This window comes from Crinia signifera, chromosome 4, assembly GCF_055691185.1.
Source record: "Crinia signifera chromosome 4, ASM5569118v1, whole genome shotgun sequence".
NCBI lineage: Eukaryota > Metazoa > Chordata > Amphibia > Anura > Myobatrachidae > Crinia > Crinia signifera.
This window is the reverse complement of record NC_139220.1, coordinates 184,433,697-184,489,866: the sequence shown is the minus strand read 5'-3', so window position 1 is coordinate 184,489,866 and position 56,170 is coordinate 184,433,697. Positions and strand designations below refer to the sequence as shown.

The window sequence follows — 56,170 nt, the reverse complement described above, 5'->3', positions numbered from 1 at the left end:
TCACTTGAAGATAAGTTCTTGCACTGCTAAAACTAAAAAAAAAAAAAAAATACTGCTGACAAATGGGAGACTATATTAAATGCACTTTATTGTACAAACCCAATCTTGGTTTACAAGGTGATCTTAACAACCAAATTTAATCAGCTACATGAGATATTCTACTAGCCCGTAGTCTCAAACACCTGTTGCTGTTGTGTGTGGGTTTTTTATTGTTTTTTTTTTTTTTTTTTTTTAATTGTGGCAGCCACTGGCTAAATTTTGTTCCCAAACTTATGGTTGGTTTTACTATAACCCCAGCTTTTACTACCTCCCCAAAGATTCCACCTCAAAATAAAGAATACTATTTCCCCCTGTTCCATGCTGGCACTTAACACAAGTTCTTAGTTTTTAATCAGCGGCATGTCACTGAGGGAAATTGACCAAATTAAAGGACAGAAGGTCCTCTGTGTCAGACCAAAATTAACTGTATTCTTTAATGCACTTGGATCTGTTCAGTTAAATCCTGAACGGGTGCAAATTCTTTGGAGCCATCATCTAAAGGTGGGCATACATCGAGACGATTTAGTCTGATTTTGGCCGATTGCGATCAGCGGCGGCTATTACATCTTCAAAATAATGTGTCAAATGACTCTCCGGCTTTTGATTGGCTGAGATAGAGCACTCTCAGCCAATCAGTGGCCTCCCTCTGCGGCCGCTGATTGGCTGAGAGTGCTCTATCTCAGCCAATCAAAAGCCGGAGAGTCATTTGACACATTATTTTGAAGATGTAATAGCTGCCTGCCCGCTGTGGTGCTGGACACGGTGAGTCTGATTAACGCTGCTGCCCCACTCCTTCCTCCCCAGCCGGCCACTCATGAGAGCCGCCGCCCGCCCCCACTGCTCCTTACTGCCCTGCAGCTCCCTGTTGTTTTTTTTGTTTTTACATGTGATAAATCGCATGCGATTTATCACATGTAAAAAATGGCACCTCAAGTCCTAATCGTATGTGAGCCTCCTGGGGAGCTGCCGGGCGGCTCGGAGGAGAATTGGGTCCAACTTGTCCTTAGGACAAGTCGGCTCTATGTATGGGGGCCTTAAGGCATGGGTCTTCAAACTGTGGCCCTCCAGATGTTGTGAAACTACAAATCCCAGCATGCTTTGCCACAGTTTTAACACTCCCTTATAGCAAAACTGTGGCAAGGCATGCTGGGATTTGTAGTTTCACAACATCTGGAGGGCCACAGTTTAAAGACCCATGATCCAAGGCAGGGCTGGGCAACACCGGCCCTCCAGATGTTGATTAACTACACATCCCAGCATGCCTTGCATCAGTTTCAGCATGGCCACATAGCAAAACTAAATCAAAAATGTTTTTGAGGGACATAATTGAACAGTTATTAACCTACTTAAAATGTAACTTTTGTTTTGTTTAATGTAAGGTTCTTTACATTTACAGCTAATCTCTACCTAAATACTGTGTGGCCACATATAATCTAAGAAGGATACAGGTTTGTGTTTATTGTATTATCCAATACATTCTAATAATAAACTAGAACAGCACAACAAGCTTCCCCAGCTTTGTCCATGAAAGGAACACAGTTCACGGAATTCTGGAGACTAGATTGAACGGATCATTCTTGAGATAGTGCTTAAAGCAATGGAGGTTGATGTAGATTTTAGCAAAGAAGAACATTCCATAGATTAAGGGCAGCAGGGAATATTACTTGGAGGTTGAAGTAAGGCAGGGCTGGGCAATTGCGGCCCTCCAGAAGTTGAGGAACTACACATCCCAGCATGCCTTGCATCTGTTTCAGCATGGCCACATAGCAAAACTAATGCAAAGCATCCTAGGATGTGTAGTTCCTCAACATCTGGAGGGCTGCAATTGCCCAGCCCTGAAGTAAGGGGTGGCCCAGTTGAATACTGTGCTGTGACGGCAAGCAAAAGAGCATTGACTATACCCCAAAGTGGATGGTCAATTGTTGATGCTGCACTATGATTATTGGTTTCAGGGGTGAGTAGGTAATTTGAGACTGGAGTAATTACAGTTTTCGCAGAGTAGGTGTGCTAGAGGTTACGGGTATGTATATGATCGACAATGTCTAGGTCGAACACTAATGGTTGACATTGACAGAAGATTGACACAAGCTTTAGGGTGACCTATTCTAGCAATGACATCAGCAGACCACTTCTGGTAACTGCGTATTAGTCTTTCACATCAATGTGTGTGGAGGATATTTGTGTTTAGTTCTGCTTCATTGAGTTGTTTAATCATTAATGTCCACTTTATGACCCTCAATTGGATTCAAGTAAGGATTTCTATTAAGCCAATCCTAAGACTTTATTTTTTTAAACCTGCCATTCAGTGGTGGACTAGCTTCTGCATTAGGTTGTTGTCTTGCTACATAATCCATTTGTGCGTAAGCTTCAGCTCATGGACTGATGACTGGGCATTCTACCTCCAAAATGAGGATCTGTATTAAGTACGTGGAGATCCAATGCAGAATACTAGTATGCAAATATGTACAATATTGTTCTGCTCTACTTAGTGTAGGTATTGAATAAATAAAATACAATCCTACATACTGAGAAGAACTGCCAAATAACAGAATACATTTTAAACCTAGGATAGCTGAAAAGAAAAATATGAAAATATAGGCAAGGTATGTAATGGTAAACTATACATTATTTTAAGGTAAATAGAAGTAATGTGGGTAATTACATGATAATTATTACCTATACAATGAATCACAAGGCAAGTTATAAAATTATATATTTTTTTACACACAGTGGTGTTACTAAGGGGGCATAGGCTACACATGCATGTTAGACAACGGCTGTATCCTGCTTGGTGAGGGGAGCAGGGTGCTACACTTGGTTCCTGTGCAGTGTAGGAGATGGGACTGCATACGGCTTGTCCAGCTGTCACCTCATGTAGGAATGCCACAACACACCATATATATTTTCCTTAATAAGTACAACTGCTAACTACATATGGAGAAAGAGGGAGGATACTAGTGGGGCTTTCCTCATAACTGGTGCTACAGCTGGAACAAAAACTTACCTTATTTTGCAAAGTGTTTGCACCCATTCCTGACTGCTACAATAGCACAACCTGCTGCTTTTGTCAATACTAGGATGTTTATATAAAAAAAAATGATCATACACCAAACCTTAACAAAGTCAGAAACAAAAGGGACTTGGGAGCGGATTCAGAGATGAATGCTATATGCACTGCTACCGTATTCTTGGAGTCCGCATAAGTGCAAAGATTTGCTAATGCCACCGAAGGCATATAAGGACAGAAAATACCCATTACTAGCATCGCAGATCCAAGTACTTCATCTGAAGTAACAGGTCACCATTGCTCATGGTTTTGGCCATCTGAGTATGCCTATGGCTATTCAGAGTGGACATCTTCACCGCATAGCAGAGGCCAATAAAGCAAAATAGGAAGATGCGCACCCTAGCATCACTACTCCCAGAAAATGGAGCCAATGCCCCACCACCCCATTTTTGGAGAATGCTAGCTGTCTTTATCCATTCCATCCCCAAAGTGGCTGCAGCTTGGGGGACAAACCAGGGTCTGCTCTGCACATGTGCAGTACATTAAATATTAAAAATGTGTGTAACTCATTGGTTTGCATACATCTTTGAATCAGAGCCTTGGTTATTTTAATTAAAATTCTATACAAATTAACAGAATTGTTCTTGCATTTAACTCTTCCAGCTAAAATTTTACATATATCACAATGCAAATAGCATAATATATGGCAGCGTTAGCCAACTCCAGTCCACGAGAGCTACCAACATTTATTGTTTTCCAGGTCTCACAGAATCACAAGTGAAGTAATTTTCTTCACCTGTTGATCTATTTAATGGTCAGTGTGTAAAGAATACACCTGTGCGTTTATTATTTGCAGTTTCTTATATAGTGCATACAATACAAAAGATTTGGGATTCCAGGCTTCTAAGGCGCAAGGGTAGATGGTGAGGCTATCGAACGGCGATAATCCTCTTGAACTTGTTACTCTTCTTCAATATTCATACTCGATGCAATATAGAAAAACCACAATAGAAAAAAAGAAAGCCAACTGTTATATGCTGTTTCTCATTCAGATCGGGGATGATTATGCACAAATAAAGATAATATGGGCGTACCCCACTCACGGTATTGGCGGAGGGGTACAAGCACGTAGCGTTATCTTTAAAGACTCCCTGGTTCTTTATGTCGGCCTTTCGTTCTCCCGTGTATGTGAATGTGAGTAAACAAATAAACAAAATATCACTATTAGTGTGTGTTCTTTGTCTAGTTTTCTTAGAATAAATGTATCCAAGGTACAAGACAAAGTTTTCTCCTTTTATGTGGGCGTACCTCACTCACCAAATGCACGGTGGGGGTACACCTATAAAGGTTTCTTTGTGAAAAAAGAAGTTTTAAAGTGTGAAGACAGGATGGGCGTACCCCACTCACGGTATTTCAGATGATGAACAGGCCCGTAGCAGGTTCTTTTGTTGGAGGTCCTCTGTCCACTCAATACATAGTGGGGATTTTCATCCAATCGACATAAAAAGTGAAATATATATACAATGTGTAGATTATCATTCAATCTTCTGAATAATAGTGATAGTCTTCTCAGGAAAAGGGGGGGGAAGGTGTGTACAATAAGCGTACCCCAACTCACACTATAAAGTGTTGTTTTAAGTGCATAAAGGTATCTTTATCTACAGGAACCATAGATTTTCACCGTGTGAAACAGACAAAGCAGGGTATACCAGGGAGTTTTCTTCTCATGAGGAGGAGATGAAAGGGTATATTGCGTACCCGACTTACGGTTGGGTAAGCCTTGGGACTCCTATAACGGTTTCTTTACTCTTATATTTCTTGTGTCAATCACCATTAGTTCCGGTGAGAGGACGTGTACCCAAGAGAAGATGATGAATGTAATTAGCCGTAACACAGTCCACTTTGAATATTACAAAAATACTCCTAGCCAGGTGTTTTTTTTATAAAAGTAAAAAAATTTTCTTTATTCCAAAAACCATATCCTTTGTCTTCATGACATTCGGACGGATCATAAAAACAGGGGGGTACAAGATGTGGACCACACACGGTCACAATACAAATAACCACAAGGACTACCAAAGAAATCCAAAAAACATCCGGATACAATAAAAATGAAAAGTAAAAATAAAAATAAATAAAAATATTTAAAAAAATCGCAAAGTACTTGAAAACATACGTACATCCAATTTTGGGGTTCTGTGGTGTAAATGGTGATGGCTGCTCACACTCCACACTGGCAGTCGACGCGTTTCGGTGTGTCAACACCTTTTTCAAGACATGTCTTGAAAAAGGTGTTGACACACCGAAACGCGTCGACTGCCAGTGTGGAGTGTGAGCAGCCATCACCATTTACACCACAGAACCCCAAAATTGGATGTACGTATGTTTTCAAGTACTTTGCGATTTTTTTAAATATTTTTATTTATTTTTATTTTTACTTTTCATTTTTATTGTATCCGGATGTTTTTTGGATTTCTTTGGTAGTCCTTGTGGTTATTTGTATTGTGACCGTGTGTGGTCCACATCTTGTACCCCCCTGTTTTTATGATCCGTCCGAATGTCATGAAGACAAAGGATATGGTTTTTGGAATAAAGAAAATTTTTTTACTTTTATAAAAAAAACACCTGGCTAGGAGTATTTTTGTAATATTCAAAGTGGACTGTGTTACGGCTAATTACATTCATCATCTTCTCTTGGGTACACGTCCTCTCACCGGAACTAATGGTGATTGACACAAGAAATATAAGAGTAAAGAAACCGTTATAGGAGTCCCAAGGCTTACCCAACCGTAAGTCGGGTACGCAATATACCCTTTCATCTCCTCCTCATGAGAAGAAAACTCCCTGGTATACCCTGCTTTGTCTGTTTCACACGGTGAAAATCTATGGTTCCTGTAGATAAAGATACCTTTATGCACTTAAAACAACACTTTATAGTGTGAGTTGGGGTACGCTTATTGTACACACCTTCCCCCCCCTTTTCCTGAGAAGACTATCACTATTATTCAGAAGATTGAATGATAATCTACACATTGTATATATATTTCACTTTTTATGTCGATTGGATGAAAATCCCCACTATGTATTGAGTGGACAGAGGACCTCCAACAAAAGAACCTGCTACGGGCCTGTTCATCATCTGAAATACCGTGAGTGGGGTACGCCCATCCTGTCTTCACACTTTAAAACTTCTTTTTTCACAAAGAAACCTTTATAGGTGTACCCCCACCGTGCATTTGGTGAGTGAGGTACGCCCACATAAAAGGAGAAAACTTTGTCTTGTACCTTGGATACATTTATTCTAAGAAAACTAGACAAAGAACACACACTAATAGTGATATTTTGTTTATTTGTTTACTCACATTCACATACACGGGAGAACGAAAGGCCGACATAAAGAACCAGGGAGTCTTTAAAGATAACGCTACGTGCTTGTACCCCTCCGCCAATACCGTGAGTGGGGTACGCCCATATTATCTTTATTTGTGCATAATCATCCCCGATCTGAATGAGAAACAGCATATAACAGTTGGCTTTCTTTTTTTCTATTGTGGTTTTTCTATATTGCATCGAGTATGAATATTGAAGAAGAGTAACAAGTTCAAGAGGATTATCGCCGTTCGATAGCCTCACCATCTACCCTTGCGCCTTAGAAGCCTGGAATCCCAAATCTTTTGTATTGTATGATCCTGTGTATTGCTATTAGGTGATAGCTGTGGGTTAGTACAGACTCAAGGCTGCAATAAGCGCCAACAGGTAGCCAGTTCCTATAACCCCCTTTTTCTGTCTTATATAGTGCAGCTTATTGCAAAATCTGCAGCTGTAGACGGCGCACACTCCAGAGAGACCTTTGCTCTTCCTGTATATCTTTTCTGTGTAATAATCAAATAGAAGAAAATGGAACTATACAGCCGGGTGCACTCACTGCAACAATCTGCCAATGGGTGGTAACTATGTGTTAATATATCACAACCATACACACTGCACAATTTACTTTATGATTATGCAATTTATTGTTCTAACCAGACTGCATTGTATATCGCATTGTCCCATCTAATGTTCATAAGACCCTGAATTGTATGTTCAGATGGAGCCGGCCTCTTCCTTGCAGGGGCTGGCGATTCTATGTAGCTGTGTGGATCATCCCATCTGATATGCTGCACATCAGATACATATAACACAGTTTTATTAAATTAACCATGTAACAATCTATCACCCATCCTAAGGTGAAAGCATTGTGTACGAGGAAACCATATGTTGGGTTGGTGGATTGCTAAATGTTTATCCAGCCTTAAATTGGCCCTAATTATATCTGGGGATCCCTTGAAAAGATGCATTGTTCCGATTTTAGGAGGACAGACTTTGTTAAACACTGATTGAATCCAAAATTTGTTAAACCAGAAAACAGTGACAGATTAGGATGCCAAAGTAAAGTACAATCCTTGTTCTCTGGCATGGAGTAGTACTAAGAGTATCTTTACCTACATGCACCTGTTTAAATTTGATGTCAAATGGCACCTAACCAAACCACTGGGATGGAGATAAGAGTGAAAAAATGCACACCTGGTCCTATACCTAGGAATGATCAGAACTAGAATGGTACCTCTTATCTACTGCTGATAAAAAATGGGTTATTGTTGTGATAGCCCAGGAGCTGGTCAGTGGAAAAGGGTTAACCAGGGTCCACTGATCAGTAAATTGGGTTGATGTGACCCTGCACCTGTTTACAGTATAGGGCAGAGGTTCCCAAATGCGGTCCTCAAGGCACCCCAACGGTCCAGGTTTTATGTATATCCATGGCTCAGCACACATGGTTAAAATCAGACTGACTGAGTTACTAATAAAGTCACCTGTGGCCAAGCATGGATATACTTAATACCTGAACCATTAAGGTGCCCTGAGGACCGCGTTTGGGAACCTCTGGTATAGGGAGAGACCCTGAGTTAACAGATTTTCCTTCCAAGAGCCAAGGCTGAACCTGTGAGCACCATACTTACTACCTGATTCTCTCCATGCGGGAGAAAATGCTCTGTTCCTGGACTTCCCTGGTAATGTATGATTGCGATCACCTGTGGGGAGCTGGGTAAAGGCGTTTCACCACAGGTGCTGGCAATAATACATTACCAGGGAAGTCCAAGAGCAGAGCATTGTCTCCTGCATGGAGAGGGTCAGGTAGGCAATTATGGTGAGCACTGACGTCAGCCATAAGCCAGGTCCAGCCACCAGTCTGAAATGGGTTTCAAACACTGCTAGCTTGCGGGTTGGTCCCAAGAAGAACCCGGAATAACGGTCAGTGTAAATGGGTAAAATTAGTCATCCGACCCAGCTGCCATTTACAGCAGGGGGACATCCTCCTCTGGGATTCTGCTTCCCACAGCGATGTGAGTGGGGCCAGTGATGCATACCTCCCAACTGTCCTGTTTTATTGGGATCGTCCCACCTTTGCCTGCTCTGTTGAGCAGAGCAGTGGGGAATAGATGCTGTGCTAGGGGCATGGCCAGTAGCTCACAAATTTGCTGGCCATGCCCCCTAGCTGCTAGGCTATGCCCCAAAATATTGGGCATGCGCAGGAGTCCCAGCCCCAGCAAAGCGAAAATTGAGATGTATGAGTGATGTTAGGGTGCAGAGGCGGAGTGTCACTTCAGCTCAACCTTCCAATACTACTGCACCCATGTACAGGTGTAAATGGCTCCAACTCAGGAATAATCCAGGTCTGAGCTGCTGTGGAAAGGGGCCAGTCCCAGGTTTGGCCCAGTTTGGAACTGTGTTTCACATCTTGGGTCAGAACCGATATGTCAGTGGAAAAAGAGGTATAAATTACATTGTAGGCGATAAATTAATATCAAATGTACATGCAGATAGTGCTTCAACCTGATGGGGATTAAACAAAGCCGAAAAGGCCTGCTGACGCTGGAAAACCCTTGCTTGGGACCAAGGGGACTTTAAGCTCCAAAACCATTGCATAATGTTTTCAAGCGTGAAAGTTTGATAAATAATAGCAGCATTGCCTGCACTTGAGTATGGGAAATGAAGAGGTAAGTGGAAAACCTCTCTATACTGTAGTTAAGGTTTCCATAATATCCTTTTAATTCAGCACACAAATTATACAGGTTCTGTGGCTTGCTACATTCAAGCCTGTATTAGCCCTGGTTTTATTAAGTCAAAGAACCTGTGTATATCATGTGTCCTGGATTAAATGAATATTATGGCAATCGGAATCCTACCTATACTGATAATTAGATACCTAGTTAGTACAGTTAGTTTTGTTCTAGGTACACTTTCTATCATAAAGGAAGAAAAACGGACTTATGCGAAATAAAAGACTAGTAACATTATTGAAGCCTGTGTACATTTTATCAATGAATATCGCCAAAGTAAAATGTTATGTTTTTAATACGACTATTACAATGATTATAGTGCGACATGGCGTAGTCGTGGACAAGCCGCAGCCAGTAGTCTTTCCCAAATCAAAGATGGTGGCTGTGCACTCTGCGACAGGAGTTACGCCCAGATCACGTCTATGCGCGTTCTGTACGACAGCGGTGAGGCCACTTCCGGGTTCGTCGGAAGTTGGAGCCGGGGAATGTGATAATGTCTAAGATGGAAATGGATTCGTTTGGGGAAGTGTTGGAAAGTAACGGGCCTATAATGCACAGCAGCCTGGAGAGCCAGGGGCACTACGTACTAAGCACCCTGGCCGAGGTGGTGGAAAGAGTGATGAGCTTTTTACCTAGCAAATCCCTGCTGAGGGCAGCCTGGTGTGTCTGTTTATTATATTTACAACTGCATTATGCAGATGTGCTTTGTTGCTAATGGGCATGTGTATAGCGTATGTATGTAGGTAGTCAATGGAGTACTAGCTGTTGTGTAAACACTAATTACAGCATGCTGGGACTTGTGGTCCCATAACAACCGACAGCAACTGATCACATAAACTGACTCCCAACTAACAACCTAATAAGGCATCCTATACCTGTTACCTTCAGCCTGTACTCCATGCTTCTTTGCCTGGCATGGCTCACCTAGTGACAGAGCATCCTAGTTCTACGGGTTCTCTCTAGTGCAAGCCTGGACAACCTGTGCCTCTGAAACTACACATCCCAGCATGCCCTGCCACAGCTTTTGTTCTTCCTTCAAGACAACACTGTGGCAGGGTATGCTGAGACTTGTCGTTTCACAACAGCTAGCGAGCCACAGGTTGGCCAAGCCTAGTGCTTTAGTGCCTGTAGTAGCATATTCCTAGGGCTGACTATGTAGAGCAGATATGAGAAGGGTGCAACCACAGAGATGAGTTTAAAAGGAAACACAAAAAATTACACTACACCAAATGATCACTGTGGTGAATTTGCACACTCTGGGGGAAATTTACTAAAGGAAATTTGTAAAAAAAATAGGTGTATTTGTATCCAGAAATACACTTATTTTTGACATTTACTATCCCAAAAATACAGCAATCCGTATTCATATTGATGTGCTATCAATACGAATATGAATTGCCGTATTTTCGGGATAGTAAATGTCAAAAATAAGTGTATTTCTGGATACAAATACACCTATTTTTTACAAATTTCCTTTAGTAAATTTCCCCCTCTCTGTCTTGGTTTCCAAGTTATTCATTGTGTTAACATTTTATCTTATAAGCACTACTGCATTACAGTACTGATATGTTCCATTACTTTCTGATTGCTTAGGGCCCAGATAATGCATTCCTAGTTGATAGTTTCTCATTTTATGCTAGTATAATATATTTTTACATTTTTTTTTTCCCTTGGACTCCACTATACTCACAGGTCCTGTGTGCTTATCAGTTGGCACGTTTGTCTGTAAGTGGTTGACAGGAATGCCTACTGTCATGCTGTCATTCATACATCCAGCCATCCTCGGATACATAATTTTGGGTACCTAACTTACTTATAGGTACTTGGTACATCAACCTTATGTAACTCTATTCACTCACTGCATCCTGACTAATTTGCCTTTGCAAGTACCCTACACTCTTCAAAACCTATGCAGTTTCCTCACTCTGCTTTGGTGCTTGTAGCACAGTCTGGTCTGTATCGAAGCACAACAGGCAGGAAAGAGGAACTGTGTGGGCTTTGTAAGGTGCAGGCTGCTAGTATGAACACTATTTGAGGTTATATTCTGCAAGAAAAATGCCCAGTTGAAAAAACAGCACTTTACTCAGGGGCATCATTGAATATACCACATAGTGTAAATGTTGTGCGTAGCTTTCACCTAGTCTATAAATGCTGTTTTTGTTTGTGTTAGTGTCTGTAGATTATGGAGGGACTGTGCATTGCGCAAACTGAAAGCGAGGCAAAGAATCACATGGTTATCTTCCACCGGATCAGGGGACGTAGATTTGGGTGGACACTCCCTGGTCCAAGTTGTCAGAGAAGAGCTTGAGGTAAGAGACAAATCTTATTCTTAAATTTGTTACCAGTTTGTAATCTGTAGATTATAGATGTTACTACTTGTGGATGGCTTTACCTGAAATATATTTAATGTGGAAATATAGTAAATAGCATTAGAATGTGCATATCCCAAAAAAGTGATAATCAGAAATAAAGATTTATACATGAAAGGCAAGTCTATATGTGGAATTTGTTGTTACACTTTCCAAACACCTTACTGACTGGTGCTTGCTACTATAATCCAGTAAACCACAGATTCTCAAAGTCAGTCCTCAGGACCCCACACAGTGCAGGTTTTGCAGGTCTCCCTACAGAATCAAGTGAATAATTAGCACCTGTGGATCTCTAAAAATGTCAGTCAGTAATGAGTGCACGTGTCGGGTGACCTGTGAACTGTGTGGGGTCCTGAGGACCGAGTTTGAGAACCAATATAGTAAACATTAATGCACAGCCTTCAGTTTGTATTCGTGTATTGTGTTCCTATATTATTATATTACTTTGGATGTATAAAATGATTGTGCAGAATACATAAATATTCAAGTATGATATCAGTTCTCTAGTTCTTATTTGGTCAGTTCTGAAAACTAGAAAGGAAAGTACTGTAAGTACTACTGCCATGTGATAATGTAAGGGGAAATGCTCATGAGGCAATTCTGTAATCAGCAATGTGAGAGACACTGAGGAATGCCATGGTAAAAAAGTGCCGATACTGTTGCAGTATGCATAATACTATGTTTTTGGTGCTCCAAGTATTTTGTATGTGATATTGGTGAATTCACTGACAAAATACTTGGAGCTGTGCTTTTTCCAGCTTGCTGAAGAGTAGAAGAGATAAAACATTATTTCATTTTCCAAATACTAATGAGGATTGCAAATTATAAATTAACATAGTTTATTTTTTGTGCAGACACTTCCATTTTTGTTATGTACTATATTTTAGTGTGAGGGGAGGAGCTATTACCTACTTCCAGAAGCCATTCACCACATCTAACAGCTTAGGAGGGCCCAATCTATTCCCTAACACATTATTCTTTATATCTGAATATTACACACTTTATTTTGCATTGGATTGGATAGATTAATGAATGATATCACCTGTAATATGGGCTACAATGGTTTTCTTTATATAGAGCATGGGTCCTCAAACTGCGGGCCTCCAGATGTTGTGAAACTACAAATCCCAGCATGCCTTGCCACAGTTTTAACACTCCTTTATAGCAAAACTGTGGCATGGCATGCTGGGATTTGTAGTTTCACAACATCTGGAGGGCCGCAGTTTGAAGACCCATGATATAGCGAATCATAGAAACATAGAGTTTTACGTCAGATAAGAACCATATTTCTGCCCTTTAGTGTTAGTTTAGGGAATTGTTTTAGGGTATTTCCATTAGCGTTGGTTTAGTGGTTAGGATATTAGGTTTGCTTAAGCGATGAGGGTTGAGGTTATGTCAGACTTGCCTACTTTTCATATCTTTCCTATGTACAGGAGATGGGGGTGGGACCAGCACTATGCATCATTAGGCCCCACCCCTCACAGGCCTTTGGTTGATTTACGGGTGTGGAGTGATGCAATAATTATGCAGAAGCATATATTTACAACATGATGAAAACATTATGGGAGGGATTTCTTAAAATTCTGAAACACCTGTAAAGAGATAAACAAAACACTTCTCTTTGCAATACAAAAATAAAGTAACATGCATTCCATTTATATGGCACCCTATACAAGTGCTCATCAGTAGTGCCCCAGAAAACATTACATTTTTCCACAGCTTTCAGTGTTGGTATTTTGTCTTTCAATGCTTGTTGGTATTTTGAATGTCAGGAAATCATACTGAACCCGACCTATTGTATGTTGACAATATGGGGTCAGCTTAGTGACTGTGTAACTAGACATAGGCCCTTATTCAGATCTGATCGTAGTACAAAATTGTTCTCAAAATGGGCAAAACCATGTGCACTGCAGGTGGGGCAGATGTAACGTGCAGAGAAAGTTACATTTGGATTGAGTGTGTTGATTAAAATCTAAATTGCAGTGTAAAAATAATGCAGCCAGTATTTACCCTGCACAGAAACAAAATAACTCACTCAAATCTAATTCTCTCTGCACATTTTACATCTGCCCCCCTGCAGTGCACATGGTTTTGCCCATTTTGAGAACAAATTTGTACTGCGATCAGATCTGAATAAGGGCCATTGTCTGTCCAGTGTCTGTAGTCTGTTGTCTAAGTTAAGATGACTATACACCTTTTTTAATATCTGCTTGTGGGGAGCTTGAAATGTACATATCTCAGTTCGATAGTTTTTCATATTTACTGAACTGTATTGCACTTTTGGAAAACTTCCACTGAAATAGAATTTTGTTTCTCTCTTACAGAAGGTTTATATCATTCCAGACATATTTCTGTACTTCACAGACTCTGAGTCTCTTAATGACCGTGGAACACACAGTGGGGCAAAGAAGGGTAAGTTAATACTCAGTAAATTGATTCCTGCATAATTGAAATTCTACCTTATTCCATATTGAAATAAAGGGTGAAATTTTATAGGATGAGAGATTCAGAAAGTGAGAAATTTGGTAAGAAATCTCCAGTTTTCTTAAAGCGGCAATCATTTACACTTCAAAATGAAATTGGTTTTGCAGTGTAAATGATTGACGCTTTTAAAAAAAATGGAGATTTCTTACCAAATCTCTCACTTTCTGAATATCTCATCCTATTAAATTTCACCTTCTGAGTGATATGTAATGGGGTGCGATTTTCAGATGTGCTATTTTGTTGTGGTTTTTTTGTAACAGAAAAAAACAGCTAAAATCGCACGGTTACCACAAATCACACACATAATAGTGTGCTATTTGCTGTAAAAATTGCACATTTTCAAAAATTGTATCCAGATGTTTTCTCATTGACAACATCAACCCCCCCCCCCCCCCCTCCCATATCTAAGAAAACAGCACTGGGCTCTTGGACAAGGCCTGGTTCCAAAAATACAGGGTTCAACAGCTAGCTACATTCCACAGTTGGAGACTTTTATATATACTCCCACAACCAATCAGGGTTGAGCTCCCCACCTGAGCTCAGACCTTATTGGATGAGGAGAGCCCGGTGATGTCAGTATTGAGGAAGAGCAGCTTGTGAGTATACACACATGCAGCTCTTCATGCGTTGGTCCGTGTATAGCGGTTTGATATTTTATCTCCTGGTGTGCTACTGGGGAAGAGGACTGACTTGTGTGGGAGCGTGGAGATATGGTATTCCTCCATAAAGTTGCATCCCGTTTTCCAGTGAAAAAGTAGTAAATAGGCTTCTGCAGTTCTCATTGGATTGGGGTATTGTTGCAGCTGTTTTTTTTTTAGATTGCTTCATATCTACACTACACATCATTCATGAATTTTGTTTTTATTTTCTTGCGTTTTTAATCAAAGCAGAGCTGTCTTTTTAATACATAGGGCTTCATAATATTTATTGTTTACATGTAAAATCTACAGTATACATTGTAGTACTTAAATTACTTAATCCATCAATTTTAATCACATTTTAATTTTATTATATTTTACTACAGTGCTTTTTTTGTGTACACAAGACTGTGTGTGGAGGAGATGACCTAAGCCTTAAAAAGTGATAAAATGGAGAGTGATAAGCCACCAACCAATCAGCTTGTAACTGTCATTTTTCAAACACAGCATGTAATTTAAAAAGTTAGTAGCTGATTGGCTGGTGGTTTATCACTCTCCATTTTATCACTTTTCGATCTTATAACATCTGTTCCAGAACCTGTAGTTTTGTTTCCCCAAAATATACTCTATCTTGCTGCATAATTTTATATGGCCAATAGTTACCGCTGTGCTCCTGGCTCGCTACCTGGCTGCCATGTTGGTTATATTCATTAAGACACTTTTTTAATGTTATATGTGCGCACGAAAAAAAGAGTTTCTTGATATTAATGCTTAATCCCCTTTTGTAGCAAGAAAAAAACATGGTTCTGAGACTGCGGCTGCCCTGGAAAAGCTCCTTCCAAAGGATTGTCAAATATTGGGGCTCGCCACACCAGGAATTGTAGGTAAATACTACCCAGCATGTGAAGGACTGGTTTAAGAGCAGCACATATATATTAGTACATGATGAGAAACCCTACCAATACCACTATCACCGCTGCTGACCACAGTCTGTATTGCATTGCCACCACTGAATGTATACACAGGTGTGCGCTTCACTACATAGCACACGACCTGTGCTATCCCCACCATCTTTTACACCTGTTTTGTGTACCTGTTGTATATACCTGTATTAACCCTGAGTCGGCCTGCATCTTATTCTACATGGTTAATAAACCACACCACTTGGGTTCCATCACACACACATACCACTGCTACCTTTATAAACTTCTATAGTTTCTGACAATAATAAATGGGTATGTTTTTAGTATTTATACATTGTGAGCCTTTACCAGCTAATAGTATCTGTCTAGAAATAATGTAAAATCATTGTGTTGTGGCAAAGATTGTAGTAAAGAGGTAGTTCAGCTGTGTTTTATGAGAGGAGGAGAAGCTACTCAATTGACCTCTCTCTCTCTCTCTCTCTCTCTCTCTCTCTCTCTCTCTCTCTCTCATAAAATCCTAACTATTTTGGAGAAAATAGTATCTTCAGACCTGCTTGATCGAATTTTGAAGACTATTATCAGTATGCTAAATACCAGTATGCTATACGTGGTGTTATTGTCTCTTTTTTTTAAATAGTCCGTGCCCTCTGACCTCTTTCTGGTTAATATAAAATCAGTCCTGCAATCATGAAGTGCAGCCTCTTCTAAAAGCGCCCTACCACAGGCTCCAAATCCTAAAGTTATATTAAGAAAAGGGAAAAGCGCACATTGGTGCTCAACCAGGAGTGACCAGTGGCGAGCATACAGCTGGTCCCGGCTTCAGTTCGTTTTCCTTGTTTCCCTCTGGAGGTTTTCTCATTCCATGCTGGAAATCTGTTCATTTTATAATTTACGTTTAGTAAATTAATTGGGAACCATGAGCTTATTGTGCACTAGCTACTGTAAATGATATGGATATGACAAGTCACCTTATGTGATTTTGTAGAGGTTGCAGATATGCAGAGGCTATTAATATATTTATTTTTGTTAAACGTTGAAGTCAATACATAATACATTGTTTATGCATTGATTATTTGTGTATTATATTATAAATCTGTCTTGCATAAGTAACTCCAAGAGGATCTCTAAATAACCATCCCACGGAATTTGAAGATGGAGAGTCTGGCTTTGCACTTCTCTTCCCAAAAATAAATGGAGTCCAAATTCAAAAATTCCACTTCTACAAGGAATCCAAGAGCAAATTGTTTGACGAGAGCAAGCTTCAAGAGGCTGGTAAGTTACACCTCGGTACACGTTGTTTGACTTTAAATTATACGTACATTTTAACTAAATAATTATTTGTTATAATCACAGATACTTTTAAGCCAAAACCACATTCTGCCTGAAGTAACTTTTTTTATTTACAGGCCTTAAAAATAATCCAGATCTGCGGGTAGTTTTAATCTTTGGCTACAACACATGGAAAAATGGATCAATGCGTTTCCTTCATCAAGTCCTAAACCCTCTAAATGAGAAAAGTATTATAATTGCTGGTGGGCAGGTCGATTACCTTGCTTCATTCTCTTCCCAGGCGTAAGTTTATATAGTATTTGTACTATACATTGTCATATTGTTGATTGGTTTGTATGTCTGCTTCAGATGTTCAGAGGAATAATTGGCAGAAATAGTTAATCATGCCACTCTTAAGTTATGCAGGCCACATCTCCAGAAGATCTAAATACATGAGTTACTATAGAGAAAGAGGGTAACTGAAATTACCTATATCACAAAACGTACCGGAAAAAAACTGAAAAATCTTAATGTGTATAGTGTAGAGCTGAGAAAGAAAAGGGTGGACATGATACAAACTTTCAAAATGTACAGGAGGGGAACATTCTTCGGGTTGGGATCATTGGGTCTACAGCAAGTTGGTTGACACTGTAAGGTCGATATGGGGTTAGGTCAATAGGTCGACACAAGCATTAGGTTGACAGTGTCTAGGTTGACAGTCAAAAGGTCGACATGGGGGTTTTCACAGTTTTTTTCCCCCCGAATGTCGACACAGTCTCCAATGCATCTTCAGTCATGGTGCGCCTCTGCACAATACTTTATTCTCCCACCACGCCCTAGTGGATGGAAGGGCATGAAATACCGCCTGTCTGCTAAAAAAACTGTGAAAAACCCATATCGACCTTTTGACTGTTGACCTAGACACTGTCGACCTAATGCTTGTGTCTACCTATCCCCATGTCGACCTAACAGTGTTGACCTAACGATTGTCGACCTAATGATCGTATCCCCATTCTTCAATGGAAGACAAGTATTCGAACACAAGCACATGTATTGACACTTGAGGGGGAAGTTAGCTCACTGGAAATTTGAGGAAACATTTCTTCACATAAAAAGTAGTGGACAATTGGACTAGCCTCACATCAGAGGTGGTTAGAGGCTTATAAAGTAAAGCAATTTTAGCATGCTTGTTATAGACATAAGTTTATCCTAATGCAAGAACAAATAATCAAATCGGGTTCGAGATTACCAGAATATTAAAAGGGGCATACTAGCTGGGTCAAGTAGTTTTTATCTGCTGTCAAAGTCTATGTTTAGAGGTTCTGCCTTTTTCTTGCAGAGAGGACTTGTCTCTTTCAAATGTGGGGTTATAGTGCACATAGTTGTACTATGCATTGGAGAGTATTAAAATGGAGAGAGATAAAGTATCATCCAATCAGTTCCTAACTGCCATGTTACTGTATATGCATTTGAAAAATGATGTAGACCATAGTTTTAAGGTATAAGCAGATGATAGGTCTGACTTGTTTTCCACAGTGTAGGAGATTATAGTGGTCAGATTCAAGATTGAGTCTCCGAGATCTGTCCTACACAGTATGGTAAAGGGTGAGGTAGTGGTGTCTGTGTGTGTGTACCAGGGATTACATCACCAAGTGGGTTGGACATTAAAAACTTCTCTGATCTGCAGTTCAGATCCAACATCCACAGCAGAGGACACTTCCATTAGTAGAAGCACTTTCGTTTGCTTTGGCGACAGGTCCACAAGTTTACTGCAAAAGTCGTAGCTCTTATGCAGTCTAGTTGTTTAGTCATTCCCTGTCTGGATGCTGTTTTGATCAAGGATTGTTTTTTTCTAGACCCATGCCCTAAAGTGCTGAATCTGGGATCCACAAGTGAATTGTCAATACAAAAGTAGCCAAAATCCACTGCTACCTAGCCAGTTTTTCTGGGCCACCATCTGTGCGATGAAAGATGTATTGTCAATGGCATGGGACTTTAGACTCATTTACTTGATTTCTCCTTAAAAGGCATTTCAGTACATGGACATTCTCAACATGGCATAAAGTCCATCTTGGTGACTTTCCTCAGAGACCTGAGTTTACAGCTGCTGGCATTAATGGCACGGCTGCTGAACCAATGGCCTTAGAGTAAAAGGTTGTCTGAGAAAGCATTCAGACTAGGCTAAAGGCCAGGAAATGATCAAAAGTCATTAATCTTAGTCAGGTTTTTTCACTTTCTTTTTTTTTGGTTGTTCTGGTTCTTCAAGAATGGTTTGTATTGTCGGCTGAAACCTAGACCCTGTAGCATCAGATTTAGGGTCATTGGTTTTTCTTTTAGACAAAATATAGCCCTATTATTCTGAGGTTTTTACATTTTAACATGTGCAAATTACATGTACATCCTGCAATTTTGCCTCCTCTTAAGTCTTAGTGGAATCTTCATGTTAAGTGTCTTACAGCATCCTCCATTTATACCTTTGGATTCAGTGGAGTTACTTTTTATCACGTATAACAGTGTCTGTTTAATTGGTTACAAGAATTTAAGAGTTTGGCACTGTGTCCTGTAGACTGTCTCAACCATAAGTGGTCTGATTTCAAAATGAATCAAAGTATTGTCATTTCGGCATTGGACTTTTGTAGGTCTACAGAAGAAGAAGCCTTTCCATTTACTGAATGTGATTAAGGCTTTGAGGACTTGCTCTCCGAGGAACAACAAAATGGATGATCAGATAGGTTATCAACAAGCCTCTGAGAAGTCCATTGCTGAAAGCCGCTCAAACTTGCTGTTTTGAGTGTCTTTCAGCTCAGTCGCCCAGTGTTTAAGGGCCTTAAGTTTCTTTATAGAACTAAAAAAATTCTTCTAATTACCTTTCAGAAAGAAAGACTGCATTGGGGTTGTTGGGCTGGCGCTAAGTGGCCCTCAAATCCAAGGAGCCACAGTTCTTTTAGACCAAGATGTATTTGATGAAAAGACTGCAGACTCCGCCATGCAGCGTCTGAAAGCAGCCAACATCCCTGAAGAGAATAGCGTGGGTCTGATGTTTGCATGTATTGGTCGAGGAGAGCAGCACTACAAGAAGAAAAACGTTGAGGCAGACTCTTTCCGTAAACACTTTCCATCTGTGCCTCTGCTTGGGTTTTTTGGCAATGGGGAGATTGGCTGCGACCGAGTTGTTAGCGGTAATTTTACACTGCGTGAGTGTAATGGGGAAAAGGACAATCTTTTACATGGATACACTACAGTGATGACAATTATTCATTTTGGAGTCAGCAAGTAGACCCCACTGTGTGTAACAGTGGTATTTGAGAGTACATTGTGTGTTATTGTATGATACAGTCTCAAAGTAACAAAACAAATTTGTTAGTTGTAAATTGTGAAGTCTTTTAGGGTTTTTTTCTGTACATTTAAAACACACAATGCTTTAATTTGGCTGCAACTAGAATTAAAAGGTAGAAGCGGTTGTAACCTCCATTTCTTTAACCTGTGCATAACATAAACTGGAGACGAAAAATATGTTAAATCCATCACCTTTTTTTTTTTTAACATCAATATTTTATTGAGAAATATTTAAATTTTAGGTGGGGGGTGACACAATACAGAAAAAAGGGGGGGAAAGGAGGGGGGGGGATACAGGGGGGTGCAGGGTACATAGACTCTGTACATACATAGACAGTAATTATCGTCAACAGCACATATTGAGAATTTAGTAAACCTAAACAGGTACAACAGGTAAAATATCGACCATAGTAATGATGTAGGTTAAATCTATCGGGTCTAGGCAAATAATACTATTGCAATAAACACAAGTAGATCCCAGTAAAGGGGGTAAGGGATCATGGAGAGTTTGTAGAGGCGCCCTGCGTCTCGTTAAGGCTAAATTGAGGGGGGTCGCTTTGGGGTGATTTGGGAGCGTGCGATGTACCCACTCCAACAGTGATGTATACATGCCATGGCAACCAGCGAGCTATGGAAGAGGGTGTAGAGCTGGAGTCAGAGGAATATTGCGTTTCCATGGTGTAGTTAAAGTTGAGTTTCTGAATCACTTTTGAAAGTGGGGGAGGGGTGGGTTGTTTCCAACACTGGGCTAGGGCTGCGCGAGCCGCGATAAATATGTGGCCTAGAACATAGCGTTTGTTGGGTGCGACCATGTCAGGGAAGATATTGAATAAAGCTATTTGAGGATCGGGCATTAGTGCTGTATCTAGGACCTGATTTGCTAAGTCAAATACTTCCTTCCAGAACACGGTAAGGAGGGGGCAGGACCAGATTATGTGATATATATGGCCTATGTTACCACATTGTCTCCAGCAGTATTTGGAACATGAGGGCCAGAAGGAGTTTAGTCTAGCTGGGGTTAAGTATAATCTGTGTATTAGCTTAATGTGCATCTCGGTATGGTTTATACACTTTGACATGGTATAGGAAGAGAGAAAGATTTTGCTCCATTGAGCATCTGACAGGGCTATACCCAGGTCAGCTTCCCACTTAGTCTGTGCATTTGATTTAGGGGAATTCGGAATGTCTTGCAATAATTTGTACCAAAATGTAACATCCCCTTTGGTGTTTGGTAGGTTGAGGCGGGAGTATATACGCGAGTCAAAGTTACCCGGTGTAGTAGTGAGAGTAGGGGCAGTATTCCACCAATGGCAGATTTGAAAGTAATGCAGTAGTTCGGCTTTAGGAAGAGAGAATCTCTGCTGGATAGTAGAGAAGGGGAAAACGCACTGGCCTTCCAAAATATCTCCCAATTTAGTTATACCTAAAGTAATCCATCTATCCAGGTGTAGATTGGGTATTAGTTTTGAGATTGATTTTAATGAAATTAGTGGGAGTTGAGATATGGGGTGTGGAAGTCTAGAGTTCAGGGAGTCCCAAGTTGAGATGGAGGCCTTAGTAGTTGGGAGAAGCGAGGAGAGATCGGGGCGGAGTTGTTTGGGCAATCTAAGTAGATCATCTATTGAAGTCGGGGCATGCGATTTCTCAAGGTCTACCCACCGAGATTCTGATTGCGGTTCGAAGAAAGATTTTAGCTGGGCTAGTTTACAGGCTTCATGGTATAGTGTCAGGTCTGGGAGGGTCATTCCACCTTTGGCTCTAGGGAGAGTCATTCTAGACGAGCTAGTTTGGGGGGACCTGAGGACCAAATGTATTTGAGCATAATTGAGTTGCATGCGGCGAGCTCTTTCTTGGGGAAGGTATAGGGAATCGTGCGGAAGAGATACATGAGTTTGGGTAGGAGAGACATTTTAAAGGCAGCCATGCGTCCCATCCAAGATATGTCAAACGCAAGCCAGGATTTAGTGAGGGTTACCAGTGAGCTAAGGAGGGGAGGTAAATTAACTTAATCCATCACCTTTTTATTCTTTTAAAATAAACAAAATTGCAGATGGTAATATTGATGATTAAGGGTTACATTAAACTACATGCACTGGAATTCCTTATGGGTAGTTCCGATTTTGGTTGTTTAACAATCTTTCTAAAGTGTTTAATAACCTGTGCACACGTGTTCAGTGTCCTTTTCCAGGCTGATATGTTATGTGGCCTACACATGGGGAGATTTGTTCTGAGTGATGCTAGATCGCTCCACATACAGCGCTGTGTGCTGAGCGATCTTTCTGGACCAGTGTTCTCCGGCGAGATCACTGGCCCCACGTGCTGGATATTAATCACCGGGCAATAGCGATGCACAGGGCAGCGCATCGCTATTACTATGGCCCATACACATGGGACCGTATTCAGGCCCCATTACAGCATGCAATGTTTTGCTCTAATGAATTTCTTTAAGGAAAATGCATTGTTGTTTCAGGGGGTTACAGTATATTAGATCTACAATGTCTAAGTCTACAGTGAAAAGGTAGACCACTATTGGTCGACAGGATCAAAATGTTGACATTGGTCAGAAGGTCAACATTCAAAAGTTTCTCATGTTTTTATGGTGTCTAGGTCAACATACAGTAGGTTGGAATGGACAATGCCTAAGAGCACCGCGTCCCCTCGCATGGCTCGCTGCGCTCGGCGCACTATTATATTCTCCCACCATGCCGTAAAATAAATATTAAAAACCCATTTCGACCTTTTGACCTTGTCGACCCTTTGACAATGCCGACCCATAGTTGTCGACCTTTTGACTGTCGAACTAGACACTGTAGATCTTATGACTGCACACCATTTCAGGTTACAACTATTGGTGCAATGTTTCATATACGTACTGAAGGAAAATGACTACATACTGTACTGTAGATTACAGAAGAGGCTTTTTCTGGGAGCCTTTGCCCTTCTGATAGAAATAACCCTTTTTTTGTAAAAATGGAAAGCTTTATGTAATTGGTGGTAATCCACTGCCTTGTCATGCACCATTTTATTGTGTTTGTATTTGCGGCCAATATAGATATCATTTAGAATCTTACATTTATGCATTTTGTTTGATTAGGACATAGTTAAAATCATTCATAAAAATTACTGTTCAATTTTCATAATTTACTCTGTAATTTAGGTGTTATTCTTTTCTCCAAACACTTTTCCTAACCAATGAGCGGTAATTACACATTACAGCAGGGCTGGGCAACACCGGCCCTCCAGATGTTAATGAACTACACATCCCAGCATGTCTTGCATCAGTTTCAGCATGGCCACATAGCAAAACTAATGCAAAGCATCCTGGGATGTGTAGTTCATTAACATCTGGAGGGCCGGTGTTGCCCAGCCCTGCATTACAGCGTACTTCTAAATATAAATGTAAATGAAAGTTAGCTTGCATTCCCCTGCTAGCATCACGGAGCGACCTGTATACTGTAACAAATGACAGTGGACCTTTTACAGTTCATTCATAGACTTTTATTTTGTAGCTACAATTTGCTATATTTCTATAGTGCACTTGACGCTGTGCTTGGTTTTTTTTTTTTTTTATTCATACAACTTTCGCTTGTATTCTATATGACTAGGGCACTGTGTGGGGTTGCATATGTGCTGCCAAAGTACAAAAATGTGACTTAAAAACAAGATGACATTGTATTGAATTCGATTTGACAAAAATAAATTATATTTCCTTCTCCTTTTTGGGGGGAAAGGGAGGGCTGTACATATTTTAATAAGATTTTATTAATAAAAATATTAGCATCTCAAATACTCCTATTTTAATTTGGGTACTTATCTGCAAATTCTGTCCTCTTTCTTTAATGTGTGTGCATTGCAATTTTAAACATATTTTGTACTCACAGACAAGCTTCCCGCGTCGCCGCCCGGCAAATAGCGCTACTCAGTTCCCATCTGCCGCACAGACCCGCTGACTTAATGGCCAGCACCGCAGGGACCCCGCTGCCTACCCCCCACCGATGCCAGCTGCCAAGGCATATACATGCAATAAATCGCATGTGATTTATTGCATGTATAATCTTGCACATCAAGTGCCAGATCGTAAGCAGCCTCCTGTGGAGCTGCCGGGGGTCTTTCAAGGGCAAACTGGTCCTAAGGACAAGTCGGACCCAGTGTATGGGGGGCCTTTATAGTTTTATTTGCTACTATGCAAAGTTGATCGCACTTTGTATCTGCAGGAAACTCCAGCTAGGCTGCCATATGTAGCTTTTTTGATTATGTTTTTGTGTTCAACTCTCATTCAGAGACCGTGTGTGACTTTCAATCATTTGAACATTAAGGTACTCTCTTTTGGGAGTCTCTGGGATTGTTTATTTAAACATATTTTCATCAGACCAACAACAGGCACAAGGTGAAAAGAAAGCAGAATGAAGGTGGAAGAAAGAGAGGCATTTGTGGATATATACCATGCTATTAAAGCTTTAGCAAGCTAATACTGTTTTTTAGACCTGCTAGGGGGGGGGGGACGACGACGACATCTGTTGTAGCAACAAAAAAATCTGTGTAATGTAATATATACAGATGACCGGTGGCAGGGGTGCCAATTATCAAAAGACAGATGCATGGAATCCTGACAGGGGTCTGATCAGTATACTGACCCTCCCCCTGCCTCACCCTCTCCCTCCCCACAACCTAACCCAATCTCTCTTCCCCCTCCCCCCCCCCCACACACACAGCCTAACACTCCCTGCTAGTGCCTAATCCTCCCTCTCTGCAGTCTAACATCTCCCCCCCCGCACCCTAACCCTAATTTTACCACTAGTGCTGCCTTAGACCAAACCCTAATCCCCTTTACATATGTACATGCCAGAAGTTGGGATTTAAGTGCCAGGATTCCGACATCGGTCTTGTGGCCGCTAGCTGTGATTATACTGTCACATCCCAGTATAATACATCTAATTTTGTCTTTTAATATATCTCACTGTTGTATCATCTCTGAATGAAATTTGATTCGCTTGCAATTATTTACTCCGTCTCCAAAATGTAACTACCAAAATAAAGCATTGACCTTGGGTGTCTCCTTTAGGTGTTGTTCCTGCGGTAATTTAACAGTTTCACTATGTTTAGTTACATAGACAGATATATCCTGTCTGCTGTGGCTCACAGAAAAGACCAGAGGTGGGTTTTGGATCATGTTTGCTATGAGCAACAGTAATAAAGACTACTCTGCTTGTGTGGGAAATAGTGACTAAGAAGGTAATCTGTGGGAAAGATGATAACTTGTGGGCAACTGTGGATGAAGATCTTTGAGGAACCATGTCAGAGGCTTTGTCAAGCACCACTAACTGCACATCCACCTATGGAATTTTGGTGTAAAAATTGTCAATACACAATTTTTACGATCTAGATCAGGCCTGGCCAACCTGTGGCTCTCCAGATGTTGTCAAACTACAAATCCCATCATGCCTTGCCACAGTTGTGCTATAGATGGAGTGTTAAAACTGTGGCAAGGCATGCTGTCCTGATCTATATTAATATACTTGGCCATGTGTCTTCTTTTTATAAGGGGTGTTTAACTTTTCAACATAAAATGGTTCTGTTTAAAATGTTGCACATGTTCATGGTCATACCTTGTAATATTGTTCTCATCTACATTGGTTTTTCTATGGCTATATGCGAGATTGATTATTTTTGATTTGTCAACTTTTAATTACTTACATTTTGTCTAATGTAATTAGTTATGTCTCTAATGTAATTAGTTATGTGTATACCTGCTGTTGTGGATATGTAACATACCATTCATCAGACAATAAAGATATCATCAATGACTTAAATGGTGCTTTACATAATAAAAACGTGTTGGGGAAAAAAATATTGCACATGTGATAATATTTCATCTATAATGGTGTCTAATTATTCCCTGTGTGGTAGAAATAGAGACTATAATCATCTTCATCACCCTGATGAATGTTTCTGGCATTGATCCTAAATACCAAATGTTTTATGAAAACTTGAATTTTGTCAAGATAATAATAATGTTATTTATATAGCACTTTTCTCCTAATAGGACTCAAAGAGCTTGCATTAGCCGTTTACAGCTCAAAATACAAAACAAAGATGCTGATTTAAATTTTTGGTACTTGTGTATTATCTGGGCGGCCGATTTTTTTCATCGGGCCGATAAAATCGCGTCCATCGCATGCAACCAGATCGCATGCATTGCGATTTTTCCATAGGAATCAATATTAAATGGTCCCTGAGACCATTAGGGTCAATGTGAAATGCCCCCCAGCCCCCCCCCATTGTTTGTATGCCCTGTGAAGTTATCAGACTCACTGTAAGACTGTAATTATTATGTGTAGTGATTAATGTACTTTTTAGTCTGTCTGTACCCTCATGTTCTCCTTAGATGTTTCTATCCCCCAAATCTGTGTGTATTTCCAGAACCATAGTATTAGACTGTATATCAGAGGATGTTGCCCAAATATGGTCAGACAGGAAATGTCCACAGGGGGTGATCCAATTCCCCTGCTATTTACAGGAAGGTTATGTCCACAGAGGGTAATCAGGACATAACCAAATTACCTTCCTCCTTATTTGGACTTCTTTGTGCATCTCTGAACTGAAGCAGACATTATGGGGCCTGACCCAGCAGGGGGGACAGCAGCAGATGGACAGCTGTAGCTGGGAGGTGGGATATACCTGACTCTTGAATCCACCAATCCGGACCAAGTGCAACCCCACTGATAGTTCAAGCGCCGTGGGAATTTAGAAGGTTTTAAAATGACTGGTACACATGCCAGTTTTTTATGTTAGTCGCAATCCTGGCTAAGGGGTCATACCCTCCACTGGATCTTGTGGAACACGTCATTTGCCCGGGGTGGGCATCCTACTACGCTATTGTGTGGACTTATACAGGTTTCTGCTATCACTGCTGTGTGGAGAGTGATTGTTTTGTGATTTGGAACTGTGAGGCTACAAGGACTTGAACTGCTACCTGGATGTTTCTATGCTACATTTTGCCTCGTGTTCCTGTCTTTATCTACTTGTGTGTGCTGTGAAAAAATAAACCATATTTTGGTTTGATCTGCTCAGTGTCTGAGTGATTGACGAACCGGTAACCTCACATGCCCCCTCATTGTTAACACCACCCCACCATCAACGGCAACCCGAAGCGTGGCGAGCGCAGCGGTACGCGTCCTCCACGCCGACGTGGATAGTGGGGGTATGAAAAGGTCGGAGGACGCGTACCGCCGCCCCCCGCGGGCTCGCCACGCTTCGGGTTGGCGTTGATGGTGGGGTGGCATTAACAATGAGGGGGCATACAATCAATGGGGGGGCCTGGGGGGCATTTCACAATGACCCTTATGGTCTCAGGGACCATTTAACATTGATTCCTATGGAAAATAACGTCCATTGCATCGCATGCGATTTGGTTGCGTGCGATGCGATTTTATCGCGGGAAATCGCATTGATCGCATCGCATTGCATGCCTTAAGTTAAGGCATGAAATTAACAAAATCGGGCGCCCAGATAATACACAAGTACCTAATTTTTTTTCTATTGTGACACAAATAAAATTTATTAGACCAATTTTTTTGTTGTGCTTCTGGATAGATCTTCAATGCCCCTCAGGATTCACAAATCCATTTTTTTTTTTTTTTTCACTTTTAGAATTAATCTTACTATGTCAGACCCCTGGCGGATATTGAACCCTACAGATAAATTTCATACATACCTCTCTTTGGTGCACGGGACTTTCTCCCATATAGAAAAGATTTTGATCTCGGTTGAACTAATGACTGCAATGCAGAGGGTGGTTTGTCATGATATTTTTATATCCGATCATGCCCCTGTATCATTGGCCTTTACCCGCTCACAAATGCTTTGTACGGATCATATATGGTGTTTCCCGTATTATTTAGGAATACAGTCATATTGTCTACAGCATTAGGTCTACACCACTAGGTCGACCTGCATTTAGGTCGACATGACTTAGGTCGACCTTTATTAGGTCGACATGGGGAAGGTCGACAGGCAAAAGGTCGATATGGGGTCATTTGACTGTTTTTTGAGCCGACATGTGCCGACAGGCGGTATTTCATGCCCTACCATCCACTAGGGTGTGGTGGGAGAATAAAATAGTGTGCCGAGCATAGCGAGGCACCGCGCCTGAAGCATGGCGAGCGCAGCGGTGCTATGTTGACTCTGTCGACGCTTGAAAAAAAAAATCCGACTTTTTCACTGTCGACCTAATGACCCTGTCGACCTAACCCATGTCGACCTTCAGTCAGGTCGACCCAAATGCAAGTCGACCTAATATTGTAGACCTAATGCTTGTAGACCTAAATGCAGTCTGACGAATGATCCCATTCGATTGTTTAACTCACTCTGATGATTTTAAATCTTATCTTGTTTACCACTGGAATAACTATGTTGATGACAACTTGGAATTCTGGAACTGCCCGGTTCTTTTCTGAGAAGCATCGAAAGCGGTAGTGAGGGGGCATATAATTAGTTACCTGACCTGTAAGAAAAGAGAGGCTAAGGCAGGATACGATGACTTAAGTGCCACAATGTTGGATGCTTTTCAGAAATGTTCTACTAACCCCACAGAGGATGCCAAAAGCATATACAAACAAGACCGTCAGCTCTTAGAAAATTACTTAGCTACACAAGCAAAACACTCTCTGACCTACACTAGAAATAAATATTACAAGTGGGGAAATAAGGCAGGTAGGCTCTTAATCTAAACCACCAAGAACATGTCACGTGATTACTAGCTTGAGACTCTTATCTATGTATAGTTTAGAGCAGAGAAGGGAAAGGGGGGACATGATAGAAACTTTCAAATATATCAAGGGTGTTAACAAGGTACAGGTGGGAGACATCCTTCACAGGAAGAGGAGCAACAGAACATGAGAACATGCACTGAAACTTGAGGGAGGAAGATTCTGGAAATTTGAGGAAGTGGATAAGTGGAATAGCCTCCCATCAGAGGTGGTAGACGCAAATACAGTAGTACAATTAAAACATGCTTGGGATAGGCATATTGATATCCTTACAAAGCAATAAGGATCAAATATGGTTTGAAGTAACATGTTTAAAAAAGGGGCAGACCAGATGGTCCAAGTGGTTCTTATCTGCTGTCAAATTCTATGTAACGGGTCTATATTAGCAAAATCAAGGGATATAGCAAATCAATTTCAGGAACACTTTGAAATATTATTTCGCTCTGTCCCGGTTGATACAGAAATACAACTTAACTTTTTTAATGACTTTACTCTGCCTAGACGGACGTCGGTCCAAAGGAAAGCCTTTATAGGAGCTATTACTATGGAAGAGATTAACCTGGCCATCTCTGGTTTCCCCATGGGCATATCAGCAGGTCCTGATGGGTTCTCAGGAAAATATTATAGAATACTGCAATCATATTTAACCCCAAGACTTTTGGAAATACAGTATATAAAGTAATTCAGGAAAACAAAGCCCATTATCCATCATTAAATGAAGCTTATGTAATTCTTACCAGGATCCCGACTTAATGACTTCCTATAGACCCATAAGCCTGTTAACATGTATTTTAAGCTTTTGGACAAAATTATAGCAACATGACTTCAAACATATTGTCAGATCACCAGGTAGGCTTTGTCCAGGGAAGGTATTCTATAAAAGCCATAAGAATAGCATTAATGGCAGTAGCAATGACGTGTGGTTTGTCCCGAGACCCAGAATACTCCCTCCCTAGTGTGTTACAGAATGTATATCTTTTTAGTTCAAAATCTGGATTACACCTCAATTTAGAAAAGTCTATGGCTATTTTGCTTTAAGCAACAGTGAGGCGTCGATATATATTCTGAAATTGGGAATTTTACTACCATGCAACCTACATGATCTTTATCGGTTGACTGTTGGGAGAGCAATTGCCATATTCACTGAAAACGTCAAATCTTGGGAATGCCTCCCATTGTCCCTTTTATGTAGAGCTAATTTGCTGAAAATGGTGATCCACGCTTACTATATCACATACAATCTTTACCTATAATTTTAACCAAATCTGACATTTTACAGAGCAACAAAATAATTAAAGAATGTATTGATAGGGCAGAAGACTTCCCACATGAACGCTGGCATACCCAGTAGTTTGCCTGAAAAATTGCCCATTGTAAAGGAAATAATTGTTCTTCAGAGTATATTCCAATAATGCGAACTAAAAAGTGATGTCTGGACCATGATATCTCTCGTTACCTGTAATTAACTGCCATTAAGGGAGGGTTGGCAAGTATGGTTTAGGTGCCATTGTAGGAATAATGGAGTAGATGATAGTATAAGTAAGGGAAAGAAAAAGCACATAAGGGAAGAAAGTCCTGCTCGTGAGAGCTTAAGTTTTAAAGGGGAGGGGCATAAAGACAGATATTAGATAGAATGTGAGCAGGGCGTAGCGTGTTAGTATTGGAGCTAGATGCTTTGCTGAAAAAGTGGGTCTTGTGAGCCTATTTGAAGTCATGTAGAGAGGTTAAGAATCGGATGGAGAGAATTCCAGAGGTCGGGAGCAGCATGGGCAAAATCTTTAAAACCCGAAGTGAGAGGAAGTAATTAGTTGGCAGGAGAGGCTGCATTCTTTTGTGGAGCATTGAGAGCAGGCAGGAGTGTGAAGGGAGGTAAGGGTCAGAGATGTAAAAGGGAGTGGTATGGGTGAGGGCTTTGTAAGTGTGTGAAGAATGAATTAGGATCTAAATAGGAAGGGGAGCCAGTGTAGGGCATGGAAGCTGAGCGGCAGGATTGATGGCTGATTGTATTTGAGAGATGAAAAGGTTACAGTAGTCCAGTGTAGAGTTGAGTTGAGCAAAAATAAAAGGAGGGTCTTGATAGCATTCTGGGTGAGATCGGGTCTGATGTCAGAAATATTGGTACTTATGTAGTATCTGGGCTGCCGATTTTTTGATTGTATGCCTTAAGTTAAGGCATACAATCAGATGCGATGCGATGCGATATCGCATCGCATCGCATCCGATATCGGATGCGATGACCCGATTTTTCCATAGGAATCAATGTTAAAATGATTCCTATGGAAAAATGGGTCCTTTTCATACCCCTACTATCCAAGTGGGCATGGAGTTGGATATAAACCTGTGGCGAGCGTAGCGAGCCACCGAGCCCGAAGCGTGGCGAGCGAACGGTATTCGTCCCCTCGCGGGGCTCGCTTCGCTCGCCACGCTTCGGGCTCGGTGGCTCGCTACGCTCGCCACAGGTTTATATCCAACTCCATGCCCACTTGGATAGTAGGGGTATGAAAAGGACCCATTTTTCCCATTGAATTCCATGTTAAAATGGACTCAGTCCATTTTAACATTGATTCCTATGGAAAAATCGGGTCATCGCATCGCATCGAATCGCATGGTCGCATGCGATGCGATCTCCCGATCCGACCCGATTTAGAAATCGGCAGCCCAGATACTACATAAGTACCGAAATATTTTGAGATGGAAACTGCAGGTCTGCATGAGGTGCTGAATGTGTGGTTTGAAAGAGAGGGAGTCGAAAATAACTCAAGAACCACACATTTGGGAGCTAGAGGAGATGGTTGCGCTGGCAATAGCTAATGAAACAGTTGGAGGTGAGGTTGTGCGGCACGTCAGAAAAATGAACAGCTCAATTTTAGATATGTTAAGTTTAAGAAAGTGCTGGTACATTCAGGAAGAGATAGCAGAATGTTGGAGATACGAGTGAGGAAAAGACAGGGGAGGAGAAGTAGATCTGAGGATCATCAGCATATAGATGATATTGGAAGTCCAAGGGGCTAATGAGATTCCCAATGTCCAGATATACTAAGCTTGAAAAAGTGATATACTAGAGTTTGATAGACTACCAAACAGCAGGGGTTCTCAAACTCTGTCCCCACACATTTCACATTTTCCAGGTCACCCGACAGGTACAATCATTACTCACTGACACATTTTAAAAGATCCACAGGTGGAGCTAATTATTTCACTTGTGATCCTGTGAGACCTGCAACACATGCACTGCGTGGGGTACTGAGGACCGAGTTTGAGAACCTGTGGTATAGAGACATATTTTGAACTAAACATATCAAGTTTTAGAGACTTCTTTGAGAATCATCTCCGGTCACAGTAGTGAGACTATGTGTTAGCAAAATGAAATATATTGAGCCACTGAAATGTTAAATATATTTAATAAAGTTAAATATTACACATACTTTAGTTCTAAGCAACCTTATGGGTTGTTGTTTTTTGCACCAAATGTATCAAGCTTTAAAGATTTTCCTTTCACAGCACACATCTATTTCTGTACCTCAAAGTAATTTCTACATAATGCTACATCCCAGTATATGTTAATCATCTGAAGTGCAGAATATTTGTATATTTAAATTAACTGAACATTTCTTTACAATGCTAAACTATATGCTCTATAACAGTACAAACACCCAAGCCACGCTCACATACCATAGAGGTTTTACAACTGGCACACTGAACCTCCTTGTGAAGGCAGATATACAGTTCAATTGTACAGATGTAATGTAACAAACCAATCAGATTATAATGCTCAGTGTCCATAGATTCCAATCACACAAACAAAACATAAACCCATTGTTGAATATTTTGTTGCTATTATTGTCATATTGATTTCATATTGTTTTATTTTAAGGCAACTAGTGTATTAAGTGGCTGTAAAATGTATTCACCCTTGTTTGGGATTTTACACCCTTTGTTTTCTGACATCATAGAATCAAAATGTATATAGGAATCTTACCAACACAAACATTCTGTAATGGTAAAAATAACCATACTAGTATATTTGGTACTTATGAGTTATCCGGGCGCCCGATTTCTAAATCGGGTCGGATCGGGCACATCGCATCGCATCGCATGCGACCATCGGATGCGATGCGATGCGATGACCCGATTTTTCCATAGGAATCAATGTTAAAATGGACAGAGTCCATTTTAACATGGAATTCAATGGGAAAAAGGGGTCCTCTTCATACCCCTACTATCCAAGTGGGCATGGAGTTGGATATAAACCTGTAGCGAGCCACCGAGCCCGAAGCGTGGCGAGCGTAGCGAGCCCCGCGAGGGGACATAGAATACCGTCCCCTCGCGGGGCTCGCTTCGCTCGCCACGCTTCGGGCTCGGTGGCTCGCTACGCTCGCCACAGGTTTATATCCAACTCCATGCCCACTTGGATAGTAGGGGTATGAAGAGGACCCCTTTTTCCCATTGAATTCCATGTTAAAATGGACTCTGTCCATTTTAACATTGATTCCTATGGAAAAATCGGGTCATCGCATCCGATGGTCGCATGCGATGCGATGCGATATCGCATCGCATCGCATCTGATTGTATGCCTTAACTTAAGGCATACAATCAAAAAATCGGGCGCCCAGATAACTCATAAGTACCGTATATTTACTTGTTCATTACAAATCATAAAAACAGTTCATCTTGATTTAATAAGTGTATACCACTTAGTAGAAGCACCATTAGGTGCAGTTACATCTAGCAATGTGTCTATTAGCATTGCACGTCTAGATTCAAATTTTACCATTGTTTTCTGCAAGATTGATTTTATTTTTGTATTTTATCACATGCTGTAGTTCTCCAATTTATGTAGTCTATGGAATACTAGGCATTTTGCAGACTGAAGCAGGGTTTTCTCCAAGAATTGTCTAGATTCTGTTCCATCCATTTTGCAGCGTATTTTTAACAAGTCCAGTCCCAAAAGAAGAGAACTTTCCAAACAGCATTATGCTCCAGCCTCCAAGCTATATGGTGTGTCCGTGTTTTTGGGATGATGTGTAGTGTGACATTTGCACCACACACATCATTTACATTGAGCTCAACATTTCACTATTAGCCTCATCAACACACACTTCCTTAATTTGGTATTGGGTTCTCCCACATGCAAATTGTCATCAGACCTGGTAAAAGGGTCTTCCACATGCCAATTGGCCTCATCAGACCAGAGACCCTTCCTTAATTTGGTATTAGGAACTCATGCATGCACTTTTTTCCCCACTGGATCATTTTTTTCCATCTCTGCCATAGACTATTGTAACTATCAGTTCAGCATTGACCTTTTTGGTGCCCCCCTACCATATACCCATCTTGCATGAATTTACATTAATTGTCTCTATGTTTTCATGCTGAACTAAACCGTCCATTGTGGGTTTAAGTCTTTAAGATGTTATGACTGACCTTTATTGATATTTTTAAATATAACCTATAATGGGATTTACTTTGTCTAGAAATACACTGGCGATTTATGGAACCTCTAATAGAAAGGTATTTTGAAAATGTTTAATACATTATTGTGGAGTGAATGCTATTATTTAGGTGATAGAGAATGGGATGACTGCGTGTGTGGAATGCAAAAACAAAGTTTCCATGGTTCTGGTTTTGTTTGGCATTAGAGTGTTGTGCGGTGGTCTGCTTTATGAAATATAAAATGTTAAAAATGCCAGTGGGGGGTAAATAATTTCTTTAGCCACTGTCCTTGTTTTTTATTGCACCTACTGAACCCACAGTCATTTCTGATGCATATATTTGATGGTTTGCTAAGACTTGCTAGATATTGATGTATTTTCTATTAATTGATAGCAATGACATCATCATTATTTTCTTTGAAGGAGAAATCATCTTGTACATAGAAATGACACTCATCTACGTTGTTGCATGTAGTCTTACACTCGGTTGACATCAGCACGTCAGTTTCGGCCTTCATTTCAAGGTGTGGCTTGGATAATTGTAAAACCAAAGCAGGTTTTATCCTGCATCTATTGTACAGAAAGCTGTTACTAGATCATAGAGTGCTGTTACATTCATGTAATGAGATCCAGATTGTGCAGTAAGTGTTTCAGGACAGTTTCCCAAAGAGCATGAGAACAGAGTCTATGGGTGACATTGTATCCTACATCCCCAGGAGCAGTAAGAGCGCTTGACATAATGCAAATCATCATATCTCTTCTAATAAGATGCAGTTAATAGGGCCAGTCTTCACCAAATGCCTTCTTCCACCTATGGAAAAAAATATATATTGTAACACTTTTAATATGAAAAGTAGTGAGTGATTTTATTTATTTTTTTAAATAGCTCTATATTGATTATTATTTTTTGTCCACTTTCCCCCAAATCTATTACAATAGTGAGTGAATTAAGAAATTAAGATAGTACAAGGAATAGACTCTACCTGAAGTTATTTGGAATTCCAGTGAGGTGTCATCTCTATGATATCTATGGCTCTCCTTCACTACGATTGTTTAATTTTCTTCTGGAGGGTTTTAAAAAGAAACATCACATTTACATGTTAGAAATGATTTCCTAAACTCAGAGGTTTTTTTTAAAGAGGAATGTCAATTATTCTTGCAAACTGACCAATGCAACTTGAAAGCAAATATAGGTAATTCTGGATTTTTAACTGACAACAGGCTAAGCCAGAAATATCCAAACTCTGCCCTCAAGGCACCCTAACAGACCAGGTTTTAAGGATATCTAGCATAGTTGCCTACCCTCCTGCATTCTGCAGGAAACTCCCTGAAATAACAGCAATATCCCTCTCTCCCTGCTTAGTCAAGAAATCTCCCTCATGTCACCTAGTCCATATTACACTGTTAAAGGGTGTACACACAGCGATTTTTGCTAGCGAGCGATTTTGACTAAGCGATTTGACTAAATGCACCAGCGATTTGTCTATGGGCGATTTTGATTATACTAGCATTTACATACTTGGTTGGTATTTAATCGCCTACTGAATATCTCCCTCAGCAGTGAATATCAGCGATTTTTGAATAGCCAGTGATCTAGTCAAACTATTCTTGCCTGGCAACTCTTTCTTACTAAGCGATATTATAGGGTGATTAGTCTTAACTTGACACCGTTCTTTACTAACCTTCTAAGCAATTTTGACTATGTAGTCGAAATCACTTAGAAGGATCGCTTCGTGTGTACAGAAAAAGGAATGAAAGACAGATACATTTACAATGAATCATCAGCACCATTTCTTAGCACTTTAGAATAGTATCTCTTGTGAGGTTATCAGACTCACTGTAAATCTGTAATTACTATATTTTATTAGGTGTAGTAATTAATGTACTATTTTAGTCCGTCGGTACCCTCTTATTCTCCATAGATGTTTCTATCCCCCAAATCTGTGTGTATTTCCAGATCAGATCGCTCTTGCCCAAATATGGTCTGCCAGGAAATACCCAGGAAATAATTCACCAAAAGGTTATGTCCCATTACCATACTTTTGTTCCTGCTATCACAGGAGGGTGTCAGCTGAGGGACAATCTTCACAGGGGGTGATCCAATTCCCCTGCTATCAACAGGAAGGTTGTCCACAGGGGGTGACCACCACACAATGTAATCTTGTGTTGTATTGTATCTTGTATTGATACTCCCTTGCATATCTGTGGTCACTTCCAGACTTACTGGAACCAACCCCAGCAGGGGGGGGGGGGGGGGGCAGCAGCAGTAGCTGGGAGGGGATGATACCTGACTCTTGAATCCACCAATCAAGATCCACTGCAAGCCCACTTTTGGTTTGTGAACCGTGGGAATTTGGAAGTTTTTAAAATGACTTGTACACCTGCCAGCTCAGTATGTTAGTCGCAATCCTGGCTAGAGGTGATACTCTGCCACTGGACCTTGTGAGCGCATCGTTTGCCCGGGGGGGGGGCATCCTACATAAGCTCTGGTGTGGAGCGTCCGGTGCTGTGTGGATTCGCACAGGTTTCTGCTGTCACTGCTGTGTGGAATAAGTGATCATTTCGTTATTTGGACTGTGATGCTAAAAGGACTTTGCTACCCGGATGTTTTTATGCTACCATTTGAATCTTTTTACTGTCTTCATCTACATGTGTGTGCTGTGATAAAAATAAACCATATTTTGGTTTCATCTGCTCGGTGTCTGAGTGATTGAAGAACTCGTATCCTCACATTTGGCGGCAGCGACAGTGGGATCATTCAGACACCAACCATCGAGCACAGAAAGGACAGAGAACAGAGGATCAGACCATATGTAAGGAAACGGAAAATGCAATAAGGTGATGTTCAGCAAGTGAGCAGGTGTCAGTCCTGTGAAAGGGAAAATGTTTACAAGGAAAGAAAATGGATGCCTCAAGACCCCAGGAGCAGAGGAGCTCAGGGATGGAGGTTCTTCAGTGTATCGGCAGGCTGGGAAGCCGAATCTGTTATTTATTGTCAGTAAAATGCAGTATATCTGGAAGTACTGGGAAGAAGCTCAGCAGATGATCAGCGGGTGGAGAGTATCCAGCATTCAGGACAAGTTGTGTTACCTGGGGGATGCATTCCTGCACTGTAAAGGTGAGGCCACTTCTTGGAATCTGCTGGGGGAGCCAGAGTTTGTAGAATTTACAGAGGAAGCGATTGCTACAGTTACCCAGATGCTCCAAAGAGGACAATATTCTGAGGCTGAAGGACAAGTCCAGAATAAATTGATGCCCCAGATAGAACCAGAGGAAAGGTCTAGAAGGGGGCTACTGCAATCTGGGCAGACAACCGAGGGGTCTGCCACAAAATTAATTGTTACCGCAAGAGAAGGGTCGTTGTCAGGGGGGCCCTTAACTGCCCTTGAAGAAATGAGTATGGAGGAGCTGATAGCAGAATGTCAGCTGCGAGGTATACCCATCCAAGCCTGCACTCGCGGGGAAATCCTTCAGCAGATCCTTCACGATCAGGGAGATCCTACTAATGCATTTGCTGATTATCGGGCATGTATCCTCCATTTCGGTGCACAGTTGAGTGTGTGGGAACAATTGCAGTGTCTGGAGGAGTGCTTCGTGGTGGCAGAGGAAGAGGCGATTGATCGGGGGCTCCTGGATACCCCAGCATGGCAAGATCAGTGTCGCAGGGGGCGTGATGAAAGGCACCGTTTGCAACTGCTTCTCCCCCATCCTAGGGAGGAAGCTGCTCCGTGTTCTATACAGGGGGAGGTTATCCCCAAAGTGAAGGAGGTTATTCAGGAGGAGCTGCACTACAGCTTCCCTTTTGCTGAGATGGAAGATGAAGAGCTATTATCCTGCTGCCAGGGGATCTATGAGGACTGCGTCCAAGAAGAGATCGCCGTGGTTAGAGGAGTGTTCGACAACATCCAGGCCACAAGCATACCAGTCGCAGATGATGTCGTGCTTCAGGCTGCCCAGCATATTCAGCTGGGGAAGGAGGTTATCCTGGAGACTGAGGACTGCGCAGAGGAAGCGGCAGGTGAGACCCAGGCTTTTGAGGGGGTAGGACTGGCCTTGGACCAGCCTGCCCTGCAGCCACCAGCGGAATTGTTCCTGATGGAGGGTCCCTTCTCAGCCCTGGGCCTTGAGACCAAATGCTGTAGTGAAATTTGCCATGCCCCTAGTTTGGGTTTGAGGGAGGAAGGATGTGACAGAGTGGCGGAAGTGCCAGGGCCAGAGTCCCTATATTGGCCAGCTGTTGGGCAGCTGTTCCTTGTGCAAGAGGGGGAGTTGGAAAGTGCTCCCTGCCCCATTATGCCAGGGGCAAAAGTATTAGTACACCCTATAGGTGTACCCAGTGTAAAAGGTTACAATTTTGCAAAGGGGGGGTACCCAGCATCTGAAGAGGAGGAATTGCTAACTCACTTGTTAGTTAACATGCATAACTTATATTGTGATATTGCCCTTGCTGATTCTGCAAACCAGCCGCCTCTTCCAAGATGGGTTTGGTATGATGTCACTCTGTGGGACTCAGGTGGTGCGCCTCTAGCCCAGATTCTCTGCTCTGAATCACACTACAGGTTGGTATTGGTTCCAGAACAGCTTGGTACCGGGACTACAATAGTAGGGGAAGGAATGTGAGGTTATCAGACTCACTGTAAATCTGTAATTACTATATTTTATTAGGTGTAGTAATTAATGTACTATTTTAGTCCGTCGGTACCCTCTTATTCTCCATAGATGTTTCTATCCCCCAAATCTGTGTGTATTTCCAGATCAGATCGCTCTTGCCCAAATATGGTCTGCCAGGAAATACCCAGGAAATAATTCACCAAAAGGTTATGTCCCATTACCATACTTTTGTTCCTGCTATCACAGGAGGGTGTCAGCTGAGGGACAATCTTCACAGGGGGTGATCCAATTCCCCTGCTATCAACAGGAAGGTTGTCCACAGGGGGTGACCACCACACAATGTAATCTTGTGTTGTATTGTATCTTGTATTGATACTCCCTTGCATATCTGTGGTCACTTCCAGACTTACTGGAACCGACCCCAGCAGGGGGGGGGGGGCAGCAGCAGTAGCTGGGAGGGGATGATACCTGACTCTTGAATCCACCAATCAAGATCCACTGCAAGCCCACTTTTGGTTTGTGAACCGTGGGAATTTGGAAGTTTTTAAAATGACTTGTACACCTGCCAGCTCAGTATGTTAGTCGCAATCCTGGCTAGAGGTGATACTCTGCCACTGGACCTTGTGAGCGCATCGTTTGCCGGGGGGGGGGCATCCTACATAAGCTCTGGTGTGGAGCGTCCGGTGCTGTGTGGATTCGCACAGGTTTCTGCTGTCACTGCTGTGTGGAATAAGTGATCATTTCGTTATTTGGACTGTGATGCTAAAAGGACTTTGCTACCCGGATGTTTTTATGCTACCATTTGAATCTTTTTCCTGTCTTCATCTACATGTGTGTGCTGTAATAAAAATAAACCATATTTTGGTTTCATCTGCTCGGTGTCTGAGTGATTGAAGAACTCGTATCCTCACATCTCTTACTAACTGCTTTGGGGCTCATCTACATTTGGATCTAATTTTAAAAGATTCCACTCAGATGTAACAGTACACACCCATGCTTCTAGGTGCCACGTTCACAATCTCTTTTCACAATCTCTCTATATATGGAACATGACACGCCCCCTCAATGGGGCACTGTGCAAAATTCTACTACCAACTATAATCTCCCTGAAACTACTTTTCAAAAGTAGGCAAGTATGATATGTAGTCTTTAGTACAGGTGGTTTAATTAGTGCCTCATTCAATTTTATCTAACCATCTGTGTTCAACAATGGATACCGTAAAACCTGGACTTAATTTAACTGGATTTAAGAACCACTGGGCTGTGATTAATGTGTTTATAATAGAGATCCTTATTTTAATCTGTGCTCAAATTGCTGTCATTGTACAGTTGAACTTACACAGCCCTGGGCAAAGGTCCATGGCCCAAACTAAAGTGTCTGGAAATTGAGTGATATACTCATGTCTGCTAATGCGATCTATGTGAAATTATGTTTTTCTTGAACTTTGTTTTGTAACAGTTACTATCACTAAGAGACACAAATAACACAACTATCACATGAACCGAACAGTAACAGATTTTATTTTTGTATAAGTGAACCCGCTCCTTCTAAAACTATTTTTGGAATTGTGGAAAAGAAAGGGACTTACTAAAATGAAGGCCCTAGGCTTAGCTACAGTATAAATGACCTAGAGCACAGGTTCTCAAAGTCGGTCCTCAGGACCCCACACAGTGCATGTTTTTCAGGTCTCCTCACAGAATCAAGTGAAACAATTATCTCCACCTGTGGATCTTTTAAATGTGTTAGTCAGTAGTGAGTGCACCTGTCGGGTGACCTGGAAAATGTGAACTGTGTGTGGCCCTGAGGACCGAGTTTGAGAACCACAAGTCTCTTATGGAACTCATAATTACAATTAAAAAAAAACTAAATAAATAAAAACAATATTTATTTTATTTACCTGCAGCAAAAGTAGATTAAACCTAAGGATATTAGGCCCAAGAAAATGGATATAACCAGAAAATGTATTAAAAAGTCACTTCTTGGTTCACTTTCCACACTGGCCAAAAGGATTTCTTCACAGCGTTCACCTGTGTAGCTATTAACACATCTAGAACACAAACAAACAAACAAATGATAATTAGCACATCTAGATACAGAGAACAGCATGGAACTAATAAACATTTAGAAGCTCTCTTTTGCATTTAATACCCCTTTTACACCGCCGAAAAATCCGGGTCAGCGGCGGGTCAGACCCGGATCTTCGGCGGTGTAAATCCCTAACGCCGTGTCCCTTTACACGGGACTTCTACCCAGGTCCTGACCTGGGTAGAACACGGCTAGGACCTGGGTAGAGGGCGGTGTAAATGGGAACGCCGGCTCCCATTTACATGAATGGGGAACGTCCAACCTGTGGACCGCAGCGTCCGCAGGTTGGACGGATAGTCAGTCTGACACTGACAGCCGGCGCTGCTGTCTGCTATACTCTGCAGACAGCAGCGGCGGCGGCGGGGGAGGGAGGTGCCTGTGTGCGGCATCCATTCACCTCCTGTCCAATGGCGGGGGGGTGCACGCGGGGACTGGGGGCAGCCTAGCAGCTTACCTTAGTGCTGGGCTGCCCCCAGCAGCGTTCCGGGTACGGCGGCGTCGATCGGCGTTTGAAGATGACATCGCGCTGTCATCTTCAAGCGCCGGGAAGGGGCGGGAGGGGGGTGCGGGCGTTTAAGCCCGTCCGGTGTAAATGCCCCTAAACGCCGGGTCGCACCCGGCTTCAACCAGGGTCCAAAAAGCCGCGTGCGACCCGGCGTTTTGGTCTAAAAGGGGTATAAGACACTGAATAAATATTCTACAATGTTTTCTTGAATCAAAGTAAAGTGGGGAACCATCTCATTTTACTAGCACCAATCCTCTATTGAACTGGCCTAGAAGGGATGCAATGGCATTTGGAGACTATAAACCAGTTCTTACGCTCATTATAAGGAGCACACCATTTTCCCAGGCATGCAAGTTTCAGACAAGGCCTCAGACATTGAGGAGTGCCAGCAGCCCAGAGCAGCTACAGCAAGATATGCTGAGCTCTTGTATGTATATACAGGGGCACTGAAAGGTCAGCCGGGTCCCCATAAAATGGAGGGGATGTGGCCTCTGGGAGGGGGTGGGGACATGCCCCGGTTAAAATATACACAAGAGGGAGAGAGGACATGTTGTCCCTGCAGCTGTGTGTCTCCCCAGCTCAGCACACAGCACTGAGCAGTGTGTACTGAGCTGTGGAGAGAGGCTGTGCTGTGGCCAGTGACAAAACTATCGTGCTGCAGACCTCGCAGTGGCTTGGGGGGGGGGGGGGGCAGTGGGGATCACCATTAATTAACAGGTGCTGCCGCAGGGACAGACTGAACTTGCAGCCAAGGGAGGCCATGCTTCATGGCTTGCGGGGGACATCTCCTCTGTAACTGCCCCTACACGGTGCCAGCGCAAGGTGATAAGGGATTTACACCCACTCTGGCTGCTGAGTATCTCACACTGTGGCCAGAGTAATATGCGGGGGTGTCTCGGGTGAGGAGTGGGAGCTGTGCTGTCTAATGGCGCGGAGGTACGGAGGCAGAGGGAGCTGTCTGAGGGTGTCTAGAGAGGCAGTTCATACAGCGCTTTGTTAAAAAAATTGAAGTAGCGCTAAGGCATTGGGATCTTGACTACGAGGAGGACTGGGACAGCGATAGCATGTGGTGTCCAGCCCCAAGGAGGAGACAGATGAAAGTCAGACAGCAAAACAAGAGGGGGGGGGGGGCACACCACCTGCTATGCCTGAAATAGAATGCTGCAAACAGGTCTGTTGTGTCTTTTCAATTCTCACACATCTCTATATTAATATAATAATATTTAGAGCGATACCTTAATTCTGCCCCTAGTGCATAACCCTAGCAACCCCCCCTGCACAACCCCTTACCCTCCTCCTGGTAAATTTGACCCTAATGATTCCTTATCCCCCTACAGCTTTACCTTCCCCCTTATGCATAACCCTAATGACCCCCGCTTCCTGCAGCCTAACCTAAGTTGAATTACAGTGTGTAGTGTATAGTTTAAGGGGCGTTTGGGGGGGGGCAGAAATTATTTGGCTGGGGGAGCAAATTTATAGTTACGTCACTCCCTGTGGCAGCAGCCTGTCATTTCTCTCCCCACTGCCCTGCTCCCTGCAATGAGGGAGGGTTAGTGGGACCCTCCAGAAGACCTGGGGCCGGGTAAAAAGTACCTGCCCCACCTCTCAATGCCACTGTGTATATGTGCATATACCCAGGGCAGGTGCAAGGCACCTAGACGCACTAGGCGGCTCATGGGGGGTGGGTGGTGCAGGTGCCCCCGCCGATTGCAGCTGACCAGATCCAGGAGGGGTGGGGTGTGAGCGGGCGCTACCCCGCGCCGGTTGCTGCCAACAAGATCCGTGGGGGAGGGGCTGCGGGCACTACCCCCCGCCGATGACGTTGACCAGGGGGCGGGGGGTGCCAGCGGTTATCACTGACAGGCTCCCTACGGCTCATCTGCTTTTTTTTGCTGAGGTCGCTTTCTTCCTGCTCCTCAGGCGATCGGTGGCATTGGCTCACTGCTTTCTTACTTGAATCCTGCAGCTCAGTACTGCCCTCCAATGGCTGGCACCCATAGGCAAATGCCTGAAGCTGCCTAGTGGTGGCGCTGGCCCTGCATATACCCTGGTGAGGCTTTTTCTTGAAAAATAAAGACTGTGCTGCTTACAAGCATCACAAGGAATCAGGTGTGTGCTCTTAACTGCTATACTAACCTCTTTGTTTCTTTGTACAGACTTCTAAAAACAACAGTACATCAGTAAAGAACCCTAAGGGGTAAACTTACTCAGATGGGAGTTTTATTTAAGATGGGATGTTGCCCATAGCAACCAATCAGAATCTATATCTTATTTAGCACATTCTAGAACAGAGATGGGGAACCTTCGGCCCTCCAGCTGTTGTTGAACTACACATCCCAGCATACATAGCAAAACTGTAACAAGGCATGCTGGGGTGTGTAGTTCCACAACAGCTGGAGGGCCAAAGGTTCCCCATCCCTGTTCTAGAAGATAGATTTCTGTTCCCACCAGACAGATTGGACAGATAAATCTCTAGGTGTGTACGCAGCCTTAAAAAATGCAATAAATTAAGCTGGCCAAACATTACTATGATATCAGGCCCGAATGCACAATTTTGACGGGTTGTGCAATCAATTGTGTGCACACCGTGAGGTATGTCGGTGCAATGTACGGTCCAGTGGGTCAAGAGTTTGCTCAACTGATCATACATGCTGCATGTATGATCAGTCAGGATGGCTTGCAGTCGTAAGAAAATTGTATGTGTTTTATAGCATCGAAAGCAGGTCCTTCTAATGTATGGCCAGCTTTACTTTTAGGCATCTAAAGCAAGCTGATCACAGAAAAGCAATGGAGACCGTTCCATGTTCGCTCACCTGCAGAGTTGCTTAGGACCTATGCTATAACATGTGCCTCCATTCATACAGAAACCTTTCTGCTCTTTTTCTGCGCAGGGTGCTCCATGACCTAGAAAACAGTTGGATCCCATGTAAATCACATATTTATACTGGAATATTACCTGCATTCTTACGTTTCTGGGTTGTCCAATTTTTTACAGCAAGTTTACTAAGATCATACAGTAACATAAAAAAAGGACTTTGAGGGAATAAAAGCCCCAAAAATATTAATACTATACTGTTTTATCTTTCTTTGCTTTATATGTCATAAACAGGGGTGTCACGAGGGATGAGGGGACTTATTTTTATGCTGACTTGGAGGGTCCTGGGTCAGTTGCCGAGGGGAAATTATCTCCCTTTGCAATGCTGTTACACATGGTGGCCCAGGCAGCTGCAGTACGTTTTTGTTGGTTGTTGAGGTCAGGCCACGCCTCCCAAATTTGGCTACAGGCCATCCCGCATACTCGGCCTTTGTCGGATGTTGACCTCCCTGATAAGAACAACTATAGTTATTCAGAAAACAAATCAGTTGCTAACTACAGGCTGGCACCTGTTTATGGAAGTCACTGACTAATCAATGAAAACTAAATGCCTGTTCGTAGATTTTAATTCCTTTTGTCTGTTTGTAGACACATTTTAAAGGAATTCAGAGCAAACGATTTCTATTACTGTACCATCATCATTACAGCGCTCGGTAAAGAAACGTGGGGATTGTAAAAGTTATGTAAGTTGGTATAAAGCATCTATTTACCTGTAGAAATAGATACTTATAATGAAGTGCTCTTATTGTTTATTAGAATACAGTAGTTCAGTGGGTGGAAGTGTTCAGCTAATGCTTTCCTGTTTTGGTCAAATATTACGTATTACTGTTACTTATCTAACTAGATTGTCCTTTAGCCCATAACACTTTTCCGGACGGATACAGTTTAGCACCTATAACCTGACACTATAAATAAACCATTCTGTTAAAAATTGACGAAAGATGCATGTATAATTAAAACCAGTTACGTCTTTTAACTTTGCTTGTGAGATTTTTAAACATGCAATTTGTGCTTTGAATACTATCATATCATATTAGAGCTATTGCATATTAGAGCTCATATACACTGGTATTTGTACATACATTTTATTTAGCATTTTTAACACTAGTAAAATGAAAGTAAACAGATCTGATGGGTATGGGTCATAAGCTCAACACAACTGAGGTCGACATGCATTGGATCCACCACTTAAGGTCAACATGGGCTTAGGTCAACACCTCTGATGGTCGACATGCGGTTAGGTCAACAGGGTCATTGGGTCCACACAAGCATTAGGTTGACATGGGCAAGGTAGACAGTCAACAAATCCACATGGGTTTTTCACTGTTTTTTTTTTTTTTTTTTTGGTCATGAATGTCGACAATATCATCATGGACATATATCGGTGCACCGCGTCCCCTTGCATGGCTTGCTGCGCTCACCATGCTTCGGGCATGGTGCTTCGCTATGGTAGGGGTGTGAAATACTGCCTGTCAGCACAATATTTTAATGCACTGTCTGGGGGCCTGAACAAGTCTGCCCACTCTTTATTACACTTGAGCATCCAGTAGCCATTTACAACCACACTCCTTATGTTCACACTCCACTCTATGTACATTTTAAGAACTGTCACCCTTAAACAATTTAACAGTGCTTTGTTTACACATTATTTCAAGACTGATGCACTTCATTTAGTCTTTTCATAACTTCACCTTTCAATTATTTTACAGAGTTATGCTGTGTACACACGGTCCGATTTCCTTTCCGATGTTGACGATATAGTCAACATCGGATCGGCATCGAATGCAGATCGCAAGGGTTTTAACCCTTGCAAACCCGATCCGATCCCGATGCGCGTTCACGTATCGGAAGCCAGAAAGTCTTGGCTGCCTTGTCTATATAGTGCAGATCTGCACTATATAGTCAAGATAGGATGCAAATCGGATGTGCCTTAAGATCCTATCCACAATCCTATCTGATCGGATCGTGGATAGGATCTTAAGGCACATCTACCGTGTGTACACACCATTAGACATCATACATTAACATTATTTGCAGAATACAGGTTGAGTATCCCTTATCCAAATATCCATTATCCAAATTATTCTGAAAACCATACATTCCAGAAAGTGAAAAAAAAAAAATGTTGTTGCTAAAAGCACAACTGGGTACATCTGTAACAGCTCTACTGGGTGCATGATATGTAACTGGCACTAAATATGTGCAAGAAAATAATTGCTTGGCATTTATATTCAGTATCTGAGATAGTACACAAACTTTGTTTCATGTTTTGAAACCTTCTTTTATGTACAAATAAAATATATTTGTGTTTATTTCATGTGTTTGATGTTTTAAACAACATAAATGCAAGGATACATCAAGATACATACAGGAAATATAAAAATATTCTGAAATACGGATTAATCCGTTATGCAAAATTCTTCTGCTCCCGAGCATTTTGGATAAGAGATACTCAACCTGTACTACTTTGCATAAAATCACCTAGTGGTGAAAACTACCACTGGGGCAGGGGCTGACATTAATGACTGACATGTTCTAGCTAATGTGTATATTATATAAATAAGGTGATACATAACAAAGCTCTAACGTCAGTTGATTATTTAGTGATAATTTAGTATATATTATGTTATGTTTCACAAACCACACATTCTTGTTACATTACAAGTTTCAATTTATTCTGACCCTGAGGTCTACAACTGAGTCAAGTCCTCACCCTACTAATCATTTTACTTATGAGGAAACAGCATCAGCTACTACACATTGCTACACCATGGAAAACACCAGCTACTTCTTGCTAAACATTTGCAAATTATATAATTCACGCAAACATAAAAAGGTATTGCATATTCAAGGCTAATTAAATGGAAATGAATATCACATTATATTACATAACCTCATAAAACATTCTTCTCATTTTCCTTAACATGGCAGATAATAATATAATTTTCTACACCCTTTTGTGTCTGCTACATTAATAACCAATACCCATAGCATACCTCCAAACTTGTAGCCTCTGTCACACGGGACACTCGTGCGGCGGAGCTGCGACCACGCCCAAAACTGGGGAGTGGCCTATGGAAAGGGATGTGGCCTCACACGCTGATGCTTCCTAAGGCCATGCCCCTATTTTCCTTTCCCTCAACAGCGCTGAATAGACGCTGTACGCAGGCTGGGGGGACTCCCAACTGCCCCCTCCAGCAGCGGGACACTGGCGGCCCCGTGTGGGACATGGGACTGTCCCCGAAAACCGGGATGCTCCCGCAGAAAGAGGGACAGTTGTTAGCCTCAAACACTGTACTTGCATAAAAACTTTTGTGGGTTCCAAACAGAAATAGGGAACATTTCATAAAAAGCTAGACATTTTATCTGCTTCAGTGTACAAAACATGTACTTGTACCTTGTGGTTCATTCTTTAGGTTGTAAGATTTAGGGGCACATTTACTAAAGTGTATTCTTACAAAAGTTTCATTGTTGCTCATAGTGACCCACTTAGGACAAGATAGAACCACTGTCTCCTTGTTGCTGCAGCTCCTTGATGCTTTTACCTGCATCTTTGGTTCCTCATGTGGTGAACGCGGACTCCGTGTGGATATTTGGGATTAGTCTGCTAAGCTGTATTATTGGCAGCCACCAGCAGCTAGAAGGAGCCACAAGTTACTACTATTAACTGGTTGCTAAACATACAGACCCAAGGGACTATTTCATTATTGCCTATTATTTACTGGGATTGAAGTAATCGGATAACCTGCTAAATTTATATGACCAGCACTGAGAAATACTGGTGTAAGTAACTGGGTTACCAATTGAGATCATTTCTGAAAGTTTTTCCTAATATTTCAGTGTAGGAACATTTGCTTCTAGATATATTATTGACTGCTGAAAATCAGCTATTATTAATGTGAGTATAATTTAACGGTACTCTTTACCTAGAACGGCGCCCGTCGCGGGCATCGCGGGTACATTTATGCCTGCCCGCGACGCGACCGACGCGATGCCCGCGATTTTCCCATTGAAAACCATGTTAAACCTGAAAAATCGCGTCGGTCGCGTCGCGGCCGGCCATAAATGTACCCGCGATGCCCGCGACGCGATGCTCCCGATTTCCCATAGGAAGCAATGTTAAAAGCCGCGATGGACCCGATTTTTGTGTTAAATGCCTCAATCCACCCGATTTGGCCATAGAAATCAATGTTAAATGGGCCACAGAGCCCATTAACCCTTAAATGTCCCCCAAAATTTTTTACGCCACCACACTATCCACGCCAACCCGAAGCGTGGCGAGCGCAGCGAGCCCGCGAGGGGCGGCGGTACGCGTCCTCCGACCTTTTCATGCCCTACTATCCACGTCGGCGTGGAGTTGAGAATAGAATAGTGTGGCGAGCGCAGCGAGCCCCGCGAGGGGACGCGGATACCTTCACAGGTAAACGCGTCCCCTCGCGGGCTTCACAGGTGTCCGTGGCCACGCGGACACCTGTGAAGCCCGCGAGGGGACGCGTATAACTGTGAAGGTATCCGCGTCCCCTCGCGGGGCTCGCTGCGCTCGCCACGCTTCGGGCTCGGTGGCTCGCTGCGCTCGCCACACTATTCTATTCTCAACTCCACGCCGACGTGGATAGTAGGGCATGAAAAGGTCGTAGGACGCGTACCGCCGCCCCTCGCGGGCTCGCTGCGCTCGCCACGCTTCGGGTTCGCGTTGATCGTGGGGTGGCGTTAAAAATTTTGGGGGCCATTTAAGACTTCAGGGGGACTATTAGGGCTCTGTGGCCCATTTAACATTGTTTCCTATGTAAAAATCGCGGGCATTGAGGCATTTAACGCTAAAATCGCGGTCAATCTGCCTTTTTAACATTGTTCCCTATGGGAAAATCGCGGTAATCGCGGGTACCCGATTTTGATGTACCCGCGATTTACCCGCGATGCCCGCGATTACCGCGATTTTACCCGCGATGCCCGCGATTTCAATCGTGGGCGCCGTTCTAGGTAAAGAGTACCAATTTAACTATAACTTTGGATTTATGTTTATGTTACACCAGCCGTGTTTTGCTTCATGTAATAGCCTTCAAGATGTAGACATGGGCGCGATTATGATACCTATCTTGGAGTACCTCTGGACAGGGCCGGTGCAAGGCACCGGAGCGCCCCAGGCGAGTCGGGCTGGGGGCGCCCCGGTGCGGGGGGGGGGGGGGGGTGGTGTGTGTGAGGTGTGGGGTGGTACCTGTCCTACCGGCGCTGTCTATTTCAATCTGGCGGCGGAGGCAGCGGGGGTCCCTGCAGTCTATTAAAAATCACGAGCGCTATCCGCCGGGCTATGCGGAAGCGCTTCTAGTGTGAAAACTCTGGCAGCACGCTGATTGGCTGAGAACAGCGTGCGCCGTGCTGCCAGAGTTTTCACACTAGAAGCGCTTCCGCATAGCCCGGCGGATAGCGCTCGTGATTTTTAATAGACTGCAGGGACCCCCGCTGCCTCCGCCGCCAGATTGAAATAGACAGCGCCGGTAGGACAGGTACCCGGGCGGCATTTTCCGCCCTCCAGTGGCCGGCGCCCTAGGCAAATGCCTAGGTTTGCCTAGTGGTGGCGCCGGCCCTGCCTCTGGATGTTTGCAAGGTTGCCACGGGTTGGAAGTCCACAACCAAAACAAATCATTTATGCTCAAAGTGATAGGCAAAACCAGTGCTGGTGGCTGCCAATCATAAAATGTATGGACAATTAGAACCGCAGCTATGTTCCCATCACATAACTGAACTTGAGGGTGACAGTTCCGCACAATTTACTTTATTTTTTATTTATCTATAAGAAACTTTTTGACTAGGTATGCCTTAAACAAATGCTGGTATTCTAGGGTGCCCCCCCTCACTGTGGGTCCATGTAGCGCTGGCGGGCAGGGGTTCCCATCTGCCGCAGGGACCCCGCCGCTGACTTCACATACGCCGCAGGGACCCCCTGCCCACCAGCGCTGCCTGACCCTGCTCTGCCAGACCCTGCTGCCTGCCACCCATCCACCTCCGCAGAAGTGGGGTGGTGGGTCTGGGGGCAGTTTTGAATTGCCGACATTCACCATGTTGACATCTGCAGAATGCCAACATGTTCAGAATTGATAAATGTCGTTCTTTTTTGGGAAGGGAGGTTATGGACAGAGGTTAGCTATTCTTCCCAAGTGATCCAGGAACCTCTGGCAATCATCCTGATATCCTTGCTGGACCCAGAAGCCTCTGCAAGAGCAGCTAATCCCCTAGGTCACTAAATTGCCTGGGACGTTTTGTAAACATTCTAATTATGTTGACATCCCATTAGGAATCAGAATCAGAATCCCTTTATTGGCCATGTATACTCTCGTATACTAGGATTTTTTTGTGGATACAGTGCAGCTTCAAGCATGATACAAGAGGGATAACAGGACATACATACATCAGTTGCGCATACAAATGACAATTCACATGTTATGATTTGCAAGGTTAGATAGAGCAGTCAGGTGTTTAGATTAGCAGTATCTTAGAGTACATTGTTCAATAGCTGTCGGGAAGAGGCTTTGCGGTTCTTGATGACTTGGCAGGGATGGACCTGAAGCGACTACCTGGGAGAATATCAAACAAGTTATGGCCAGGGTGGAGTTTGTCTGCCACGATCTTTCCAGCTCACTTATTGACCCTACTTAAGTATTGTTCCCTTACAGGGGGGAGGTCCGTCCCAATAATCCTCTCTGCTGTCCTCACCACTCTTTGCAGGCTTCGTTTGTCAGATTCAATGGCCCCTCCATACCAGATTTTAATAGAGGAGCATAGAACAAACTCCACAATAGCAGTGTAAAAGAGCTGCAGCAGCTCCTGCGGCATGTTGAATTTTTTTCAGTTGCCTCAGGAAGAACAGCCGCTGTTGGGCCTTTTTGACAATGGAAGTTATGTTGGGCTCCCATCTGAGGTTGCGAGAGATTTTTGTCCCAAGGAATTTGAAGGTCTCTACCCATGACACCACTCTGTTGGAAATTACCAGTGGGACCTTGACATTTAGTTTTCTCCTGAAGTCTACTATCATTGACTGTTTTGATGGGGTTTAGGTCCAGGTAGTTTCTGCCGCACCACTGTGAAAGTCTGTCCACTTCCCGTCTGTATGCAGACTCATCTGCCTCCTTGATTAGGCCGATGATGGTGGTGTCATCAGCAAATGTTATGATTTTTACTGACTGGTCACTCGAGATGCAGTTGTTAGTGTACAGGAAGAAGAGCAGGGGGGAAAGGACACATCCCTGGGGAGCACCAGTGCTGATCGTACGAATGGCGGATGTGAAGACTCCGGCTTTCACCACCTATTTCCGTGCCGTCAGGAAGTCCACAATCCAGGAGCAGGTAGATTCTGGAACTCCTAGGGGGAGAAGTTTGGGCTTTAGGATAGCGGGGGCAATTGTGTTAAATGCAGAGCTGAAGTCAATGAATAGGACCCTCGCGTAGGTGCCTGGATGATCCAGGTGTTCCAGGATATAATGCAGCCCTAGGTTACCTGCATCCTCAACGCTTCTATTTGCTCTGCAGGCGAACTGCAGGGGGTCGAGATGGGTGTTTGTCACCTCCCTCAGATGGTTCAATACCAGTCTTTCGAATGCCTTCATGACCACTGATGTTAGTGCAACTGGCCTGTAGTCATTTAGATCCTTCCCAGCCAACTTCTTGGGAACAGGAATAATAATTGAGCGTTTGAAGCAGACGGGGACCCTACTCATTTCCAGTGAGGTGTCAGAGATGATAGTGAAGATGGGTGCAAGCTGCATTGCACAGGTCTTAAGGGTAGATGGCGACACTCCATCAGGACCCGCAGCCTTCCTAAGTCTGACCCTTTTGAACAAAACTTCTACCTCCCCCTGGTCCACCTGCAAGACCTTGTAGTGTCGGTCAGGGTGGTGTGGCGGTGGAGCCACCTTACTATGGTCGAGAGGAGGGGGGGGGGGTATGAGGCACTGGGCTCCTTTTTCGAATCTGCAGTAAAACTCGTTCAGCTCCTCAGCCAGTTCCTGAAACATTGGAGTTGGGCTTGGGGCTTTCTTGTAGCTGGTTATAGCATGCATACTTTTCCAGACTGCTGCAGGGTCATTGGCTGAGAGGTTGTTTGTCAGCTTGCTGGTGTAGCGCTTTTTTGCCAGCCTGATTTCACGTGTCAGGGTGTTTCTGGCCTCTTTGTACCGTGCCCTATCCCCACCACTGTAGGCCTCCTCCTTGGCCCGGCGGAGAGTTCCTTAGCTGACTGCCAAACCATGGCGTAATTGTTATTAAAGGATCAAACTGTTTTGGATGGTACACACAGATCCTCGCAGAAACTGACGTAGGATGTCACAACGTCTGCTAGTTCGTTCAGGTCAGTCGCAGAGGCTTCAAAAACCCTCCAGTCCGTGCAATCGAAACAAGCCTGAATCTTTAGTTTTGTCTCACTTGACCAGCTTTTAACTGACCTGACAGTGGCCTTTGCTGACTTTAGCTTCTGAGTATACGTTAGGAGGAGGTGGACCAAGCAGTGGTCAGAAAGTCCCAGGGATGGAACGGTAGGTAGACTTTATAGCGGTGTAGCAGTGGTTATGCCGACATTATGAAATGTGTCAGATATACCACACCCCTGTGTCGGGCACAGAGGTGAAACTAGCGTCATTGGAGCAGATGCATTGCACCGGTGCCAGTCGCTGTGAAGAGGCCCACAGTATATACAATGTTTTATCAGCCAATGAGTAACATTTTAAAAAAGTGCTGCAACCTTTCATTTACACCTGCACAATCACCATCTGCAGAATAACATCATTCACCCAAATCCGAACATTTTAATTTAAATCATATACGGTACCTGTTGTCATATTATGCAGACAGATAACTTGATCCTCGCTTAAAGTCAATATGCTGGGAAATGGAATCTGGCAAATAGAAATAATGCATTTTAGTAGTCCATATCCTTATTAAATGACAACCAAGTTATATTTATTTGTATGATGTGTCTTGGTGGAGCAATTCATGAACAAATCCTTAGTCACCATTTCCATTGTAACACTCCTATAGATGATAGCACCTCTGCCAACATGTCAGTGCAGCCCTAAGGCAGTATGTGCACCAAACAATACCACATTATAGGAGGTGTAAACCCATTTATTAAACAGCATCATCGAGCGCTTAAGATGAATAAAATGGGATTTGATAGAAGTAAATGGCAGGGTTATGTCATAGCACACAACAATGCCAGACTCTGTTTTAAGGACACTGTGGTAGCAGTTTATGGTACGATATGCTTTAACCTGTATAAGATATATGGTATATCTCTAAAAGCTGCACCATATAGTCATTATTTAGCAGTTAATGTACAGTAGAAGCAACATGTATATTACATTGTTACAGGACAGTCTGAGTACCTACTGTAGATACACTGGCACAGTCTCAGGGATCGTGGGACATATGGTACCATAACCTTCAATTATTATAAACATATATAGAATATATATATAATTTTCAATAATAACAGATACTGTAGTAGGATGCCATTAATCACAGAAGTGGTACTGCCCGTAAGTAGTACGAGTTTTAAGAGGGGCAAGAATAAATCATTGACATTTGGTAACCTACACTTGTTGTTTATACATTCTAGTAGAGATATGAATATTACATGCAATACACTATATATTCCTAACACAAATACACAGTTCATAATTATTCTAATACATGACAATGTAATAACACACTAGTGTTTAGTGCTATATTAATATTGACACACAGGTTTTCACTAAATGTAATTTACAAATGCAATAGGCCCACACAAAGTATGCAAACTGTTATGCATTTGCACATGTTTGACATGCACGTGGATTCTATTACTACTCACAGGCATATACTGTGACACATACAACTGGGCAATGCAACAACACAAGTGCTTTGTTACTTACAGTATGCTGTCATCTACGGGAAAGATAGTTGTTGCATGTCACTGGCTTGTGTCCTGTCTGTGAAACCCCATGCAATCCTAGCATGGATATGGCACTTCCTGAGATCCGCACTGCTCCTCCCCTGGGCTGAGTCTCTCCCTGCTCCTCTTGCTTTACACAGATTTTCCTATCCTTTCTAAAGTATCACAATATTATGGTTGTACTGAGCTCCTTATATATTCGTGTGTCTATGCCCCATCACAGTACTAGTATACCTGTCAGTTACAGTTGTTACAGTCATGTTGCTTCATTGGAATGTTGCTGATTGCATAATTTTGCATGTGATATTTTTAGCATGGTTTTGTCCGTGCTGCTTCATAAGATCACAGTGATTATGTGACTGACAAACCTTATCGGTGAGATCTTGCTTTCACACAACTACTGGAATAAGATCAGGTGATGGGTAGAGATCACTTGGCAACCAGAATAGAACAACCAGTTGCATTTATAAGCTCAGTGCAGTGTACTTCTATCAGACAACTACATGTCTATATAATGGAGTAAAGCTACAAAATAAAATAGTTTTGGAATGATTACAATTACTTTTTCATAAGACAGTGAATGAAAGGACAGAATTCATGTCAAAATATTGATCTAGAAATATGATCATTTCTAACTGGATTTGCTGTAAAAAGTATCTCTAGTAACAATGCTAATAAATAGCCATTTTCATCAATACACACAGCCATATCCAAATGAACATACAGTATATGAGTGTTGGCATTTAAACTTGCAATAATGTTTTATTGCTAAATGTTGTTCCTATATAATTAAATTGGAATATTGAAAGTATTTAGCTTCAGATGAACCTATAAACATGAGACACTTGCACATGTGGCAAATGCAGAACAGAAATGTGTACATTATACCTGGATGGAGATGAAGTAGATGAATCTCTGCTGCCTAGTGTAGCGCTTGGTGATACTTCATATTGTGCTGAGGAGCTGCATGCACCTTGTTCTGTCTGAGGGCTGGCTGACCTATACCATCTGCCTACTTGGCAACACTTGTGAACCTTTGTGTCTTCATTGACTTTAATCATACAAACAGGATTTAATGACCAATGAGAACAGATTGGTACTTGTCTTGATTTGAGTTTTCAATACAGATATAAAAATTAGAGCATAATAACATGTAAAGAATGTAAAATTCTAACATACCTGTATCATATGTTTCAGGAGTACATTTCACTGAAATGAATCACAAGTAGAAAAACAAGTTAAATAACACAAACTAACAAAAAAACAAATGCACACATGGACGACAAGGGCAAGAGCACAAGGAAAATAAGTGACAGAACAAATGTGGGGACAGTACCCTGTTAGGTAATATAGTGTCTGATCCGGAGGAATCTGTGAGTCTGTACCAATCCATGGATTCAAAATTATGCATAAGTAGCTGCTAAGAAATTGAGTTCAAGGTCTCACTATAGGGGCCTCGTTTATTTTTGATTAAGAGAAATGTATTTCCCCCTTCTCAATGTCTGGAAGTGTATATTAGCTTAATGGTGCACATACACTAGGGCGATCGGATACAATGCGATATCACGCTTCAATTTCCCTTAAAGCTTCCCGTGCGATAAATCGCATCTAAAGTGCTTTTTCCCCTCATTCAATGTGCATACAATCATGTGATAAATCGCATACCCCGTGTGACCTGAAATCGAGTGATTATAATAAGGGCTGGACTATCTGGGGGGTATATAAACTGACAGATCACAAAACTCATTTATTTCAAAACCACATGTGATCGCACATTCAATGGGATAAATATGCGTAGCACATAATAT

The 56,170-nt window shown here is 42.4% G+C and overlaps 2 protein-coding genes across 3 annotated transcripts; one reads left to right on the top strand and one right to left on the bottom strand.

The window, feature by feature from the left end:
* The first annotated feature begins 6,928 nt into the window (after nt 1–6,928).
* On the top strand, nt 6,929–20,287 carry FBXO22 (F-box protein 22). 2 transcript variants are annotated; one of them, XM_083183166.1, is made up of 7 exons: nt 6,929–6,993; nt 11,315–11,453; nt 13,838–13,925; nt 15,424–15,519; nt 16,666–16,830; nt 16,965–17,130; nt 19,702–20,287. In XM_083183166.1, the coding sequence occupies exons 1-7, from the start codon at nt 6,944–6,946 to the stop codon at nt 20,102–20,104; spliced, it is 1,107 nt and encodes a 368-aa protein (XP_083039292.1). In that variant the 5' UTR covers nt 6,929–6,943; the 3' UTR covers nt 20,105–20,287. The 2 variants fall into 2 exon arrangements, with proteins under 2 accessions (XP_083039292.1, XP_083039291.1); XM_083183165.1 differs by lacking the exon at nt 6,929–6,993 and adding an exon at nt 9,565–9,804.
* A 13,138-nt stretch (nt 20,288–33,425) lies between these two features.
* Nucleotides 33,426–54,840, bottom strand: NRG4 (neuregulin 4). Its single transcript, XM_083183164.1, has 6 exons — nt 54,343–54,840; nt 53,259–53,325; nt 44,379–44,469; nt 40,873–41,022; nt 35,347–35,427; nt 33,426–35,174 (listed from the first exon to the last, which is right to left on the bottom strand). Exons 2-5 carry the CDS (start codon nt 53,266–53,268, stop codon nt 35,391–35,393), a joined length of 288 nt encoding a protein of 95 aa, XP_083039290.1. The 5' UTR covers nt 53,269–53,325; nt 54,343–54,840; the 3' UTR covers nt 33,426–35,174; nt 35,347–35,390.
* Between the last annotated feature and the right edge of the window lie 1,330 nt (nt 54,841–56,170).

Bases quoted from the DNA above. Each gene is read 5' to 3' on its own strand.
- FBXO22 (XM_083183165.1), top strand. From the start codon at position 9,638: ATGTCTAAGATGGAAATGGATTCGTTTGGGGAAGTGTTGGAAAGTAAC. The intron at 9,805-11,314 runs GTGTGTCTGTTT...TGTTTGTGTTAG, and splicing joins TCCCTGCTGAGGGCAGCCTG to TGTCTGTAGATTATGGAGGG. The intron at 16,831-16,964 runs GTAAGTTACACC...TTTTATTTACAG, and splicing joins GAGCAAGCTTCAAGAGGCTG to GCCTTAAAAATAATCCAGAT.
- NRG4 (XM_083183164.1), bottom strand. The intron at 41,023-44,378 runs GTGAGCGAACAT...TTTGTGTTCTAG, and splicing joins GGTCCTAAGCAACTCTGCAG to ATGTGTTAATAGCTACACAG. The intron at 35,428-40,872 runs GTAAATAAAATA...AAAACCCTCCAG, and splicing joins TTAATCTACTTTTGCTGCAG to AAGAAAATTAAACAATCGTA.